General features: G+C 50.8%; 3 protein-coding genes across 3 annotated transcripts in view; 1 reads left to right on the forward strand and 2 right to left on the reverse strand.

Moving 5' to 3' along the window:
• Positions 1 to 1492: 1492 nt before the first annotated feature.
• Positions 1493 to 43986, forward strand: DLEC1 (DLEC1 cilia and flagella associated protein; the record flags this gene model as incomplete). Its single annotated transcript, XM_080934696.1, has 37 exons — positions 1493 to 1900; positions 4784 to 4934; positions 8792 to 8902; positions 11168 to 11355; positions 11530 to 11747; positions 14460 to 14538; positions 18677 to 18764; positions 19811 to 19984; positions 20825 to 20961; positions 22297 to 22389; positions 22685 to 22775; positions 23358 to 23520; positions 25669 to 25861; positions 26483 to 26541; positions 26865 to 27033; positions 27468 to 27561; positions 27693 to 27823; positions 27923 to 28081; positions 29235 to 29374; positions 33322 to 33475; positions 34290 to 34400; positions 35633 to 35763; positions 36166 to 36342; positions 36496 to 36566; positions 36979 to 37130; positions 37732 to 37850; positions 38321 to 38391; positions 39497 to 39728; positions 39786 to 39891; positions 39964 to 40089; positions 40185 to 40279; positions 40421 to 40505; positions 40727 to 40930; positions 42601 to 42762; positions 43329 to 43482; positions 43652 to 43775; positions 43863 to 43986. The coding sequence occupies 37 exons, from the start codon at positions 1493 to 1495 to the stop codon at positions 43984 to 43986; spliced, it is 5244 nt and encodes a 1747-aa protein (XP_080790822.1).
• Positions 43987 to 44370: 384 nt separating this feature from the next.
• LOC308433854 (3-ketoacyl-CoA thiolase B, peroxisomal-like) lies at positions 44371 to 52583 on the reverse strand. Its single transcript, XM_080933974.1, has 12 exons — positions 52382 to 52583; positions 52152 to 52245; positions 51527 to 51584; positions 49958 to 50037; positions 49680 to 49722; positions 47787 to 47885; positions 46639 to 46719; positions 45811 to 46001; positions 45484 to 45663; positions 45162 to 45217; positions 44934 to 45079; positions 44371 to 44633 (listed from the first exon to the last, which is right to left on the reverse strand). The coding sequence occupies exons 1-12, from the start codon at positions 52550 to 52552 to the stop codon at positions 44558 to 44560; spliced, it is 1275 nt and encodes a 424-aa protein (XP_080790100.1). The 5' UTR covers positions 52553 to 52583; the 3' UTR covers positions 44371 to 44557.
• Positions 52584 to 63440: 10857 nt separating this feature from the next.
• SLC22A14 (solute carrier family 22 member 14) overlaps positions 63441 to 69975 on the reverse strand; it is a gene marked incomplete at both ends in the record, with an annotated part of 11867 nt that continues 5332 nt past the window's right edge. The window contains 6 exons of the mRNA XM_080934697.1: positions 63441 to 63609; positions 64263 to 64457; positions 66024 to 66132; positions 67425 to 67639; positions 67887 to 67978; positions 68205 to 68325. Of these exons, the coding sequence (XP_080790823.1) occupies positions 63441 to 63609; positions 64263 to 64457; positions 66024 to 66132; positions 67425 to 67639; positions 67887 to 67978; positions 68205 to 68325 (901 nt within the window). The remainder of the gene's footprint in view (positions 63610 to 64262; positions 64458 to 66023; positions 66133 to 67424; positions 67640 to 67886; positions 67979 to 68204; positions 68326 to 69975) is intronic.

Genomic DNA, 69975 nt, shown 5'->3' on the forward strand with positions numbered 1-69975 from the left:
CCCTGCAGGTAAGAATGTGGGGGGGGGGGGGGCAGCCAAAGCCTGCTCCTTCCCGGTGCACACCTTAACAGGGCCGCCTCTGCTTTTCCTACTCTCTGGACAGTAAGGGTCCTCAAAGAATAGATGAGAGGGCAACCAAGAGCAGCGGAAATGGCTCAGGTATGTGGGTGAACATCCTGGGACTTGACTCAGGAAGTGGGTAAGGCAAGTAAATTCACACCTAAGTAGAAAGTGGTTATTTTGACATCTCTGTGTTAGTTAGGCAAGGGTATCTAGAGGTACAGAGCTGACAGCATGGTACACACACACACACACACACACACACGAGGGGGGGAAGAACACCCATACATGTAAAGCAAAATTAAATCTTTATTTTTTTTTTAAAGATTTATGTATGAGTATACTGTCGCTGTCTTCAGACACACCAGAAGAGGGCATCAGATCCCATTACAGATGGTTGTGAGTCACCATGTGGTTGCTGGGAATCGAACTCAGGATCTCGGTGCTCTTAACCACTGAGCCATCTCTCCAGCCCTTTTATTTTTTGTTTTTGAGACAAGGTCTCACTAAATAATCCTAGCTGGCAATGGAACTTGCTTTGTAGATCAGGCTGGCCTCAAACTCAGAGAGTGCTTTGTTTCTGCCCACTGAATGAATACTGGGATTAAGGTGTGAGGCTAGACCTCACGCCCACTGTTGGCTGGGTTCTCTAGAGGAAAAGAGCCAGTACAAGGAGTGAGTGTTAAGGGCATTAGACTGGCTCACCTACAGTAGCCGTCTGTACAACAGCTGCTTGGTCCTTAAAGCCGAATGCGTCGGCATCCCTCCAACCTCGCCTGAGCTTCAGAGAGAGACGCTGTCTCAGAGTGAGAGCAAAAACAACGGATCGTTTAAAACAAAAACAACAACAATACATGTGAAGAACATTCGGAGCAAATTAAAAATGGGGTGGCGTCACGCGGGCTTTGCATGCTGTCAGACCAGCACCACAGTGGATCTTTTTCTCCATCAAACTCCATAATAAGCCCACCTATGAAAAGGGTGATGCTGGGGCTGAAGAGATGGTTCAGCCGTTAGGAACACATGGTGCTTTGGCAGGGGACCAGCGTTTAGTTCCCAGAACCCATGTCAAAGTGACTTACAATTGCCTATCAGCTCCCGGAGATCTGACCCCCTCTTCTGGCATCCACGGGCGACTGCACATATATATACACAGAGAGACACACAGAATAAAAATAAAGCTTTACAAAGAACAAGTAGAAGAGGTGCTGGCTATCACAGCGGAGTTCGCCAGTGTCCAGCACTCCGGAGGCTAAGGAGGAGGCGGGGGTAGAATGGTGAGTTTGAGCCAGCCTAGGTCACCTAGCTAGACGTTAGAAGGGCAAACCTTTAGATGACGACAGGGATGACGCTCTTCTAGAGGAAAAGCTAGACGGAAGGGGCGGAGCCGGAAGCAGAAGTGGGCCGCGGAGTCTGCAGCGTCTCTGTTGCCATGGAGTCCGAGAGCCAGGAAGAGCTGCCATCCGCAGCTTCCTTCGCGGATATGTCCCCAGAGACCGAGTGGGAGTCTACCCCGTACCAGCCCGAGTCCACCCGTCTCAGCTGGTCCACCAGGAAGTCCTTGCGGTCCTCGACCCTCTTCACCGATTGTTGCCAGTTTGGCTTCCCCACGCGGTCGCTCCGCGCCGGGTTTCAAGCGCTCCCGCCACTCCCCGAGCCGCAGACGCTGCGGCTGCGCCCCACGTCGCTGCGCACGCAGGATATCTCCCATCTGCTTGCCCGGGTCTTCCGAAACTTGTACACCGCCCAGGTGATCGGCGATGACTTGAGCGACAGCTTGATCAAAGCCCGCGGCGGTGAGGATGCGCGCCACGAGGAGTTCCTGGATCAGCTGCAGCAGGTATAGCGGGTGCATCCCGGGATACGGTCCGGATGCAGTCACGCAGAAGAGAAGAACCCTATCCAAACTTTACACACACGCATATAAATGACACCCCCGGCGCCTTTCTCTGTGCACAGACACATTATGTGTTGCAAATACAAGCGAAACAACTGGAATGGACTGTTCCAGTGTTTCTTGGAGTCGATGAAACGCAGTCACAGCCCTTCCTTGACGCAATCACTAACCACAGTCACGGTTGAGGCATTTTTTGCCCACATTTCTGGGTCAGCAGTGTGGTTTACTCTTTTTGCACTGGGGTCAAGACAGATGATATTGTCTCTTTGTGGCTGTCTGTCAAGGACTCCCTTCCCAACTCTCCCCTGTACCAGTCCCTCGGATCTTTCTTTTGTCTTCCTTCTGTCCTTTACAATCTCCTTATCCGCCATGGCCTAGCTTCATTCATGACTTTCTAACACACACCTACTGTGTGCCATGCTCAGTGCTAGTCAGTGAGGACTCAGTAGCCATGAATACATCGTGAGTGGGATACACCTCAGTGTTGAGTGCTTGCGGGGCAAGGATACGGCCGACCCCAATCCCCAGCAATGCAAAACAAACAAAAGCGTTAAAATGAAAACAGAGGAGCTGGTAAGATGGCTCAGCAGGTAAAGAGCTTGCTGGTAAGCTGTGACACATGTATACCCCACCCCTCACGCACAAACCATTAATTAACCCCTCTTCCCTCGTGGCAGGATATTGGCAGTCCCTATCTTGGGCAGACAATCCCGGTAGAATGAGGTCAAGCATGCAGTTGGCAAATTGTTCCCAGAAAATGACTGCCCACCTCACTCCACCCTTCCTCTGACTCCCCCCACCCACCCAATGTTCCTGAGCCTCAGAGGGAGGCATGCACGGCCCCCACGGATGGCTCGGGATTCAGCGGGCCCCTTATTTTCAGTCTATTGATGGCTATAGGTCTCTGCATTTTCTGTGAAACGGGCTTCTCTGCCCGAGGACCCGGGCTCTCGCAATCAGAGCTCCACTCAGCATCACTGACTGTCCTCCCCAGTTCTTTCTCCAGAAACACTGCACGGTCCGACGACTAAGCCCACAAGCTCCAAATCCGTACTGGGGCTTGAACCCCTCCTCTGCTAAATACTGCTTGCGTGACTTTGAAGAAGCACCGACTGATGTATTTGGGTAGGATTCCAAGTCGTACATTCAAGTATCAGGATCAGGGCTTTCTGCGAAGTCCAAGGAGTGGGACGCTTGACTTTAGCACAGTACTTGGTGTTCAGGGCTGTCCTGGCTCTGCTTTCTCGGAGGAGGTTTTCTGCCCACAAGAAGACTTAGCCACCACCTCCTGTCCCCCGCTGTGTACCCATTTGTCTACTTAAAAAAATGGCTACGGCGGAAGAGGGGATCCTTGGGTCAAGGCATTTGCTGCCAAACCGCCCAATGACTGGAGTTTCCTATTCCTCAAGAGCCACACAACAGGAGAGAACAGACGCCCATAAGTTGTCCTCTGCCATCCATGGGCTCAGCACAGCATTCGTGCCCCCAACAGATAAACAGACGGAAAACAAATAACTAAACAAGTCTGAGACCCAGCAAAGCAATGAGGCATGTTCGCTCCATGCACCACAGTCTTAGTATTCCCCACCCCGTGAATACTTCCCCCCCCACAGTCCAAGAATATACGTTAGAAGCGTAGCTTACTGGCTGGTCAACAATCTAAGCAGTCTTGTTGAAGAATATGTTGGGGCAGCCAGGTTGGACCTCTCAACGCCAATGTGGTAGAGTTTAGGGTGTTTAGAGTTAGGGTTTGCAAGGGTTAAAAGAAAAAAGTAGGATGGGTCACAGAAGGTGAAGTGACACAGAGACCCAGTAACTTGGAAAGTTCTGCTGGGGGCTGGAGAACAGGTTCAGAGGATGAGAGAGTTTGTAACACAAGTTCAAGTCCCAGCACCCACATAAAAACCTGCGCATAAAATACATGGCCGATGCCTGCCCATAACCCCAACATTGTTTAAGTGGAGGTAGGAGGGGTGCTGGATGGCTGGTCATCAAGCCCACTTCCAAGTTCAGCGAGAGACCCATCGTAAGAGAATAAGATGAAGGTCGGCAAAGCAGATTTCCTCCAGTCTCTGTGCGAGCACGCACACATACAGACACACATTTAAAACCATTTATTTTTCATTTATGTGTATGTATGTGTGTCTCTATGTGTTTTAACACACGTATGTAGAGGCCAGAAGGCAATATCCAATCCCCTTGGGATTGTAGGTACAGGCACTTGTGAGCTGGCTGGTGTGGGTACTGGGGACTGAACTCGGTCCTCTAGAGGAGCAACAGGCACTGTGATGAGCAGAGTCATCTTTCCGGCCTTCTCAAAAAAAAAAAAAAAAAAAAAAAAAAAAGTGTAATTTTCTCTGGATAGCACATTACCTGACCACATTTCTCTGTGAATCAAAGTATCCATGACTTTGTGTACATTGATGTGGATTCTGCCATCTCGGGTGAGCCCTTTCCAACATCTTAAATAGACAAAGGAGACTGTCAGCTGGAAGCCACCCAGTGGCTATGTTTGATGGACCTAGAATGGGCCTTGCCTGAATCAAGCTCTGGGTAGCCTTACTTGGCTGTACCAAAATGGGTTTGCATTTCACAGTATAGGCAGTATCTGTACTGTGAAACCGGGAGACAGGGGACCAAGCTTGATACTTTCTGTTCCACACTGTGGAACTGCCCTTTCCTCCGAGTCTGGTAGGTGGGGCCAGAGGGTTTTGATAGTTATGTACCTGTGCTTGGCTGAAAGCCCAGATGTGGAGAGAGGCATGGGGTCAAGCCAAAATGTAGGCTGTCTGTCAGATTTCTGTGCATTTGAATGCTCGTTTGCAGGCTCGGGCCGTCTATAAACAGCGTCTGGATGAGGTCGCCATGTTGGAGAGACATATCATCCAGGCCCGTGCTCGGAATATTGCAGAAACAGAACACGCCACCAGACAGGGCAGACTACAAGTCCCGGAGACCCCTATTAAACTGCCCTCAGGTAGGTGTTCTCTTCTGAACATCTGGAGAGCAAGTTGCAGGCCTGACAGTCGGCTAGCACACACCGCTCCAGGCGCACGGTCCCCCAGAAGAGCGCTGGTCTACATAGTCAGCATCTGACACGCCAAGCTCCACCCATTGGCCCCTGACCCAGAGGTCCCGTTTAGGTCCTAGCAGCCAAACCATAGCTTCCTCTTCTCTGGCCTTTCCCCGTCAAGTTTGCCAGGTAGGCTGGGCTGTTTGGCGAGCGAGACTCAGGAGTTTTCCCATCTCCACCTTGCAAGTGCTGGGGTCACACTTGGTGTGCGAGCGCAGCACCCCAGTAGCAACCAGACATTGTTTATCCTGGTCACTCACCCAGCTAGTAATATGTCTTTTTTTTTTTTTTTTAATTACTTCAAAAGCGGTAGAGGACAAAAGCCTTAGATCATCTTTACAGACATCCATCTGGTCCCTGCATCTCAGGGCAGGGCAGGCAACCCCAGCACACTTTCCCTATGTACGGAACCAATGACAGCTGCCCGTATTATCCCAGGCGCAGGGCGCCTCTCTGTCCACCAACACAGCTGACACACGGTGAGGAAGCTGTCACTTCTCCATATGGGTGGACAAAGGTGAGGACTCTACAGGACAGCTTGGGTACTCATTCTTGCCCTTCCTGGCCACTGCTCCTCCACGGGAGCTTCTGCGAACCGGAACAACCAGCCCCTGGCCGAACTGCCCAGTAGCCATAGGGTGAGTGAAGCCTGCTGCCCCGGAAGGAAGAAGACCATCATCAGGGCAAGGCTTTTACAGCTCGACCTCCAGAGAATCTGACGCCCTTTCAAGCATTGCTCTTCCTACCTACCCCCTCAAGGCATGCACACACATGCACATGTGTGAACACGCCAAAGTGCATACATGTATATACATGTACATACATGTAAACATACACGCACACACATGTATACACACGCTCTTAAAAATCTTTTTAAAAACTGCCTTAAAGATGTGCAATGATATGTAAGTAAAATATCATAAAGGAGCCCGTTAGTTTATATGCCAGATTGAAAAACAAGCAAAGGAGCAAAGAAACCACAGTGATCTCTGCACCCTGGGAGGACAGTGAAGGTTTGAAAAGAGGATGGTCCTCGTGGTTATAAAAAAAAAAATGGAACTGGACTGGGTGGTGTCCACTTGGCACCGCTTCTGCTCCCCACCCAAGTCTTCCCTGCCAAGGGAGGGTCGGGGGCATCACTTCCAAAGGCGTACCTTCTCTGCGATTCCAGGATCCATCAGGGAAGGACCCCAGGGAGTTCTGGAAGGAGAGGCCATGAGCCCCAAAAAGTAGCTTGTGGGTTATTTTCTGGCCATCAGGATTTTCGTCCACTGATTGACTGATTGGTTTTTAGTTATTTATACCTGTGAGTCTGTACGGGTCTATGCACTTGAGTGTAGTACCGTCAGAGGCCAGAAGAGGGTGGCAGATCCCCAGCGGCTGGAGTTCTAAGCAGTTTGTAAGCCCGATCCAACCCTGTTCAGGAGCAGCAAACTCCCTTAACCAGACCAACTCTCCAGTTACATTGTCCATTCAGAGCTGCCTTCAGATGACTTATTGAGAAACTTCTGCTTCAGGGATGCCAACAGCTGTTGTTCATGGTGGTTCCCTGGCCTTTCCTTCTTTAGCCTTTGATACTTTGTATTCAACCGCCTTCCATTTGTTATGCTGGGAGCAGTTTCTGCTCCAGACTCTGATTGTTAATTCGAGGCCAAACCTCCGGATCCTTGTCGGCACCCATGAGGGCAGAAGGTTTTCTCACTGTGCCACCTTTATCACTGGATGCCAGGGATCGGCCCCAGGGCTTTATGCATGCCAGGCAACTACTCTACCAACTGAACTACACCCCCAGTCCCTGGAGGAACCTCTAACACAGTCTAAGAAGACTGCCCCATACATAGCATCACAGATTTGTGTAAATACAGACTGTAACAGGAAGGGGGAACGCTCTCTTAAAATGGGGGCTTTGAGTGACGGGGGTATGTCACCGCAGGCTCATTGCTTGTAACAAGCGTGCTGTTCTGGGCAGGATGCCAGTAACGGATAAAGTTGCACATGTACAGGGGCAGAGGGACTAAGCAACTCTCAGGCCTTCTCAGTTTACATGCCAATTTCTAACTACTCCAGAGTCAAAAGCGAGCAGATGGCTCAGTGTGTAAAGGCTTGCTGGCAAGCCTTGCAGCCAGGGTTCAAATCTCAGGACCCGCTGGTAGAACGAGGTCAGCTACTCCAACAAGTTGTCCTCTGACCTCCACACATGCACCCTGGCACCTACAGGCCCCCAGAGACATGCAATAAACAAACAAACAAACAAATATAATTAAAATACAGCAAAAGTCTATTTTGACAAAACCCCGTCCTCTCACCTGCCAGACTTAAGCTCACAGCTCCCTCACCCAACAGCAACTGTTCCTAGTTGGTGTTTCTAGACACTAGTGTTATAAACTATATATATTGTATATTATACATTATATATTAATTATATTATATTATAAAATATAATACATAATATATTATAAAATATACTGTATGTATCATAATGTGTCACATGTTGTGTATTACATATATTATAATGTGTGTGTGCACGTGTGCATTTATTGTCATTTCTTTGGGCTCATCAGTTGCAAACATCAACTTCCACTCTATTCAGTGACTTTCCCTAACGTGTCATTAGGTCCATGGGAGTTGTCTGGAGCTGTAGTTATTGCTTGCTGTAGATTGGGCTCAGCTGTTCTCCATGTGGCTTTTATGCTTGTGTCTGAGATGAAGAGACAAGGAAGTTCTTCTCTGCTGATGGCCAGAGTTCACCAAACAGTACATCTCAAACCCATGCCACCATGATTTGGTCACGGTGAAAGGCAAAGAGTAACATTGTTTGGCAGCAAGAGGTATAGGGACTGCCTAGCCACTCAGAATACTTGCCTGCCCTGAGCCATAAGGCACTCTGCCTTCCTAACAATTAACAACCCTTCCCCCACCTACCGGCATCAAGCTACATGTATACCCCACTCCAAACAATGCAATGAACCCCCCAACAATAATTCCCTGTTGCCATATGTCTGGAACATATCCAAGAACTAGAGGCAGCCTGAGCCAGTTTCAGGTCTGTGCATGGTAAGGGAAACTGTCCTCTAAGCAAAATTTTAGGGAAAATTTCCTATGGACCATCTTACTCCTTAGCATAACTAAGCACACAGATGTTTAAAATCAGATGCATCATGGGAAATGACATGTACAAGAAAGGAAGGCTTGCATAAGCCAATCTATCAACAGAAACCAAGACCCCACTCACAGGTCACCCCCTAGCCACCAACTCCTCCTCGACTCCCCCAAAAGAAACGCTAAACAATAGCCAAGGGTCTTGGGTGCTCCAACTTGGGTAGCCTTGTGTGCCTTTGAATAGAGCTTGCAGCTTTGCTATTTGTGTGTGCCTTTCCAATTCTTTTAATAAGATGTCACGAACCTGGAAACACCAGATGAGGACTGTCGATAGTGACATCAGAAGGACAGACGTACATAGAGGGGTGAAGAACTGGGGCTCGTTTTGCACCCACCACACTTGGTCTTAGGCCACCACAGACTCCACAGATGTCACTAGTCACTACTTTACCCTAATAATGCCATGCACAGCTTGGCCCAGTTGTCGGCCTCCACTGAGCATCTGCGAAACCATTGTTTTCCTAAGTCTTCACCACAGGAAGTTTACTTCAGAGTTTGCTTGGGAAGTGTAGGCTTGGAGCTGGGAGGTGTGGGTTTGTGGGTTCAGCTGCTTCTCCCTGGGTCTGCCTTAACCGCCTCTGTCTCGTCTTCTTCCCCCGCAGTGAAGACGGTCTTCAGGTGGTGTATAGACAGCGAGTTAATGCAAAAACATCACTTAATCGCTACGGAGGATTACTACACTGATCCCGTGCCATTTTGTCCAGCGCCCAAAGGTACCTATCCTCACTCTGGTGGAGAGAAGGAGCATCCTGCACTTGCTCTGATGCCCCAGCTCTGTTGGAGCATGGCGCAGAAGTTGGGAGGCGGGGTTATCCTGCGCATGCTCTTGTGGAGCGAAGGGTATCCTGGCTTGCAGCCCAGCTCACCCACTCCTGCCGCTGCTACTTCATTGCACATTGGATTTCCTGTCCCTTTAATTTAGTTGTTATCATGAATAGTCTTATCTGAGTTGTGTCTTCCTTAGTTCAATTCCTTCAAGGCAAATATTCCATCTCTACCTCATGGAATTTGATGCCCCTGGTTGGCTGGTTGGCTACCAAGCAGCAGGCAGATTAAAAAAAGAAAAAAAAAAAAAAATTAGATGTAGTTGAATGATCCAGCAAAAGGAGGGGCTGAAAAATCAGATCAACAGTCAAGCTCCCCATGCAGGCAGAGTGGACAACTCCAGATAAAGAGAAGAATGGGTTAGGAGAGGGAGACAAACAAAGAGGGAGGGAGGGGAAAACAAAGTGGGGTCGGGGCTGTGATCCTGGCCCATTTCCTGTAACCAGGACAGCAAACCCAGAGAGCAAACTGGTAGAAAGCTGCGTGCAGGCTTACACAAGAAGGCTGTTTATCAGCATCGTTGGGTAGGTGGGACAGTGTCCTGGGGAAGCCTGCGGGCCAGCATCAGCCGCGTTTCATGGCGCCAGGCTGCAAAGACAAGCTCCCAGCAGTCTCAGGGGTGGGGGACCCTGTGACGAACTCTTTGGAGCTTCGCGGCTGTCCCTGTTCTGAGGTAGGAAGATCCGGAGACCTGAGGGTGAAGGAGGCCGCAGGACCAGCTGTGCTGAGAGGCTTTGGGACTCTGACACTACCTGGCAGGGAAATGCAGACCACGCATACTCTTTGAGCACTTACTGGGAATTATAGTAAGGTTTGGGGTGGGTGGGACAGCTCGTTACCCTCTTGCTAGCAACAGAAGTCCTCATCTAGCCAAGGGTGCTTGTTCTTAGAGATAATAATAATAATAATAATAATGATGATGATGATGATAATGGTAATGATAATGATAATAATAATAATAATCGAATGCAAATGCCGAGTCCTCACATAAAGTTTTTTTTTTTTTTTTTTTTTTTTTTAATTAAAACATTGCTCGGGCTGGAGAGATGGCTCGGTGGTTAAGAGCACCAACTGTTCTTCCAGAGGTCCTGAGTTCAAATCCCAGCAACCACATGGTGGCTCACAACCATCTGTAATGGGATCTGATGCCCTCTTCTGGTGTGTCTGAAGACAGCTACAGTGTACTTATATATAACAAATAAATAAATCTTTAAAAAAAAACAGAAAAAATTGCTCACATTAGAGGGTAGAGAGATAGCTCAGATGATAATAGCACCTGTCACCAAGCATGGTGACCTGAGTTAAATCTGCAGGCTTAACTTGTGAAAGTTGTCCTCTGACACATGCATGCAGAAATTTTCATGCTCCCAATAAGTAAGACATGATAAAAAAAAAAAAAATAGAACTTGAATAAAATTAAAGGTCTTAGTTAGGGTTTTACTGCTGTGACAGATACCATGACCAAGGCAACTCTTCTAAGGACAACATTTAATTGGGGCTGGCTTACAGGTTCAGAGGTTCGGTCCATTATCATCAAGGTGGGAGCATGGCAGCGTCCAGGCAAGCATGGTGCAGGAGGAGCTGAAAGTTCTACATCTTCATCTGAAGGAAGCCAGGAACAGACTGGGTATCCTCAGGCAGCTAGCCCATCCCCACAAATGACACACTTCCTTCAACAAGGCCACACCTTCTAATAGTGCCACTCCCGGGACTGGAGAGATGGCTCAGTGCTTAAGAGCACTGGCTGCTCTCCCAGAGGAACCAGTTTAAATTCCCAGAACCCAGAAGGTAGCTCATGACTGTCTGTAACTTCAGTTTTAGGGGATCTGACACCCTCAACACCAATGCGCATAAAATAAAACTTCAATTATCTTTAAAAGTTACTTCTACTTGAGGTATGTTTAGCAATGATTCGATTGTTTTTGTTAATGCTGGAACACGGAAAGCTATTTTAACCACTAGCCCCAAGTCTCAAACACATGGAACAAGTCCCAGGAATAATTCCTACATTGAACAGCAGTATCTGGTATTATAAATCTGAAAGTCTGGGGGAGCATGTGGCCTGACTGTGGCTCCAGTAACTACCTGCTCACATTAGAAGTATCCCCTTCCTTGTGGCCGCACATCGAATATGTGTTTACTCGTCACCATAGGCACATCCAGCCCTAGATGTTCAAAACTGACGTTTAGCTGTGAGAAGCATTTCATGCACAAGCCAGAGCTGGACAGGAAGGCTGAGGAACGCTGCCAGAAGCTCACAGATTTTGTCGACTTTGAGTACACTGTAGACAGCTTGAGCTCCGTGTCTAAGGTCAAAGAGAAGACCAAAGTCACTGTCAAGGTTAGAACTGAGTTATGTTGGGGCACCGGGTGCAGGGAGGTGTCGAGAGGGAAGGAACCTGGATGAACACAGTGGAGCCTGCCCTGCCATCTGTGGTTCACGCAGTTGACCAAGAGGGCAACAAGCCCCGGCGTCCCCTTGCCTGTTATTAACGGTGCTTCCTGTGCTTCAAAGAAGGCAAGAACACCAACCAATCAGAAGTGGATGGAGCACCTGCGGGTGCCACAGAGAGACCTGGACAGACGGCTGCTCGCCAGGATGGAGAACCGGAACCACTTCCTGAAAAACCCTCGCTTTTTCCCGCCTAACACACCACATGGAGGCAAGTCTCTGATTGTCCCTTCGAGGACGCCGGAGAGAAGAGGACGCTGGAGTGCAGGGCCAGAGTGGAGGTGCGTTCTTCCCTCAACACCAAATCTGACCTTTAGAGTGAGCCTAGGAAGGCTCTGGATCTGATCTAAGGAGGTCTCTAGACTTTGGCAAGCCAGGGTAGCATATCAGAGGAGAGCCAGGCTTCAGGGTCACCCTCAGATATAGCCTTTGACCTTCAGAGGCCTGAGGCTATGCTCTTCTCTTCTCAGACGCCAGGAGTCAGAAGTGGAGGAGCAGAGCCCTGGGGCCAGCATGGAGCATCCAAATGGGGTGGAGCTGGGTGGCGGGGTCTATAGTCATGTGACCCTTCCTCAGTGTGTTGATTACTTTTTTTTGTTGTTGTTGTGACAGCATATCTTACAAAAACAAGGTGGGAAAGGCAATATTTATTGGTTTTGACGCCAGGTTGAGAGTGTTCAATGCATCATGGCCGGAGGATGTGACTGTTACTTTGTGACTGCTAAACGTGGGGAAAAGGGTTGCTCGGCCGGCTTCTTGCCTTTCTCCCCTTCTGTTCTGTCTCTGTCTATGGGATGAGTCTACTCACCTTGGGCCCTTTTCTCCTCGGTCAGTCCTCCCCAGAAACACAGACACCTACAGGGTGTCTTACCGGGCTCCTAGTTGATGCTCAATCCAGCCAACTCCACAGTGAGAATAGACCATTACATAAGGGTAACAGCAATATTAAACACTTAGTTACATGTAATTAAGTCATGTGGTAAATCTCCAACCCCAGTAAGCCTGTGCAAGGAAAACACAGCTCAGTTAATATAAACACAAGCTGCACCTAGATCGGGCAGGTGTACCACCATGCTACTCTATCCCCCGGCCATGAGATCCCTTGCAACTTGCAGTTTCTCTTGGCCACGTTCTTCTGCTCCATTTTCTTCCATCTTCTCCCTCTCCCTCTGTTTTTTGTCTTCCTCTTTCTTTCCTTTCCTTGTCTCCCCTCCTCCTCTCCCTCCCACTCTAAAACTTTCAGCTCCACCTTCCCTTCCTCTGCCAATCACCGGCTCCCGCTCTCACCTTTATTTTATGAGTTAAAATGGGGAAGTTCATGTGTGTAGGTGAGTCACTCCTCTTTCAAGGCAACCCCTCTAGGAGAAGCAGAATTAGTATCAGAATACAAACAGCACCGGGACAATCCACAACAAAGGCAAACTGTGGTTTTTCTGTTCTTTAAGAGACAAATGTGTCTTTGGCCACATTTCCGTAATTCTCTTAAAGGAATGAGTTGCTTTCATGTATTTATTGAAATTATATCTACTAATGTGTCTTTTATAAAGAAAAATTGTAAGCATTTAACGCGTAGTTTATTATATGGCCGCTATAGGTCAATTATGACACCACAGACATAGTCATGAGACTCCCATCCCCACATGAAGTCAAATCAAGGAAGATCTCTCTTCCTCCAAACCCCACCCACTTCTTCACCCCGTGGATTTGAAGCAAATCACAGTCGAATCCTCTCATCTGTGCATTCAATGTGTCTCCAAGTATGAGATACGATCGTGCTAATGAACATTGGGAGACTGATAGCTGGGGCCCAGAAGACAGCTCAGTAGGCACGGGTGACTGCCTTGCAGATATGGGGACCTGAGTTCAAATCCCACTCACATACATCAAAATCTGGGTATGGGCCGGTCACCCCAGTGTTTGGGATGAGTAGAGACAGGTGGATGCCTCACCGAGGCAACATTCTTCATGTTCAGCGAGAGACCCTGTCTCAACAGAACAAAGGAACACCCCTGGTGGCCTCCTCTGACCCCACCCTTCACCCCTCCCACACAGGCGCATCCACACAAATTTCAAAGAAACAAAGAGGGCTCAGCAGTTAAGAGCACTGACTGCTCTTCCAGAGGTCCTGAATCCGCAGCAGCTTCCCAGTGGCTCAAAGCCTATAGATCTATAATGAGATCTAAAGCCCTCCTTTGGTGTGCAGGCGTACACATAGACAGAGCACTATACACACAATAAATAAGTAGATAGATAGATAAATCTCTAAAAGAAAAAAACTGTATTAAAATCCCAGTTAACATGTTGGTATTTAAGCTTCTAGAATTTCCTTATGCATATTGAAAGTTCTAGAAGTTGCCTAATATATTTGTCTTCACAAAGCATGAGTCATACTTTCAAATTATTATTATTTTAAGGTTAATTTATATTTTTGGTTGTGAGCCCAGCCTTTAATGGCTGAGCCATCTCTCCAGCTCTTAAGGTTAATTAAAAAAAATTTTTAAGTGTGTGTGTGTGTGTGTGTGTGTATGTGTGTATGTGTGTGTGTATGTGTGTATGTGTGTGTGTGTGTGTGTGTGTGTGTGTGTATACATGTACTCAAGGAGTTCATCTGATTGATCCCTACCCCTGGAGGTGGGGTTATAGGTGTTTGAACTACCACCAAACTTGGGCTATCAGAAGAGCAGTAAGTGCTCTTAGCCACTGCGCCATCTTTCCAGCCCTAATGTTTTTTATAACCTGCTTAGTAAACATCAACCAGAAAACCCAACAAACAGCCTATTGTGAATACCTTTGATGATGTAGATGAGTTTACTTCTTTACTTTTTGGATTTTGAGAGTGGGGGAGAGTAGCCGAGGCTGGCCTTGAACTTCAGATGACTCTATGTCCGCCTCCCAGAAGTTGGGACTATGGGAGTGTGCCACCTCGTCCTGCCGTCTGAATGAGTCAGTTACAGCTTTTGACTGTTGAAGCTCACATTTCTCCTGTCCCACAGCTGTGCAGATGCCCCCGTGTTCCTGGCGAAGCCATCAGTTGGATTCTTCACAGATTACGAGATTGGACCAGTTTACGAGGTAAAGACCTTGCTTCTTGACTTTGTGGGATTTCAGAACCACACACAGAAGCAGGGAAAGCCTGATGCACACCCACAAGCCTGTCACTCAACCTCCGCAGCTGCTCGGTGCCGCTTCCTGCCCAACAGTGTCTCCTCTGGAGTCTGTAGAAGGAGGCACACACAGCACATCATCCGTGTCGCTGGAACAAGGAAGGCTGAGCAAACAGCCATAAGCTGAGTGGGAGGAGCACCCCGTCCTCCCCGCACTTGGGATCGGGAGAAAGGGTGGGAGTCAGATGCCTGACTAGGCCACATGAGGACAAGCCAGTCCTGAGAGATGGCTCAGCAGTTGACAGTGCCCACTGCTCTTGCACAGGACCTAAGATGGAATCTCACACTCTGCTTCAGATGGCTCACAACTTCCTGTAACTCCAGCTCCAGAGGATTCCAATAGCTCTGACCTCCACAGACAGCCACACTCACATACACATAGCACATGCCCCCCACTCTCCAGCACACACACACACACATGCACACACACACACACATGCACACACACACATGCATGCACACATAGGCATATGGACTTTTAAGTCATAAAGACAATATACGCATTTACATGTATATATGAATGAAAATAACATGCCTTATAGCTACATTGTATAGCTTCTGTTCCTTGCAAATAAGGAAAGAGGGAGGGCTAGAATGAATTCGATGATGTGCTGGGTTCTGGTGGAGGTACAAGGGTGGATTTATGATTTTAAGATAGCGCGTGGGCTGGGAAATGACCCGGTGGGTAAAGTGTCTGCCGTGCCAGCCTGAGAACTGGATCCCCAGCACCCAGTGTGGAAGGCCAGGCATGGCGGCAATCCCAGCATTGAGAGCTGGAGACAGGAGGATCCGGGGTGCCCACTGACCAGCCAGCCTAGCCAGTCCTTGGGTACCGGGCTCAGCAAGAGACCCTGGTGCCAAAAGGTAAATGGAGAACCATAGATAAAAACACCTGATGCTGACTCCAGAGACGAGTGGATACCTATGTAAATCCATCCACACACGAGTATACACACTCAACAAAACAAAAGGCTCCTAATAAATGGTATTTGAGCTTGAGCTCTGGCCTTCACATGTAAGTACACACGTCGCACACGCACCCCAAAACACTCACTGTTCCCACATGTGCACAAACACCCACACGTATGCACCATAAAAGATGTGCATACACATACCGCCAACACAGATATACAAGAAAGCACCCCTACTTTACTCCCTAGCCCACCCCCAGACACAGACACAGACAAAAGCAATATCTGTCACCCTGGAAGTGGGTAGCACACGTGCTATCACTTTAAGTTCTTAAGTCCTGCTTTCCATTAAGAGGAAGCAGCAGGGCTGGGATGTCTCATGGGCAGCACTTGTCCAGCATGTGCGAAGCCCTGGGTTTGATACCCAGAACTTTATAAAACTAGCTGTGGTGCTGGGAGACAGAGGAACCAGAGCAGCGTACATGAGAAGGGAAAAAAGAAAAGGAACCAAAAATCTTTGAAGCACTAGTTGACTCTGGAGTTGAGGCACAAAGGAATTCAAGGTGAACCTAACGTGTCAGAGGCACAGTGGAGGCAGTGTGCAAGTGTGCCCTGACACTGTTGTCCGGACAGTCGAGCTTTACAGCTGAGCACAGGGTACAGCCAGTACCCAGCTCAGAGGTCAGCGGGCTCGAGGAGAGGCCGTTAGTGGAGTCAACCTTGTTAAGAGTCCTGATAATCCTGGGCATCTAGGAAGAGATTTTCAGAGTAGCAGACAGACTGAACTACTGCTAAGTTAAGTACACAGCTAGAGAACTCCACACCAGAGAAGGAATGGAACTAGGATTTGCTCCTTGCTCAGCACACACTCTCTCTCTCTCTCTCTCTCTCTCTGTGTGTGTGTGTGTGTGTGTGTGCGCTTGCTTATGTGTGTAAAATTGTGTGTGCATGTGAATAGTGTGTGTGGGTATGTATATATATGTGTGTGTGTGAATGTGTATAAATGTCTGTGTGTATATATGTGACTGTGTATCTGAATGTGTGTGCTTGTGTGTCAATATGTGTGCTTGTATGTGAATGTGTGTGAATATGTGTATGCATGCGTGTGCATGTATGTGGATGTGTGTGCACATGTGTGAATGTGTGTGTGTATATAGGCATGAGGTCAAGAGTGGATGCAGGAGCCATCCACCACCCTGAGGCCAGGTACTTGAGTTTGCACAAGCTCTTTACTAACTGAATGATCTCCTAGCCCCTGCTAGTTGTAAATACACACAGTTTCCACCTTCAGTCGTTGTCAAGAGGTTGAGGAGACCCAGATCAGATGCTTGGTAAACAGTGTGATCAGCCTCATCATCTGCGAATTTCACATCACATGGAGTCAACCAACAGTAGGTTGAAAAAAGTATGTGTGTGTGTGTGTGTGTGTGTGTGTGTGTGTGTGTGTGTGTGCATAAATTCTAAGTTCAAGTGAAACTTGAATGTCTTTTTGCTGAGTGCTGGTGAACCCCCATGAATGAAGTGTTGTGTAAACCCTGCTGCTTTGTCGCACAGTTGGACCTTGAGTGAGTCTGGCTTGTGTCTCCTGTAGTTAAACCCACATGCTGCCATACCCTGGTCACTTAGAGCTCGTTGCTTGTCCCCTCAGCAACACAGGGTAGAAACTAATAGTGTAGTGTTGACCATATGCTATGGTCAGTGTGAAAATGGTCTCAGGGGTATGAGAGGCTCTGTGTGAGGTTCTAGTTCCCTTTCTGCTGCTCTAATGGAAACACTCTGGCCCAAAGCGTGCTCTCTCTCTCTCCCTCTCTCTCCCTCCCTCTTCTCTCTCAAAGAATCGTTTATTTTATTTTTTAAAGCTTTATTTATTTTATTTATATGAGTTTACTGTAGCTGTCTTCAGACACGCCAGAAGAGGGCATCAGATCCCATTACAGATGGTTGTGAGTCACCTTGTGGTTGCTGGGATTTGAACTCAGGACCTCTGGGAGATCAGTCAGTGCTCTCTGCCGCCGAGCCATCTCTCCAGCCTGTTTGCTTTCAGCTAGCTGTCTTCTGTCCTGTATAGCTCAGGATCCCCTGCCTAGGGAATGGTGCCACCCAATAGGCTAGGTCTTTCTTCATTCACCAACAATGGAGATAACCCTCCAAAGGCACCCACAGGCCAACCTGGTCTAAATAACTCCTTACTAAGACTCTTCCCAGATTTTACGTTATGTGAGGTTGACATCTGAAACAGGCCAGCACAGTAGGCTATGTGTAAATATTGTGCTTAAGAATCTACAGATTTGTGTCCCTGCAGGATTCTTGAGCCAACTCCAGTCCCATTGAGCACTGACGGTCAGGACTACTGTAGATTTTAAACACCATGAAAAATCATGAATCAATTCCAATTTTCATTTTACTTTTAATTTTAACTGGGGGAGAAGAGCTTTAAGAAAAACTTCCTTGCTCAGGGCCTTACTCCGTAACCCATTTCTGGTCTGTAACTGGCTGCATAACCCAGGCTGGCCTGAAACTCATGGCAAATCCTTTCGCCTTGACCTCCCAAGTGCTGGGACTACAGGTCCCTGTCACCATGTTTTGTATTTTAATTTTATTATGGAATTGTCCCCATATAACAGTAGATAGAATAGTAAAGAAATCCCCTTGTACCCATCAACCAGTTTCAGTCATTTCCAGCATGTGACCAAGCATATTTCTTTCAGAACCCTCTTCCTTATCATCTCATTTGAATTGGGGGTGGAGATGGATCAGTGGGTAAAGGCTCAGCCCGACAGCCTGAGTTCTACCCCAGAAGCCACAGAAGAGGACAACTGGCTCTTATAAGTTGTCCTCTGATTTCCAAACAAGTACACACACAAACTCACAAACACATACATACATACATACATACATACATACATACATACATACATCTCACAACTCACCAACAAACTCACAAACACACGCTAACTCACACTCACACATACACTCACAACTCACAAACACACTTACACAAACACATTACCACACACACACACACACACACACACACACAGAAAGAGAAATCAACCAACCAACCAATCAATAAATCTTGACCTCATGCTGGGCCACTGTTGGATGGCCCAAAGCACACCCCTTACCTTTGCACAGATGGTGATTGCTCTGCAGAACACCACTGCCACCAGCCGATACCTGCGCGTCCTCCCTCCGTCCTCTCCGTACTTCGCGCTGGGACTTGGTAGGTTCGAGATAACAGTCCCTGCTGCCTCACAATGACTGCTCTGCCCAGGCCTCCCTCCATCAGCTGTCCCTGCCCTCTTCACTTTGCTCCGGGCACTGGCTCTGCCAGCCTGGCACCCTTCGAGCTGTGGCTGCCCTCCATCATTGCTCATGTCACCATGGCAACCTCCCAACCAGCCTCCCAGCTTTAGAGTCTGCCATGCCTTCAGGCCTCTGGTCTTGGCTCAGGTGTGGTGGCTCTCACTTGTAATCCCAGCACTCGGAAGGGTTGACACAAATCTGAGGCCAGTGTGGGTGAAGAGTAGCTGTCTAACCAAAAAACCAAACCAAACCCTCTTGCCGCTCAAACGCACCAATCTCAAAGGTCTGCCCATAAGAGAATCCCTATGGCACGGGGGCAGATAGCCTCCACCCACCCATTCCTTATGGGCCTTCTCACTCCTGCTTGGACCTTGATGTTGTTACCTATGAGTGGCCCCCAAATGCCCCAGGCAGCTCTGCCATCAGCCTGGCCTTGGTCTAGCTGTGGTCAGTGTCAGTTGCATGACTTTTCCTGGGGAGGTGTGAGCCAGTGACACTTCGCCCCAGAAAGGCCCCAGCGACAGTTAAGTAACCATTCCAACCAAGTTGAACTTGGTGAACCAGTGAGTTTATTGAGGTCACAGGATCACACATGAGGAGCTCCTCCTCACAGGTGCCTGTGAGGGAGAGAAAAGTCTCCTTCCCCTCAGTGATCGCTCCCTGCTTATCTGACCTCAGAGGGGCCTTATTAATCTTGTAGCTTGTAAGAGGTTCCCAAACCTTAGGGAGCTTACGAGTAGTTCATTTGACTGCTCTCTCTTCCCTCCATTGACTGCTCTCTCTTCCCTCCATTGACTCTCTCTCTTCCCTCCACAGCGGCATTGTCCTTTTGAAAGAAATAGATACACTGTAACTCCCCAGAGCAAGTATTCAATGTGACAGAAGTAGATACAATGTAACTCCCCAGGTGAATCAGCTGGAGCCCTGCGGGGCATCTGGTCCTTTATCCTCATTGGTCAACAGGAATGTTCCCAGGAAAAGGTGGAATAGTGGCTCCAGGGATGACCTGCCAGTACATTGTCCAGTTCATCCCAGACTGTCTTGGCGATTTTGATGATTTTATTTTGGTTGAGACCCAGTCTCCCCACACGCTGGTAATCCCCCTGCAGGCCCGGAGACCGCCACCAGTGCTGACCTGTGAGTGAGTGTGTACACTTCAGTGGGATCCAGCTAGGCCTGGGGAACCCCTGTAAGGGCGGGACGCATCTTAGGACTCCCTGGAAGTGGCACAGATCTTGTGGCTAAGGGGCAGAGACTTCAGGATCCTGAAAGGAACCTTCCAGCAGCTTCCGAAGCAGAAGGCCTCCCAGTCTTCTGTTCAGCAGGGGCTGAGGCAGTAGAGGAGGTGTTTCTGGGTACCCAGAGGAAGTATCTGAAGATATTGACTCTGTTGCTAGAGGAAGGGAGGGGGGCTTCCTCAGAAAAGCCAACCTCAGCTGGTCCGTCTTGGGTATGAGCTCTTGCAGCTACACTCAGCCTCTCCCCCTATCGTACACCCCCCACCACCACGTTGGGTCTCTCTGGCCCAGACAAAGAGTCCACAGAGGATCTGAGTCCAACATGATGACTGTCATGTGACCTGGCAGCACCCTGGACAGAGCACAAGGGAGTCAGGGGTCAGGGGTCAGGGGTCAGGCCACGTCCCATTTCCTTCCTGCTCAGCATGGTGGCTGCTCTAAGCTTGGCTGGATCTCAGAAAGAGGGATGTCAGCATCAGGGTCCATTGGAAGCAATATGTTGTTTTTATTTCATGGATCTATTATATTATACACATGTGTATTGGGGGAGGGGATACTGTGCCATGGTGCACATATGGTTCTCAGAGTGCACCTTGTAGGAGTTGATTCCCACCTTCTACTACATCCATCTGGTAGATCGAACTCAGGTCTTCGGGTTTGGCAGCAAGCCCCTCTACCTGCTGAGCCATCTCACCAGCCCCTGTTGCCCTTCCTGATCAATCTCTCCCTGTGGTCTCAGTGTCACCTGTTTTGGACTGCGGCTACTGCCTCATTGGAGGAGTAAAGATAACAAAATTCATCTGCAAAAATGTGGGCTTCAGCGTTGGCAAATTCTGCATCATGCCCCAAAAGAGCTGGCCACCGCCGAGTTTCCGGGTGAGTTCACAAGGACTGTGACCACGGGAAAAGAACCAACCCACCCAAGCAGATGAGCTCGGAGGAGGTCACTGAGCCATATGTGGGACCAGACCAGAAACTCACAAAAGTAGGACGTCACAATCCCCAGACATGCACGCCTCAGCCTGCGAACAAAAGCGTAGAGGTTAGGGGTGGTGAGTTTCCAGTCACAAGCTCCCGCACAAACCCGGGTGTGGCTTACGCCTCTTTTATTTTTTTAAATGCTGTCTCCAATTCAACCACGGGTGCTCACTTAGCCCAGCATTATCATTGCAGATCTGAGCATTATGTGAGACCGCAGGCAGGCAGGGAGGAATCTGTATTGGCACAGGTATTTAAAAAATATTTTGGGGATGGGGAGATGACTCCGTGGATATAGTGGGAGAACCCGATAAGTTCTCAGAACTGACATTAAAAAAAAACAAAAAACAAACAAACAAACAAACAAACAAAAAAAAACCCACTGTCCTATAACCCCAGTCAGAGGCTGTGGAGACCTTACCATGCCTGGTCCTCATTGGCCGGTCAGCCTACCTCGGTGGTGAGTTCCAGGCTAGTGAGAGACCCTGTCTCAAAGAACAGGATGACAGCATCATTGAAGGACAATCTTTGAAGCTGTCCTCCGGCCTCCACAGGCACACACATAACACATGGGCACCCACACATATGTGAATACAGACACATGTATATTACACACAGTGTGCTTTGAGCCGAACCTTTCAAAGAGAGAGATTGCACATAAGCACCTGTATCTCCACGCTCTTTGCCTCTGTTGCAGTTGGTAGGTTTCCCCCATGCCTTCTGACCTAGAAATACGAGCTGTCCCTTCCCTGGTGTGCCTCTTGCCCGGTGGGGTCTTGTAAGCACCAGTGTGTGCCTCTGTCCTGGAGGGATTCTTTAGAAGTTTTGCTATGGAGGTAGCAGGCATTCTTGACACAGAAGCTGACAGCATGTCCGGGTGGAGTTGGGGTGGGGTCAGAGGCAGATGCAGTGGCCACCACAGACAAGACCAGGAGTTCTGGGAAGCCCTTCTTGTGCCTCTGTGTCCCCCGCACCTGGCTGTAAGGACAGCTTCCCAGCACGCAGCTCCCTGGACTCTCTCAGCACTAACCTTCAGATCCTCCCCCTGTGCCTGGTGAAGGTGGCCGTGAGCCCTCCCCCGACCTCCCGCCCCCCACCAGGGAGACTGGGCTACGGTTTCTTCACCGACAAGGATCCTTAAAGTCCTCAGACAGCGGAACGGGCATTGGCAAAGCTCACAGTGCCAGTGCTGGAGTTTTCGGTTCCTTTGTACCTCTGCCTTCTTCTTTCCAGGCGGTTGCAACCGCTGGCTTTGTGGAGCAGCCTCCCTTTGGAGTGATGCCTTCCGTGTTTGAGCTGGCTCCAGGGTACGCCATACTGTTGGAGGTGGGTAGTGAGACCTGTCCCTTCTGCTCACCCTTGGTGGCTTCCTCAGAAGTCCCATTACGACCTCCTCGGTGTCCTCATGACTCACACCCACACTGTTCTGACCCAGCTCACGGCACCAGTGGGTTCTAGACGGGTGCCTTATAATACATGCTGGCCTCCAAATACATGCTGTGGCCACAACCTTCCACATACGTGCTAACCAGATCCATTTAAAAAGGCAATGCAGGGCACTGCGGTTTGAATCCGAAACGTCTCCCATAAGCTCATTACACACACTCTTTCTCTCCCCTAGGTCTTGTTCCTCCCTACTGGCCTAGGAAAGGTGGAAGAGACCTTCATCATCGTGTGTGACAACTGTCAGATGAAGGAGGTGGTCATCGTAGGTGGGGACGTGGCTCCAGGAACTGCTTACCAGGGTGGCACAGCGGAAGCATGCTGGGAAAGTGGTGATCTGGAGGGAGGGGGGTCACTGCCTCCAACCCCTGAGCCTCTACTTCCTAGTGCCAGATTATGGGCCAAATCTTCCATTCTTTCTCCCGGAGTCCGCTTTTGACTCTGAGAGCCACCTGCGGCTCACATTGCTCACACCTCTAGGGTTTTAAAAGGTCGGAGAGGGCATTTTCTGAGTTGTACAGGTGCACACAATTTTCCCTTTGTTCCTTCCCTCCCTCCCTCCCTTCCTCCTCCCTCCCTTCCTCAGTTCTTCTCTTCCATTTGTGTGCCCAGTTCCACTTCGTAGTTATTAATTGAGCATTTGCTGCATGTAAGGCTCTCGGAGTCAAAGTCTTCAGACCTGAGGGTGTGTGTGTGTGCCCGAGGCATGCTTTCATTTTCTGCATGCTCTGGGGACCCTGGATAAGGTCACCTGCATGGGGTGTGACATGGGTCCTGTGGCAGCCTTTGGCCGCAGGGTGCTGACATCGGCCTGGTGATACTTGGTGAGCCTCACTACTCTCCGCCCTCAGGGACAGGGCAGCTGGTGGCTTTGGATCTGATCTATATTTCTGGTGGAAAAAGTGAGCCGGACCCAGGAGAGCTGAAAGATTTAACAGCCCAATACTTTATCCGGTTTGATCCAGAAAATGTCCAGTCCACCTCAAGGAAGCAGCTCATCATCAGAAATGCTACGTGAGTGGCCCTCAGCACGTCATCAACACACAGGCATGGTTTTCTCTTAATTAAGCCCTATGTCCCTAACGAGGCAAGAGTGTGTTCTAAGTCAGAGGGAGTTGTGAGCCCAGAATGGATCCGGAGGGATGGAAGAATCTTGAGTCACATTGCCAATCATGCAGCCATTAGATATGAGTGGATGTTTCTATTTATTTCATGTGTGTGTGTGTGTGTGTGTGTGTGTGTGTGTGTGATGTGTAAGGTTGTATGTGTAATGTGTAAGGTGTTCAAGGTGTGTATATGACAGAGGACTGTCAGGAGTGTAAGGTGTGAGTGTGATGTGTAAGGTTGTATGTGTAAGATGTAAAGTGTATGAGTATGTGAGGTATAGGGTGTTTGAGGTGTGTATGTGTGAGAGGTCTGTGAGGAGTGCAAAGTGTGTGTATGTAATGGGTAAGGTGTATGAGGTATATGTGTGTGATATGTAAGATGTGTTAGGTATGTGTGTGTTTGTGTGTATGAGGTGTATATGTGTGATGTGTAAGGTGTGTGTGTGTGTGTGTGTGTGATGTGTAAGGTGTGTGTGAGATCTGTGTGTATGATGTATAAGGTGTGTGTGTGTGGTGTCTGGGAGGCATGTGTGTGTTTGCATGTGTATGTTTGGGATGTATTCAGGTGCACATGTTTGTGGTATGAGCAGACTAGAAGAGCTTGGTTCTGGCTCCTCAGGCACCAGCACTTGGTTACTGTGAATCATTATCCCGAATTGTCCTCAGTGGTTGGTCTAGGCTTGGCCACCAGGAAGCTCAGAGGAGCGGCTGCTCTCCATCCTCAGCACCTGGATTAAGAGATGGGTTACCACACCTGGCTTTTGTTGTTGTTTTGATTGGTACAGAGTCTCACGGTGTAGCCTTTGGCCTTGAACTCATTCTGTAGACCAACTGGTCTCAAGTTTACAGAGACCCATCTATCTACCTGAGCCTCCTGAGTGTTAGAAGCAAAGGTGTGCACCACAATGATAACTCAGGCCACGATATTTTGCCTTTGTTTAATGTGGGTCCTAAGACCTCACTCAGGACCCATGCTCACCGAGAGCTGTCTTTCCAGCCAGATGATTCTATTTAAACTGGTTAAAATGAGATCAATGCTCCAATGCTCCACCCCTCCACCCCTCCATTCCTCCTCCCCTCCACCCCTCCACTAATCCACTCCTCCACTCCTCCACCCTTCCACTCCTCCACTGCTCCACCCCTCCACTCCTCCACCCCTCCACTCCTCCACCCCTCCACTCCTCCACCCCTCCACTCCTCCACCCCTCCACTGTTCCACCCCTCCAATCCTCCACCCCTCCACCCCTCCACCCCTCCACCTCTCCACCCCTCCACCCCTCCACCCCTCCACTCCTCCACCCCTCCACCCCTCCACTGTTCTACTCATATCACCGAATCCTCCTGTCACTTCCATGTTACTAAGTACAGATCTAGGGAGGATTTTCCAGAGACACCACTCTGTCTGAAGCTGCTACAGACCCAGGCCGGTCTTTAGGCTCAGCCCTCAAACATCACATTCATCAGCCCCGAGCTTAGTGAGTCTCCAGGCAGAGCTGCCCTGGGACACAGGAGTCAATCACTCAGCATGACAGGAGGGACTGGCCTGTGTCCCCACCCCCATCCCACCCAGCAGCATGCTGTGAGTCCTGTCCCATCCGGTCCCTGTCCATCACTAGTGCGTCTCCCTGAACACAGCTACCATCTCAGCAGGCCATGGCTGTAGACAGAAGGTGGTGGGTCCAGGAAATCCAGAAATGCTCAGGTGGTGGGGGAACACTTTAGAGAATAACGCTGATACCCAGGGATGCCTGGACTCTTCTAGAGTCCCAACTAGAGCATGACGTCTTACATCTCCTGTGTCCCCTGACTCGCTGAGGTTTCAGTCTCCAGCTGCCGTGGTGAAGGCAGGGGTGTCCACTTTGGACTCCTCCGCTGTCTTTACCTAAGTTGCCCTCCGCTCCTCCGTGGGAAAAGCTTGAAGCCCAATCTGGTCACTTGTTCTCTGGAACATGTAGATTAGAGCAGACCAACCGTCCGTCCGGTGGGGGCCCCTGATGGAGACACAACCTCCGACCCGCTGCCCGCTGAATGGTCGCCCCCACGGTCGTCCCCACAGACACGTGGAGCTGGCCTTTCACTGGCAGATCATGAAGCCCAACCTGCAGCCCCTGATGCCTGGAGAGACGTACAGCGCAGACAGCATCAAGTGCTACCCTGACAGGGAGACAGCCTTCAGCATCATTCCCGAGAAGGGCGTCCTTCAGGCCCACTCGGACCACGAGTTCATCCTGAGCTTCTCTCCTTACGAGGTCATTTCATGAGCCAGCGACGGGGTCCTGAGCTCTCTGTGTGTCTGTCTCCTCCCCAAACCCTCAGCTATGTTCCTGAGAGATCCTGAAACTACAGTGAGGCCTGATGAGGCTGGGGTGCAGGTCTGGTGTGTGTTTCCTGGCTCCGGCCACACGTCCCGTGCTTGCCCCTTAGTCCCTTTCACAGTTCAGCAACACTGAAGCACACCCGTCTCCACCATCCCCCACAGCTCCTACAGAGCAAGGCGCGAGCTCCCAGCATAATGAGCCAGGCTAGGCCAAGGCTCTGGTTTTAGATGGTCTGAGCCCAAGTTGGGCTTGGCTGCCCCCGGAGCCAGCTGCTTGCCATACATGGGAAGGGGTGGTGCCTTAAACACACCGAGGATGCTAATTGAAGCCAAGCCAATATCCGACTTGGGGGCTTGGGCTCTCTCTGCTGCCCTGGCAGGGATCCCGTTCTCCCTGAGGTGGGGAGAGAACCCTGGGAAGTAGCCTGCCTTTCAGAGTCCTCTGTCACCCTGGCTCAGGAAAGAGGGAGCCCTGTCGTGTCCCCTAGGTGCCTGCAGACAGTCAGCCTGGCTGGAAGGCGAATCCGGTCATCATACTGGGCTTCTCTTGCAGCTCAAATGTTTCCACAGCGTGCTGCAGATGGTTCTAGAAGCTGTCCCCGAGCCCTTGAGGTGAGCAGGGCATGAGCCTAGGTGAGGGAGAGTCACTGCCACCCCTGCATTTTGGGTGCTTTGAGGAGGTCTGAATGGTGCGCCGGCTAGAGGTAGGTCTCCAGGGAGCGAGGTGCACAGGGCCCAGAGGATGCTCTCTGTCCCTGGAGGCAGCAGGTCTGTGCCCCAGGCTCTCAGGTGATCTGCTGTCACTTAGCACTGTCACATGACTGTGTGCTTGGGGGCGGGGGCGGGGTAAAGGACCACTTTTTGTCCACAAGACCAAACGAGTAGGACAGAGGCAGGGGCATGCTCACTCAGAGCTCATAGTGGGTTCTGTTCAGCTCAGGGGTGGAGAGCCTGGGGGACTACTCCTACTCGGCGGATGACGTGATCGTCCTGGAAATCGAGGTGAAAGGTTTGGCAGAACCCTTCCAGGTTCTTCTAGAGCCGTATGCCCTCATCATCCCTGGTGAGAACTACATTGGCATCACTGTGAAGAAAGACTTTAAGGTAAGGCATCTTCTCCCCAGCTTCGGCTGCTCCAAGTGATGCTGTACTTAGGTGTAAGTGTAGTGAGGATAGAGTTCAATAGGTCACAACACGAAGCCCAGCCCCGTGGGGGGTGGGGTGTACCTATGGCGGTTCACGCTCCCGGGCCAGGCTCGTCTGATGAATTTTATCAGTGTTCCCGAATCTTCTGAAGTCAGGGCTGTGAACTCTTTGTCCCAGGTCTTCAGCAGGATGTGGTACTGTGTCCCTACAACATGAAGGAAAGGTGCCTCTTGGGAGGGAGGCCTGGGGCTTCAGACGGTCAGCAGCTAGCAGAGCATCCTACAATCCCTTGGGAGCCCGTGATCCCACCATCCTTCAGCAGGTTCTGCTTTGACACGGAAGGGCGGAAGGGCGGCGCCCAAGCAGCCCGGACTGGTGCGTGTGTCTTTCAGATGTGGAACAACAGCAAGTCACCCATCAGATACATGTGGGGGAAAGTCAGCGACTGCCACATTGCTGAAGTGGAGCCCTGCACTGGGGTGATAGGTAGTTAGTTCACCTGTAGGAAGGTGTGGCTCGCCTAGGGTTGAATGCAGGGGACCTATACAAGACCCTGGATGTCCTGCAGTCAAACCCAGCCTTGGTCTGCTCCACCTCCATGTTGTCTTCCTCCCCAGAGCCCAACGAGGTCGGAGATTTTGAGTTAAACCTAACCGGTGGGGTACCTGGCCCAATCAGCCAGGACCTGGAGTGTGAAATCAAAGATTCGCCCTGCCCAGTGGTGCTCCACATTGAGGCCTCATTTAAGGTGCCATGGGTGGCGGGAACCGGGAGAGGTTTGGAGGGGAGTGAGCCAGGACCCAGCCTCTTCCAGGACAGGCGATGACACTCCCCTCTGGTGTTCCAGGGACCCGCGGTGGCCGTCGATGTCCCAGCCCTTCAGTTCGGCCTGCTTCGCCTAGGAGAGAAGGCTTCCATCTCCATCCAGATCCGAAATGTCAGCCAGCTCTCTGCAGTGTGGCATTTGAGGGAGAGCCCGGTCTGCCTGGCAGAGAGGCATGAGGATGTAAGTGGGACCCTGCAGGCTCCCGTGATGTGGCCGCCCCGCCCCCAGGAGACATTCACCTTTGGCTCTTGTCTGAACTGGGATCCTTGCCCAGAAGCAGCAGTGTCCAGGGTGGAATTCATCCCCCAGCCCCAATTCTAAAGACGTTTCCTACGCTCCCCACCCCCTGTCAAACACCCTCTTATGCATAAGAGGGTGATGTGAGGGTTCTCCTTCCTAGAAGCAGCCTGAGTCCAGAATTTAACAGGAAGGCCACAGGGCCAACTCCTCAGGCTCACCCAGAAAATGTGGTTGCAGTTTGAGAACCTGCCACCAGGTGGCGGCCGGCAGCTCAAACCTGAGGGCTCTATAAAGAAAACTCAAGTTTGGGGATATGAGCTGCTTTCAATCCCAGCAAAGTGCGCACACATGCACGCGCGCACACACACACACACACACACACACACACACACACCAAAACAAAAAACCCCCAAACATACAAAAACAAAAACAAACAAAAAACCACCAGCAGCAGCACGGTGGCACATGCATTTATGGTGCTCTGAGACAAAGGGGTCAGAAGTTCGTGGTTCTCCTGTGAGGTTAGGGTGGGTCAATCCTGATCTCGAGAGACCTCCAGGCAGTGTGGCCCTCACACCCGTTGTCCTGGTCTCACTGAAGGGGGTGCCAATGTCCTTTCTAACGTGGTCCTCCAGTGACATTCCATTAACCAATGTGGCCTTGGGACCCAAAGCTTCTCAGTTCCACAGGTGCCCTGCTCATCAGGGGTGGGGGTTGAGCAGACACTTTGGGATACCGTCTTTGGCCTTTCTTGTAATCTGTCTGCTCTCTCCCTTTTGTATGAGGAGGGGTGGGTTTAGTGATAGGGGACTCAATCCTGGGGAGGGAGGTGGGGGAAAGAATACCAGGACAGGTACGAGGGGGAAATCCTTCCTCTATCTGTAACTTCTGCCCGCCCCAGTGGGCTAGCCTCAGCTGAAGATGTCCGAGGTTGGCCTGGGCCTGCTGAGGACACCTCTTCCAGAGCACCCAAGCCCCTCTCCTGTTCCTCTCTGGTCTTCTTGGCCACCACTCCCACCCCAGTGACCTTGTTCTGGCTCCCACCTCTTAAGTCTGTTCCCACTTCTCACTGTGTCCTCTGCATCGACCTCAGGTGTCCCCCTTCCACACTGAGCCTTCTGGTGGCCAGCTTCTCCCTCTGGGGGAGTGCAGAGCGACCGTCACCTTCAAGGCCTCCCAGTGCCAGCGTCTGCAGACAGTTCTAGAGCTGGAGGTGGAGAATGGGTCCTGGAGGTATGGTGGGGCGCCACACGGGAGGGCGCCACACAAGAGGACGGTGGCCGACTGTTTTCAGCCCGTGTTTATTGTTTGTACAACTGAGTGCTTATCTAGAGATATTATCAAATTTAAACCAAAGATGGGGGGGGCTGGAGAAATGGCTCAGGGTTAAGAGTGCTTGCTTACTAAACCCAGATGACTAGGGTTGATTACCAGCGCCCAGGCCAGGTGTCCGAAGGGCAGCCTGTAGCTCCAGCTCCAGTGTTAGCTGTCTTCTGGTTTCCTCAGGCTGCTTCCTAGAACAGAAAACTGGAGACACCCCAGCTCACTGAGAGTGGGCACAGAATAATCACTGACACTTTTAACGTGTTTTATAAAACTGTGGCGGTGAAGCAGCTAAAGGGAGCATCTGAGCCTGTGGGGCCCATGCCAAAGCATCCCCTCTAAAGGGCAGGGCCTGTGGGCCCATGCCAAAGCATCCCCTCTAAAGGGCAGGGCCTGTGGGCCCATGCCAAAGCATCCCCTCTAAAGGGCAGGGCCTGTGGGCCCATGCCAAAGCATCCCCTCTGAAAACTCAAGCCATATGACAGGCCTCCTGTGAAAGGAAGTTTTGGGGGCCTGGGGGGGGGTAAGAGCAGAGGAGGGAGGGGGACAGAGAAGGACAGAGAGAGGAGAGGGGGAGGGAGAGAGGAAGAAGGGAAGAGGCTGGTGGGGACAAGTGGGAGGGAGGGAGAGAGGGAGGGAGGAAAGGAAGGGAGAGAGAGAGAGAAGAAAGAGAAAGGTGGAGGAGGAAGGGAGGAGGGGAGAGTGGGAGAGAGGGAGAGGGGGCTTGTACCTGGCTGTTGCTAGGTAACTGCTAGGCGGAACCTAGAGGATATGCTAACCACATTAAAATGTGCAAACTGTTGTTGTATTCTGGGAGAAACAGAATTCCTCCCCTGACACCCCTCCCCCTTCTCCCTCTTTCTTCCCTCCCTTCCCTCTCAGTTTTGCAGTAGAAGTTTTCTCATGTACATAAAGAAAAGTTTACAAGCCACCCCCCAACTCACTGTCTACTCAATAATTACCACTCAATGAAAACACAAACTATTCCACTTTCTCTCTACACCTCCCCTAATTCCTCTAAAGAAAGCATTTGGTCTTGCTAACTGATTGGTTGTTTGAGACAGATCATGTAGCTAGCCTGGCCTTCCACTCACTGTGTAGCTGAGGCTAGCCTTAGACTCCTGACCCTCCTGCCTCCCCTCTCAGATGCTGGGACAGTAGGTGATGCCCCAGGGCTGGGTAGAGAGGTGCTTTTTATCTGCCTGATCATCTGGTATAACCCAGAGTACTGACAGGAGGAGAAACCTTTGCATGTTGAACCTATGAAGTTAGACATGTCTCCACTTTAGTAATACTATCAAGAGAAGCTTCCACAGAGTGGCGGAAGCTGTGATCAGAAAGAGAGAAACTGCAGGGTGGATTGTGGCTTTTTCCAGTGGCAGGGGTGTGGGGCAAGTGGGACTGAATCACCAGACAAAACCTGGGAAGGTTGAGCAGATTCAGAGGCCTCCTTATTGTTCCACAAAAAACAGTCAGCGAGTCAGTTTCCAAACACCAAAATCTCTGATCTGATCTAGGAGTTGTCGGAAGGAGCCATTACCTAAGCAATTCCCAGCTACACAAGACAGGAAAAACACCTCCATAAACCTCGGATAACTGCCGGTCATTGATTATTTACAAAAGGCTGATTCAAAGTCTAGCTGCCTTCACTCAGGAATTCATGCCAGATACACTGGCTCTGCTAAATTTCCCATTACACCTTTGTTGGGTGAAGTGTTGTATGTGTGTCTGTTAGTCTGTCTGGTTGTAAGGGTGCTGTGTGTGTGTGTGTGTGTGTGTGTGTGTGTGTGTGTGTGTGTGTGTGTGTGTCCGTTAGTCTAGCTGAGGTATAAGGGTGTTTTCTGTGTGTGTTAGTCTGGCTGGTGTGTAAGGGTTTTCAAGTCTTCCATTTCATTGTACATCTTAATTCTGTTCATTCTTTTTCTTTCTTCTCTCGTACATTACATCCTGACTAAAGTTCCCCCCTTCCAATCCTCCCTGTGCCCATCTCTCCCCCCTCCTCCAGAATCCACCCCTCCTACATTTCTCTTCAGAAAACAGCAGGCATCCCAGGGATGCCCATTGAATGCGGCCTACCACGTTACAGTAAGTCACCCTCCTATCAAGTCAGGACAGAGCAACCCAGCAGAAGGAAGAGAGTCAGAGACTCCCTACTCTTTCTGTTAGGGTCCAACAAGAACACCAACTATGCAACCATAGCATATGTGCATGGACAGAGCCCAGACCCATATAGGCCGTGACTGTCACTTTCCTCTCTGAACCCCCGTGAGCCCGGCTTGGTTGATACTGTGTTCCCCTGCCATCCTTCCTCCAGACACTCACAAACACTGAGTGGAGTTCTGTTTATTCTTAAAAGTGCGGCACTGAGGTCTTCAACCATTCTAGTTGAGTTGTCCATTTCCTTTGCAATTCTGTCAGCTTCTGGGAGGTAAACACCAGGCCCCTCAGTGCAGATCTGATTACTGGCTTTTGTAGTTCTCTGTTAAGTATATATAATTTCTTGCCTGAGTTTAGCCGGTCAGGCAAATGCAGGTTCTTGGTTTTAAGGACTTTCAGATGGACAGGTCCATCTGGACTCCCCAGGATAATCTCCTTTGCTTATTACGTCAGCTCACCGTAAATGTTAGTCATACTACATACATACTAGACGCCTCTAGCCATCAAGACACACAGAGCACTTGTCCATCAAGCTCCTGCCTCATGACAGGGGGAGGGGAGCAATGAAAAGTGAACCTCTTTATATCCACCAGTGAATTGAGGACACGGCACAGAGTACCACCCAAATCCCAGGGAGACAGCCAAATATAGAAAACGGGTTTGTTTCCCAGAAGCAGAGGTAGTAGGAACACTCATTGGAACAAGACTCAAGACTTTTGGGAGCTCTTGTAGTTTGCATTGTGTTGTTGTGGAAAAAAAAAAAAAAAACACTATGAAAACTCTCTAAAATCAGATTAAAGAAAGGACTTATTTTGCTTACACTTCCAGGTCATAGCACATCACTGAGGGAAGTTTGGGCAGGAACCATGGAGGAACTTGACTGGCTCCCTCTCAGGCTCATGTTCAACTAACATTTTCATATAGCTCAGGACCACCTGCTTAGGGAATGGTGCTGCCCACAGTGGGCTGAGCCCATCTGTTTTAGTTACAATTCAGACAATTCCCCTCCGCACATGCCCATAGGCCAATCAGATTTGGACAATCCTCACCTGAGACTCCCTTCTCAGGTGACTAGGCCATGTCCAGTTGACAATCAAAGCTAACTAGGACAGGAGTGCCTCCATTCTTATGGTAAGGACAGAAGATTTTTTTCCTTTGATTAGAGACAGGAAAAAGTGAGTAACCATTCTGAAATAAACCCAGAGTACCCTTAAAATTTCTCATGTTTCAACCTTAAGTGATTTGAAATTTAGATATTTTGTTTCTACACGCTCATGTTAAAGTATAAGAATGCAGTTATGTTTTGACTGATGCTCTTGTATTTTTGTTGCAGCTGTGACAAACTTGGTTTTATGAGTTTTGTTTGTTTTTTGTTGCTTTTGGTTTTCTGGAGGCAGAGTCTCACTGTGCAGCCCCAGATGACCTGAAACTCCCCATGTACCCACTGGCTGTGAACTCACAGTGATCCACCTGTCTCTGCCTCTGGAACTGTAAATGTGCATACTACCCCTAACTGTTTTGTTGCTGGTTCTGGTAGTTTGGTTTAGTTTGGCTTTTGTTTGTTTCTTTTGTTTTATTGTTTTATTACATTAATAGATTCCTTGGGGATTTCTGCAAGATACCCCTATGCCTTTTTATAAATTGGGAGTTTTGTTGTCTCCTTTTTTGATCCATGTGCCATATGATTTCCTGTGTTCCAGCTACCTTCCTGTCTATGCTGAGGTGCAGCAGCCTCACGTGTACCTGCAGAACAGCCACATAGAGTTCAGCAACCTCTACCTGGGTGTACCCACAAAGTTGAGAACCATGCTTGTCAATGGCACACTCCTACCCACCCAGTTCCACTGGGGCAAGGTGACTGAGCCTTAAGGAGCAGCAGCCAAGATGTGTGTGCCCCCCCCATGAATGGCAACCCTCCTGAGTAAATGTTCAGCCTCCCTCCCTCCCATTCACACCGTTCACAGCAAAGTGTGAAAGGAGCTGTTCATTTTGCTTGACCTTTCACGGCTCCGTCTTTAAGAGATTCTAGTTCCCTGGTGAACACGGCTGGGGCCTCCCAGCCAGCACAGCCCACTGCTGGTCCACACAGCTTTGGGGGCCACAGCAGTATCCCTGTGGTTGACATAGGAACTTGCTCTGAGCACCATGAGAGAAACCTCAAAGGTGGCTTGCCTTCTACTGCCCAGCACAGCGGGTTGTCCAGTTTGTCCAGGAAACTCCATGGTGGACAGTGAAGTTGGGGAGGAGAGAAGGCTCTGCGTGGTGGTTGTTGTTTGTTGTTGTTTCTTCTTCTTCTTCTTCTTCTTCTTCTTCTTCTTCTTCTTCTTCTTCTTCTTCTTCTTCTTCTTCTTCTTCTTCTTCTTCTTCTTCTTCTTCTTCTTCTTCTTCTTCTTCTCCTCCTCCTCCTCCTCCTCCTCCTCTTCCTCCTCCTCCTCCTCCTCCTCCTCCTCTTCCTCCTCCTCCTCCTCTTCTTCTTTCTCTTCTTCCTCTTCCTCCTCCTCCTTCTTCTCCTCTTTCTCCTCCTCTTCTTCCTCCTCCTCTTCCTCCTCCTCCTCCCCCTCCTCCCCCTCCCCCTTCTTATTCTTTAGCACCCAGCCCTGTGCAGCTTGCTGGGTTATGCTCCATCTGGTAGCCTCACAAGACAATAAGCTCATCCTGTGCCTTCCAGCTCCTGGGGGCTCAAGCAGACTTGTGCAAAGTGACAGTCTCTCCCAGACATGGCCTACTGGGCCCCAGTGAAGAGCTCCAGCTCACCTTGGAGTTGACAGCCCACACAGAGGTGAGTGAGGCAGCCTGGGAGGGTCTAGTGTGTGAGAAGTACTGACCACTGGTACCCATGCTTCCTGGGTGGCCGGCCACACACCCTGCTCCTGCTCTTCATGTGTGGGCAGCCATTTAATTAATTTCTTTCACTCTGGATGCACTGTCGGAGGCCACAAGGTTAGAGAGCCCAGGGGAGACTCAGCTGTCCCCCAAGACACACTGACCACATTGTCACTACCTTTGCCTTCCTCTAGGCAACTCTCTGTGACCTCAGATAGCCCAGTTGTCCAGCTGTCCTCAGGGCAAAGCCATCGTTCAAGGGAGGCACTGTTCTGGTGCCACAGAGGGACGCTAACGTCTTTGTAGGAGAGGCTTGGATTCTCCCTGAAGTATCCCAGAGGGATGCCACCACAGAGGGGCATGCCACCACAGAGGGGCACGCTCGGTGCTTGGGTCTTGCTGGCCATCTCTTTTCATATCTTCTGAGAAGAGAAACATCCTCAACTTCTTGAAAAAAAAAATGAAGGATTTCTTTGTCCTTTTTTCTTTTTGCCGTTTTTTGTTTGTTTGTTTGTTTGTTGTGGGTGTGCATGCAAGAGTGTGTGCGCGCACACCACTGCACGTAGAGGTCAGACACCATCTTCGAGATATAGGCCCAAGTCCTCACTCCTCGAAGGCAGACACAGGGCTCTCCTGCTTTAGTCACCTCTCTCGCCCCTGTGACAAAAAACAACTTGAGAAAGGAGAAGTTCATTTACCTTGTTCATAGTTTGAGGTTGCAGAGCCTCAAGGTGGGGAAGCTTAGTCACAGCACATCTGCAAACAGGAAGCAGAGAGAGAGGAAGTCGGGTGTTCAGCTCAGTTCTTTACAGGTATTCTAGGACTTTCTCCTGGGATACCACGTGCCCACATTTTGGGTGGATCTTCCCACCTCGGTTAACTCTGTCTCCTTCACAGGTGTGCTAAAACATCTGTTTCCATGGTGATTTTAACCCCCCTCAGGTTGCCAACAAAGACTCACCATTATATCTTCCCGCGGATAGATACAGATATGTAGGGCAGACACATAAGCCCTGAACTGAGAGGGAGCGCCGGCTCTGAGGAGCTTGCCTGGGCTGGGGGGATGGCTCACTGCAGGCTCTGAAGGCCCACCCTTAGGGAGAAACCAAGGCCTTCACGTTGAGTTACCCGTGGCTCATCTTCTGAGGCCCCAGCCCTAAAGCTGACCTGTGGATCAACTCCCTGCAGGAAAAGCTGACTGATTTGGTTCTCCCCTGTCACGTGTCTGGCATGGAGAAACCACTGGCCCTGGGCATCTCTGGGAAGCCTCTGGGACTTCAGGTGACCATCTCCATCTCGGTAGCGGAATCTCATGAAAGGTGAGTCCAGGATAGGGGGAACCACATGGAGAGCCAGCATTGTGCCCACTCCTGCCAAGCGAACTTCCACAGCAGGAAGTTTGTTGACACAGGCCTCGCTGTCTCTACTCTTCCGCCCCACCCTGCTTAGCAAGGCAGGAGATGACAGGGGATCCTTTGCAGATTTTCCCATGAGCAACTGGGAAGCATTCCTTTCTCACCCCACTGGGTCAACTTGTACAGTTTGAGTACCCCTGTACCCCTCCGGCGCTGTGGGTTAGCGAGAAGCTTGGGCCTTGGGTCTAGTACTCCATGAGGAGAGATGAGGAATTAAGTTGGGGTTCAGGACTACTCCCCCACCCAGGGTGGCTGGCTCTCTGAACGAGGATCAGGGTGGCAGGTAACACTGGTGACATGGGACAGCGCTACCAGCACTGTGCAAGAGGAGCTGCGCTTGGACTTCGGCTCAAAGGTGCCACTGAGGACCCCTGTGATTCGCCAGATCGTCCTGACAAACTGCTCCCCGATACAGACCCCTTTCACCCTCACATTTGAGTACTTCGGGAGCTCCCAGGACATCCTGGAGAAAAAGACTAGTGTGTGAGTCTCAACCTCTTCCTGGGGCATTTCCCAGGGTGCATATGGTGGGTTATCCTCACTGGGACATCGTGTGGCTTGGAAGGCTGCTGCAGGCTATGGCTCAGGGTGCAGGAGGAGCTGACCACTCCGATCCCATCCTCTCTCTCCATGAAGCCCTGATGTACCTCCTGCCCTGCTAAAGACGGCCCGCATCCAGGAGCACCTGGCCAAGAAGGAAAGGCTGGGTAAGAGGCACCAACATGACAAGTGTTGGGCCCAAGCCATCCATGGGCAGAGTCAGGTTTGACGTGTCCTTCTGAGGATGTGGGCCAGCGCCTGCCAAGGAGGGAAGGGGGGAACCAGAGACTCCATCTCAGGGCATCTCTGGGCAAAATCTCCAAGATGGCCAAGGCTTTCTCCTGCCAGGGCCTGAGGTCGTGTATAGGACATGGTTTTGGTTTAGACTGGCGGCAGCTTGTCTACAGAGGAGGTTCAAGAGCATGGGCAAGCAGGGCCATCCTGAACCGGCCACCTCGCTGAGGAGCCGCTATGCAGTGACTCTCTACCAGGGCCAAGCTTTATTGACACTAACCCCCGGGAATTTAGCCTCTCACTCTCGGTCCAGGGCCCTTACCCTCCACATTCTGTCCTCCCCAGACTTTGTGGAGAACATGCTGTCTCACAGGAAGGGGGCTGCTTTCTTCCCCCACATCTCCCAGGGCATGCTGGGAGCCTACCAGCAGCTGAGTATTGACATCACAGGCTGCGCCAACATGTGGGGCGAGTACTGGGATGTGCTCCTCTGCGCGGTAAGGATATTTGTGCGGCACGCCTCTCCTCGACTCCTCCCTGCCATCGCTGGCCCGCAGCCTCTCCAGGCACTGCCCGCTCACATCGCCCACATCTGCTACCACTTCTGGGGTCGAGGTGGAGATGCTTCAGACAGGAGAGTCCCCCTGTGTAGCAGAGCCGTCTGGACCTCCATGCTGCACAGGGCAGGCTGGAAAGAACAGTATGGAGTAACAAGGCAGTAAAAGCCGCTCACCGCCACCCAGATCTCTGCATCTCATCCTTTGCTAGCCAATCTATCCCCACAGACAGTCTTAACAAACTAAGAGATACAGACATTTAAACAAAGGGGCCTTAGGAAGGCCGAGGCCCTGAGGCTGGTAGATCAGTAGAGGTCACAGGACTGTGAGGGGGAGGAAGGATGGCCAGGAGCTAGGGGTGAAGCAGCCCAGGCTAGGGGGTGCCTAGGTGGCTAGGTGCCTAGCCTGGGAACTGGGCGGGGATAGAGGTTGGTGAGCAAGAACTGAGTCCTGGGGACACTGGGCCAGTTGGACAAACAGAAGCTTTGCCCGATAGAAATTCAGTGGCTCTCACTCACAAAGACACCTGGTGTGTTTGCAGGTAGGGGACCTGCCAGTAACTGTCATCCCCGTGTACATGGCCGTGGTAGGCTGCCCTATCAGCTCCCTGAGGAACACGTGCTACAGTGTGGCCCCACTCCAGAAGGAGCCTATCACCAGGTACCCAACTTTAGCCCTGGTCTCTGATCCCCGACGGCCACACACACACACACACACACACACACACACACACACACACACACACCAGAACACTCTGGCTGCCAATCTGGACTGTCTGTGTGACCTCCTGGTTCTCCAGCTGGCCTAGGACTGCCTGAACCACCCATAAGGAAGCTCCAGGGCAGGGCCATCTTGGAGAAGAGTAGCCTCAGTGGACATGGCTAATTGTGTGTCTCTGACTGGGAGGGGTGGGTTGGCAGAGAGTGAGCCAAGGCAGCACCAGACCCAGGGCTGACACAGATAAACCAGGGTTTATCTGATGACCCCAGCCAGGCAGAGCGATAGAGCAGAGGGGTGACGTGACCTGACTCTCTGCAGTCCTCTCTGGCCTGAGTCCCACACAGCACCCCCGCCTCCCAAGGTGACAGAGTACAAGGAGTGTGCCAGCTACGGCTGCTCTTCCCCTCCAGGTTTGGGACCCAGATCTCTGGAGGAGACACAGTCACCAGGACGCTCCGTCTGTATAACTCCAGTCACTGTGGTGCGTTTGCTCGTGCGATGGTCCAGGGGGTACGTCTGGCAGGGACGCCGTATGGCTGGAGGGGGCTGACAGCCATGAGCAGTACCCAAGGAGTCCAAGTGGCCTATGGCTCTTGAGACAAACCAGAATAGAAAGGCGACTAGGCCAGGCCACGGTTGAAAGAGAGGTGTTTCCCTCCTTGCTCAACTCCATGTCACCAGGGTCACACTGTCCCCAGGGACAGACACTTCCAAGGGCCCCTCTGCTCATTGCTTCAGCCAACAGTGTCTGAGCTACACGCACATCAGGGTCTTGTGCAGGGGTGGGGGTGGGGGCATGACCAGGTGCTGGACTTCATTGTTGGGACACTTGGGCTGCATCTGGGTCAAGCCAGAGAGGCGCCGGGGGTTGGCATTTGTTGATTTAAGGAAGAGTTTATGGACAACTCAGAAACCAGAGGTTTAAGCAATCTGGACCATTCTGAGGAAGACACTGCCAGAGGCGAGGAGCAGGGCTCTGGGATCTCCTGCCTGTGGGATCCGCACGTTTCTGAAGCTGGATTTCTGTCTTCACGGTCACCGTGTGCTGAAACCCCCGTCCTCCCGGAGTTCACAGCAGTCGTGCATTTCCAGCTGCTTTATCAGACACACTTGGGAGTATCTTCTCTCACCCCCACCGTGGCTGCTCCTCATTGGGGCCTCAGTGCCGTCACTCTTAGGACCACCCCCATCTCTTGGTGTCACCAACTCGCCAACACTTTGCCATTTTTTTTATTGTTTACTTGTTGTTTAAGTTTTAAAATTACATTTATTTACGTATGAAGAGGGTCATGCTGACAGAGGAGTGTTCAGGGCAGAGGTCATTCGTGGGCAGTCCGTCTGTCTGTCCTCTCCTGTTGCCTGTGGTTTTGGTAAACAACAGGAGGCTAAGCTTGGGACAGGTTGACAAAGCCTAACCAGCACACACAGCAAGCACTTGACCAACTGATCCATCTTCCCATCCCCACGAACTGTGGTGCCGTAAAAATAGCAAGGTCCCCTCCCCTGTACCACGAGTGTGGGAGAATAGGGAGGTGGAGGCCAGAACGAGTCCCCCCATCCTCCTTTCTCCTCCATGACTGCCCCAGACATCCGCCTAGACTGGGAGACCTACTTCCCAGAAGAAAGGGAGGACCGGCTGCTGGAACTCCTTGTGTTTTATGGACCACCCTTCCCACTGCGAGATCAAGATGGGAATGAGATCGTGTGCCCCGAGACCGCTGAGGCCAGCTTACCAGGGTCCCCATGTACCTCCAATGTGTCAGTGTCTAGCCACACTGTCCCCTCACTGGTGAGTGGGAGTACAGAGCCTGGTGAGGTGTGGCCCAGCTCCGTTGGGCCCCCATGAGCTGAAGGGTCTCTTTGACAACAGGGCAGCCGAGGTGGTGGCACCAGGGCTAAAGAGAAGATTATCTCTGTCATCCTGCAGGGGCACGAGGCAGTGCCCTCCGACCACATATATCAAATCAGCCCCAAGCAGGTGGTGAGTATGCTGGGGTAGGCGCTCCCTTGTGGAGCTGCCGCAGGAACATGAGGTTAACTGCGTTCCTGCCAGGTCATCCCAGCCGGAGACTACAGGACCATCTACATTTCCTTCACACCCACGGTGCTTGGCCCGGGCGTTATGCACAAGGTGGGGTATTCTGGCTATGCCCTGGGCTTCATGAGCCTGGACAAGGAGGTGAGACTTCCCACCTGGGAAAGGGGGCCATGGCTACCTCCTCCCATGGCCTGCTCAGCCCAGGCACCAGCAGTGATCTCTGATGGGCTCCACAGACAGACAGACAGATCCCAGGTCGATTGCGACGCCTTCAGGACTTTGCTGTGGGTCCCCTGAGACTGGACCTGAATGGCCACGTGAGACATGCACAGTACGCCCACTGGGTCTCCCTCCCCCACCCCTGTCAGAGCCAAAGGACAGGGACAGAAGGGAGGCAGAGACAACAGGCACAGGGAGGGGACCCTGTTGGACCCAGATCCTGGTGGCCTGATCAGTGTCTGTCACCGGGCAGGCTGCAAGCCGAACTGGACAGCAGTGGCTGCTTGGAATTCTGGTGCCAGGCCAGCGACCTCATCCCCCCAAATCCCTGCAGTGGGGTGAGTACACTGTCACCTTAAACCAGTCAGAGGACATGGGCCTCACCGGATATGGGCCTTTCAAGTCTTGAGTCCCTTTCCCAGAGTCATGGACCTCAGGAGTAGGAAGAGATATGCCGTGCCAACCACACACACACACACACACACATACACACATGCACGCACACACACACACACACACACACACACACACCCAGCCCTGCCACCTCTGTGGTCTCCAGGTGCCGAGCAAATGGCTTACCACCCGCCATCTGAAACTGACCAATACCACGGAAGTCCTGTACTACATCCGAGTCCAGGTCTCCAGACCCTTCTCCGTCTCTCAAAGTGGGGCCAGCAGGGACAACAGAGCCCCTCACCCGTGTGAAGAGGAGATGCCCTCCACATGCCAGCAGCTGATAATCCGCCCACAGGAGAACACGCTGGTCAGTGCAGGGGGCGGAGCGTCTCCTCCCTCCCCACCTCTACAGGCGTCACACAGGCACATCCTGCTCACACGATCTTGGGTGCACGCCCTCAGATACACACCTTCCAGTATACAAAGTCTGCCTGCACAGGTTATACACAGATGAAAACACCACAAATAGCCACACGTGTCCCTTAAACACATTCAGACTCTCCCATGTGTGTCCCCACGTCCCCACCACTGATGGCCTAGTGGAGGCCAGCGCATACTACTAAGTACCTCTACTTCACACGTGTGCCCTCCCTTCTCCTGTGCCCTTTGGCTCAAAGTTTACTGCCATGACTCGAAGCCACCACAGTTAGGTTGCATGAACATAAGTGAACCCCCCCCCCAGCCCAGGGGACATCCAAGCCTGGAGTTTTAAAGACGGAGGTGTCCTGGGGATTCCAGGGCTGGAAAGTAACTGTGAGCTCCTGCCTCCTTTCGGTTTGAGGCACATGGGATGAGGATGGGACCCAGGCTTTGCAGAAACGGGACATGTTTCTTTGAATAGTGCCCCCCCCCCATAAGCACAGTCTCCTCCAGGGTGGACAGCAATGCTGCAGCTCCTCCCTCCCCCACCTCCCCGCTGCCTTGCAAAGCCCTCTTCCTCCCTTCCCTGCAGCCCCTCAGCATTGCTGATGAGTTTGGGGTTGCAGCCGAGGGCCTGCTTTACCCAGCACATCTGGGGTCATCGCACCCGCCTTCTCCGTGATCTCACTGAGTAACCCTGTGTCTTTCGCTGCAGGCAGTGAGGTCCTGCATGTGTTGCCTGATGGGACTTCCCAGGCCCTGCTTGTGGAGCTTGGGGAGCCAGAGCTGCCCAAGATGGCAGAGAGCTCTCTTGAGAGCTAACGGGAAGGGAGAGTCCTTCCACTAGAGCTCCCAGAAAAGTAACATCTCATAGTAGCCCTGTGCCCCCTCCCCATGGTCACAGGCAGATGGTACATGGGCATCTGGTTCCTGACCTAAACATACCCACCTGGTAAAACTGAATTCACTGCCACCATGTCCTGTCCCATGTGCCACCTTCTCAATACAGTGGCATTTTAACATAGCAGCGTCTCCTGCCAGCCAGACCTCTGAACTCCCTAAGACCAACCAAGCCCCAAGGATGAGCTCTGACCTGTAGCAAATGCCTCCGCTGACTCTGATGAGCCAGCTACCGTGCAGCTGTCTTCAGGGCCAGGAGCCCAAGGTCCGCTTTTCTTAGGTCTCCTATGTACCGCAGCCCACCTCACGTTTCCACAGCCCAACGCCCCTGCCCCCCAGCAGCCAGAGGCACCATGAAAAGCTGCCTCAGGTGTCCTGTTTCAGATCCTAAAGCGCCCCTCACGTCCTCAGGATAAAAACAGTTTTTCATTGGCACGTACACACATCCTCAGCCCAGGTCATGCTCGGTAAAAAAAGTTTCCGTACTCTGTCCCCTCTGGTAGAGTCCCGGGGATAAGGAAGGCTGACCTCTGCTGACCAGGCACTGGGCACACAGCAGGTGTGTGCAGGCAATGGGGACCAAATGCTCCCCGAGGGGCACTGCTGAGCTGGGCAGGCAAGCCACTCTGGGGGAGGGGCCAGGGAGACAGCGTTGAATGAAGCAGGCCACCTGCCTTCAGCAACCCTAAGTGACTCAGAGTGACTCATCCTACCCAGGTGGATGTGACCTTCTCACTGTCCCTGGAACTGCTGTCCTACCAGAAGCTCTCAGCCGACCAGATGTTGCCTGGAGTAGACATTGAGGAGAGTGAGAACGGAGAGAAAAAGATGGTGTTCACGCAGAGTCTGCTCCTGGGCTTCACCAACCAGACTGTTCAGGCATGTTCTAGGCTTCCCCTGCTATTCCGTCTTTCTCTCTCTCTCCTCGCCACCTGAGGAGGAAGATGACACCCTGCCCCGAGAGCGAGGGACTGGAGGGGGAAACCCAGGGTGCTCCCCAGAAGAGGTGACAATTGAAGTCTGCTTTCCACTTAATCAAGTGAAAAATGAGGGTGTGGCCTCATTGGTAGGCACCGTGAGCATGAGGAAGAGGCGAGGGCCACTACTCTGCTCCGGTAGGGCTTTGGGTACCAGAACGAACCGCACTGACCTGGTCACACACGGGTCAGCGTGCAGCAGAGCGAGTTAGTGAAGTTGCCCATGGCCGTGTCTGAGTGACTCGTGGACTCCCGAGGGGCCTCCGACCACTTGGCTCAGGGTCTAATGGGTGGAGGGATGTGCCTTGGACCCCACTCGGAGGAAGGAGACATGGAAGGAGGCTGGACAGCTGCCTGTCCTACAGACTGGGAGCCGAGCACACAGCTTCCCAGGACCCCAGTTCAGAACTCCACCCCTGTGGGCTAGGTCACCTCACCCCTCACTGAGTCACAGGCCTGGGCCCCCAGGAAGTGCCCCTGCGAGCCTTCGTGGCCCTGCCCTCGCTGCAGCTCTCCACCAGCTGGGTGGACTTCGGGACCTGTTTTGTGAACCAGCAGCACACTCGGGAGGTCTACCTGACGAACCTCAGCACCTGCCGAAGCCACTGGGCGGCGCTGATGGGTATGCTGGGCCCTCCCACGTGCTGCCATTTCTTGACTGGGCCCCGAACAAGATTTCCCGGAGGAGGGATGGTTGAGTCCTGTCCAGGTAGACTGGTTGCCCTGCCCTGGGTTGCTGGCAGGACCAGAGGTGAACCTGAGCTCATCTGATCCTTCCTTCCTCGGTGTAGGACAGGAGGAACCAGCCAGGGAGGATCGTGTGTTTGGGGTCTCCCCAGGCAGTGGACTACTAGAGGGGCGAGCCACCAATGCACCTCCAACCTCCAGCCCACTTCAGGTGTTCTTCAACCCTAAGTAAGAACTGCCTCCTGCCTCCCGGGCACCGCCCATGGGGTCTGAGCACCAGCTGGGACTGCCTCAGCTCACCTACCCCTTCCTCAGGAGCAGCCTCCTGTATGAGTCCACCCTGGTGGTGGAAGGCGTGCTGAGCGAGAAGCCCTGTGTCCTGAGGCTGCGGGGCCAAGGCTCTTACGACGAGAGATACATGAAACTCCACCAGTTCTGAGGCTCCGTAGCCCTCAACCCCAGTGGAGGTCATCAGTCTGGCTCGGGGATGAGGGGCCGGGCTGCCGAACAGGGACAGAGGATTTGGGGGGTGGAAGTGGAGGAACTCCTAGGATGAGGGAATCTCCTTCTAGGGTGTAGGTGTGAACCAGGCCCTGTGTGACAGGTCTCAGGGCTAACAAGCACAGCCTACCACCAGCAGAGTCACACTCACTACAAAGACGGGCTACGGATTCCAACAGAGCAAGAGCCGGATCCTGAGTGAAATGACTGCAGCCAAGGTCAAATAAAGTGCATTTACTATACCCATCTTTCCCACCATTTGTGAGGCCACGGTCCCACAGAAATAGATGCTGGCCAGTGGCCAAGTGTGACACGCACAGTCTTTGGTTCAACCTAGAGGATCGGATTAGATGTCCCAGCACCCCCTTGTACCCATGTTGCAATGACATTTTCTAAATTAAAGTGCTGTGACCCCTCCACTGCTGAGTGTACCATGTAGTGGCTACTGCGAGCATCCCCTCTCTGGACACCACCGAAGGACTCTCTGGGTAGTGCCTGCAGCCAGGGCCTCAGTTCCCAGGGTATTCAAAGACAGCGGCGGCTCCCATCCCGGTCCCGATGCACATGGACACCACACCGTAAGCCCTGGGGAAGAACCAGTGTTAGCTCGCACAGGCAAAAACCCCAGCCCCGCTCCCACCAGGTGGAGCTGCAGCAACAAGGGCTCATGGGCAGAGTCAAAACCAGCAGAGCGGATCTGTGGGAACTGAGTCCCAGACAGACACACACCCTGGTGGCAGACGCCTGGTCACGCTGCTTTTGGAAGCACTGCTTCTGGAAGGCAGGTCTCACCTCTCCACACCCAGGTCAGAACACCCGTGTGTGCTCACCCCCCACAAGTCCCAGCCATCAGACACCACAGCTCCCCAGAAGGAGCAGCCTTACCGTCTGCCACGGCGCTTCAGCTCATTGAGCAGCGTAACGACCTGCCTGGCTCCAGTGCAGCCCAGGGGGTGGCCCAGGGCGATTGCACCCCCCAGGGGGTTCACCTTCTCTGCAGGGATCCCTAGCTTCTCCACACAGTAGAGGGCCTACAGCGAGCCAGGGCAGTAGCTGAAGCCTCCATCCGCTCTGAACTGCGGCCCAACCAACCACCGGAACACCCAGGCTCACCTGACTGGCAAAGGCCTCATTGATCTCAAAGATGTCTATGTCATTCACAGTCAGCCCTGTGGGTGAGGTACAGACCAGAGTTGACAACAACCACTGGGCAGGACTTTGGACCCCCCTGGACCCTATCCCAAGCCTAGATCCCAGGAGTCTGATGTTTGTCTTTAAGGCAGGAGTGAGTCCCAGCTAGCTGTAGTGTCAGGCAGTGGGTGTGGGGTGCTAGCCTGCTCCATCCACAGCACCCAGAAGGTCAAACCCAGCACTCCCCAGTCCCAGATACAGATTATGAAGGATCCAAGCCCAGGGTGAGAAGGAGCCACCTCACCTGCTTTCTGCAAGGCCGCAGGGATGGCATAGGCAGGTCCGATGCCCATGATGTCAGGAGGGACCCCGACCACTGCATAGGACCTCAGGACCCCAAGGATGGGGAGGCCCAGCTCTTCAGCCTTGGACCTCCGGGCCAGCAGGACGGCAGCTGCTCCATCACTCACCTGACTGGAGTTTCCTGGGGCGGAAGGGTGGGACGAGGAGGCATCAGGCAGAGCAGAGGAGAGCCAGTCCCCCACCATCACCTTCCCAGAGGGCCTGGTCAGCTCCAGGTTCAGAGTGGAACAGGCCACGGTGATCGGCCCGATTCCTGACCCACGCTCACCAGCCGTGGTGGAGCCCCCATCCTTGAAGGCAGGCTTCAGCTTGGCCAGGCCCTCCATGGTGGTGCTGGCGCGGACACCCTCATCCTGAGACACGGTGACGCTTTTCTTGTCGCCCTTGTCATTGAGGACAGTGGTTGTCACAGGCACAATCTCAGCATGGAAGCATCCTCTGCTCTGGGCTCTTGCTGCCCTGCCAGCACCGTGGGCAGTAAGACATAGGCACGTTTGGGATCCCTTCCTGCCTGTCCCTAGCATTGGCAGCTCAGAAGAACATGTGTGTACTCCAGGGTTTAAAGTCCGGGAATATGCCTGGCCTTTGAGGAGCTCTGATTGGTAGGAATTCCTCGGGACCCTGCCTTTTGGTAGGTGCAGGATGTCTGAGGACATTCAGAGGTTCCTCATCTGCCCCATGGCTCTCACTAGATCACCACAAAGAGGAGGAGGACGATTGAAGATGTTGGCCCTCCTTACAATACTTTTAAAATTAAATATGTATGTGTGTGCGTGTGTGCGAGCGCGTGTGCGCACGCGCACATGCGGGAGCATATTCCTCATTTCCCCATAGCATGCATGTAGAGGTCAGAGGTCAGCTTTGGGGAAGCGGGGCAGTGTCTCATTCCTGATGTTACTCTAAGTTACTCAGCTTTGCCTCAGGTCACATCCCAGACTTAGTCTATTCCATAATTTGGGAAGTCAGTGCATGTGTCTAACCTATCATGATGCTGGCCACTGTTACTCTTCAGATAGAGATATGAAGTTTGTCCCTTGGCAAAACTCTACGTGACCCACTCTCCAGCCCCACCCTCAGCCCGTCCCGCTGCGCTCACTTCTGCTGGGAGGCCAGCGCGAAGGCATCCTGCTTCTGCCGTGAAATGCCAAACCGCTCAGCCACGTTCTCCGAGGTTATCCTAGGGCACAGGAAAGCAGAGGCCGTGGGTCTGCTGGCCTAGGGGCCAGGGCCACGGTGAAGGACTATGTTTGACCCTCTGGCCATTCACGTCAGAGACGGGGCTTCCAGTCCATGCCCCAGGGACTCCTGACTCATCATAATCACTAAACACCCATGTCCACAGATGCTCAAAGTCTCACCTCAAAGAGGGAAGAGCAGCCTGAATGTGGGGGCTACAGAAGGAATTGTCACCCGGGTGAACTGTCCTTGCCCATAAGACAAAGGCAGGACGATATTGGGGACACACAGGATGTGGAGAAAGCCAGGCCAGGCTATGGTTCTCCTACGGTGAGCCTCCCAGAATCCCTTGCCCTTGGGCACATGAGGAGAGCTCACAGACACGGCTGCAGAATTACAGCACTGGAGAGATGGAACAGACTTCCCACAAGGTACCTCACAGGCCTGAGTCCTCCCCTGCGAGTCAAGAAACCAAGTTCCCCAAGTCCTTTGGGGCCTCTTCCCACTGCTTTCCCTGAGACACAGTGCCTTAGACACAGTAATGAGCATGAGCTCCATTTGGAAATTTGTGGAGTCGGAGAGGGGTGTGTGTGTGTGTGTCTCTGTGTGTGTGTATGTGTGTGTCTCTGTGTGTATGTGTGTGTGTGTCTGTGTGTGTGTGTTTGTCTGTGTATGTGTGTGTTTGTCTGTATGTGTGTATATGTGTATGTGTGTGTATGTGTGTTTGTCTGTGTGTGTCTGTGTATGTGTGTGTATATGTCTATGTGAGTCTCTGTGTGTGTGTGTCTGTGTGTGTGTTTGTCTGTGTATGTGAGTTAGTCTGTGTGTGTGTATGTGTGTGTATCTGTGTGTGTGTGTGTGTGTGTGTGTGTTTGTGAGGAGAGGGAACCTCAGGAAATTGAGGTCAAGGGCAGTATTAATCTCATACCCAGTTCCTATGGAGCACATGACAGCCAGAGGAAGAAGAGGAAGCTAAGTACGGCAGCCAGAGAAGAAAACATGCTGGTGTCTGCTCACGGAGGGCAGAACAGGGAGCGTGCACAAACACAGCTTCCTGTGAACACTCACCCCATAGGGATCAGGCAGTCTCTGGCTTTCTCACTCTCCAGCAGGCGGGAGGAAATATTCCCAGGGTTCCCTCTCTCAGACAGGGACATGGACTCCACCCTGAGGAGGAGGAAGAGGAGGCATGAGCTCCCAGCTCTCAGAGGAAGCCAGGGATGGCCAGCCGTGTGCCAAGTGCTAGAGAGGAAAGGCCCAGGGAGTCCTTGGGGAGTGAGGTGAGCTCTCTAGGAAGCCTGAGAAGGGCAGAAGCCCACGAGGAAGGTGGGTATTACAAGGCGGCTGAGCCTTTCTCCCTGCGGCTTAGGACCCAGCATTCTACCAGACACACTGCCAGTGCTGATGCAGGAAACTGCCATGTCCCCAGGCGCAGCCTTCTGGTACCCACCCCCCAGCACAGGACAAATGTCCAGAGCTAGGCCAAGCCCTTAGTAATATCAACGTCAAAGGGGAAAGGAGAAATTCCTTTACAACAAGCAGAAAGTTACAGTCAATCAAAGAGAGGCCTGACAGGAACAGACAAGGACGAACAAGTCGTCAGCGCCCAGGGCTCACAGAGGGTGTGTGGGTTGGAGGTAAAGCGTCAAGATGACAGCAGATGACCTTAACCGAGAGTGTTTCTTCCTCTAGTACTAGCTTGAACTCATTTAGTCTAAGGTCCCTCCAAACAGTGTCACCACAGGACAGAGACCCCATGGTGACAGCCGATCTTCTAGCAACATTCACAGAGCTAAAGTAGGTGTCCCTTTATAAAGTCGGGAACAGTGAGGTCTGAATGGTGGAGAATGTCCTCAGTTGTTTAACCTGGACCACACTAGGCAGGCAGTCTGGCCCCAGAGATAACCCTCAGTAGGGGATGGTCAGGCCGTGAGGTGGCCGAGAGATCCACCTGCTGTTTCCAACACTAGGCTCCTCACGCTGCTTGGATCTAGAACCCCCTGAGGAACTCATGGAGGCCCAGCCCTTTCCCTTCAGACACCACATCCGCTGCCCTCACTGTGACAAACACAATAAACAGCAATGGCCAGGCTGGCTGTGGCTCTTGGCCACTGTGGTTCTCATTTGTGGACTTTGGTTGTCTTCCTACAGGCACAGAGGTCAGGACAACCCGGTGCAGGCAGCCAGGTCCTGACCGTAGGCCTGCAATGCTTCCTATCCAAAGCTGTTCTCCAGAACCGGCGCTCGCCCCAAGCCTGCCAAGGCCTCCCTTAACTGTCTGTCTTTCCAGCTTCGGACAACCCCAAGTCTAGGTCCTAGAACCCTGGACTGCAGTCTAGGTGGTGACGGTGAACCGATAACCAGCAGTCTGTCCCTCAGACTGTTCAAGAGAACAGCTGAGGGGTAGACGTTGCACGATCAAACCTGTCCCTGCCTTAAGATGGCTTCCAACCTAAGAGCCTCTTCTCTCGGGAGCTGGGATGGACAGGCATGAGCCACTGTGCTGTGCTCTGTATGTCTCTTGGTTTACAGAACCTAAGCTAGTATTCCTTTCTCTACAGGCATAGAGAACATGCCTCTCATAGAGAAGATGGATCACTCTCAAGGGCAGTACTTTCCCAGCATGCAGTGGGTCACTCTCAAGGGTAGAACTTTCCCAGCATGCAGTGGGGCACTCTCAAGGGTAGAACTTTCCCAGCATGCCTGCCTACATGCTCCATCCTGACAGTTCCCCAGGGTACCTTAGAGAACAAGTCCCCCTCCTGCTTGTGCTGAGACTGGCCTATTCCTGAGCTGCCCAGCGCCTGGGCCACTCCCAGCCACATTTCTGGAAGCTCAGTCTATTCAGCTGTCTTAGTGGTCAGGGGGAAGCCTGGAATCACAGCCCCTCGGAACTGAGGAGAGAAAAATTAGTTTGATTATTGCATTGGTTAATAAGGTCCGGCAGGAAGGCAATCTTACCCACAGGCCATGCCAATGTCATAAGACCCATTTCTGATGCCACCTGCAACAAAAGCACTTCATAACTATCCTTGGCCGGAGTGGGCCTGCCCTGGAGTAGCACTGCCCGCTCCCTCCCTATTCTTGGGCACATTCAACAAAGCCTCACAGAAGACCCAAGAGCACCCCAAAAGGCTTGGGGTATGGCAATGGGTGCTCCTCCATTCTTTCAGCCTAGGGTGCTAAGGATGAAAGGACCAAGGTCAGGGTACACTCACGCACCCAGAATCAGCACTCACCAGCAATGTTGGCTACTGCCTGCAGTCCTGACGAACACTGTCTGTTGACCGTCGACAGAGGTACAGTCTCTGGGATGCCGCTGAAACAGAGGGGAGAAGGGGTCAGTTCTGGATGTACAGCCAGCCCTGGATGTTTGGCCAGCCCTGTACGTGACCCTGTCTCATGGAAAGCAGGACCCATGAGTCTTCTGGGCCTCATGAGAGGCCCCAGCAGTGTATAGATCAGGACAACAGGCAACCCCACTGGAGCAGACCCACAGCAGGGGAAGCAGCTAAGGTGCAGATCTGTCTCTACCATTACCACCTGGAGTCCCCAAGCACATTCTCATCTGTCCCATGGTACTCAACACAGACCATGGAAGCCTGTGTGGGTCACAGACAACCTTTGCCATGAAGACTCTGCAATGAAAACCAGTCATTTCTCACTGGTCCTCTGAGGACATTTGAGCCTGCGGCTAGCCTAAGACATGACAGTACAATTCGAACATTGGGCTACCATTCATCTCCATCTTGACCTTTCTAGTCAACACATAGTTGGTCTAATGTGTCTAGATTTCCCCTCTGTACAGTACTTCCCTGCTCCTCAAGTTTATCCTTCGCCCCTTGCTCTGGGGCTCCCAGGATTCAGCCATTGAAATTCTCTGAGCCACTTTCCAAGGTGGCAAAGAGACGTTGGCCAATGTGGCTATGCACTAGGAGCCTTGATTGATATCCTAAGGACCCCAGAGGATGAACACACAGGAATTAGGATGGTTCTAGCATAATACAGAGAAAGACGTATGGGAAAGCCATGTCACATGACAGATCACATGACAGAGGGGCTACTCATTTGAAGCCTGAGGGTTTGCGGAAGGTAAGCACAAAAGGTGAGAGTATACCTGAGCAGGTTTTAGCAGGACAGGGAGAGAAGACAGGAACAGCCCTTCATGGAGACAGAATGGTAGAGAGGGCATAGAGGCAGACAGCCCTGACACCGTCAGTTTGGGGAAGCCAGTTGGAGTTGAGAATACAGTTAATTAGAGAGGGATGGAGAGACCCTCTGAGCGTCAGGCTAAGTCTAACCCTTGCCATTTCTCAAAGGTTCTGTTTGTCGTTTGTCTGTTCCTGATCTGTTACCGGCCAGTTTGCTATGACTTTTGACCTGTGCACCAGAAAGGACTGAGGGAAGAGCGTCCTCAGCCTCCACACAGGAGTGAATGAGCCACTGATTCCCCAGTAGGGAAGCCAAGGATATAAGGTCTCCTCCTCTGGGACTCCTGTGCCTGCGTGGGGTGCCACCCATCCCCCACCCACACCGACAGGATGAGCCTGGACTTCTAAGAACAGAAGCAGACACTGTTCCATTTTAAAGGGTATGTGATAAGTTGGCTTTGTCCCCAAGTCCTGGATGCCTTGGCCATGGGCCCAGCGACACGCCCCCTCTAAGTAGGGAAAAGGTTCTTGAGCAGAGGTCAGTTTAGTGGACTGTAGTTGCCTCAACTTCTGCATTCAACCTAACCTTTCACCACACACAGTGCCAGGGCCTTCAGCAGTCATGGTGGACAACCAGGCTGGAGCTGGAGAGATTACCTCAGGAACTGGGCGATGCGTGCCATGACGGCTCCGGCCCCGGGCTGAAGTACATTGCCTGCGGACAGAAGAGCCCTCGCTCAGTGCCAGGTGGCATCCCAAAGCCTAAAGTAAAACACGCCCCAGAAAGCAGACATTCCAGATCTCTCCATGTGAGCCTCCAGAGAGAGGTCCACATGAGGCTGTGGAGGCTCAGAATCTAGGGAATGGGGAGCCAGCTACCCAACATCCTGTCGCAGGCTAGTCCAGTGCTGGAGGGTCAAGGCAGGCTCCTCTAAATCACAAGCTTGGGTAGGGGATGCTTGCCTGGTAACAGGAGAGGCTCAGGGACGGGGAACAGGCTGGCACCCCAGGACAGCGTTTTCCCATCTCCTGGGGTCTCCAGGAACATATGGGCTTTAGCGCTTCTATTTAGGGGCATGCTTGCTTTCCAGCGCCGCTCAGTTAGCAGAAGTGCCACGAGGGGGCGCCCAAGGTTCTAGGCTTGAGACCGGCCATCAGGAGCCTTCTGGTTCAGCCCTCTGTGGTCCAGAGTCCTTCCCTTCAGTAACTCCCTATGAGTTGGGAGACGGCTCCCGGAAGGAGGGCGGAGAAGGGCCGGTGCAGGGCCCGTGGGGGAGCTCACCCACGGAAATGTCTCCCAGCTGCTCAGGCTTTAGTTTCACATCCTGGAGAACCGCGGTCAACACGGCCGACAGAAGCTCGTCCGGGGTGGTGTTCTGCAGGGCGAGGCGCAGCAGCCGTGAGCCCAACTCCCGCATCCCCACTCGGGGACTCTGCGGTCACCGGACCCCCGATGGCAGGATCCCACCCGCGCTGGCCCCCTTCTGTTCCCCTCACCCGCCTGAGCCTCACCTTGAAGCCGCCGCGGCCGGAGCGGCCGATGGGGGTGCGCCGTCCGTGCACCACCACCACGTCCGAGGCCGAGGCCTTCGGGAAGCCAGCGGAGCAGGGCGCGGCTTGCAGCGCGGAGCTCGACTCGGGCCGGCCGGCCAGGTGACCCAGCACTACCTGCAGCCGATGCATCGCGGAGGGGGGTCCCACGGATGTGCCTGGGCTCTGGGTGCTGACCCCAGAGACTAAGACACCGGCTTGCAAGTGCAGAGCCAATTGGAGCCTTACTTTTTGTAAGTCCCGCCTACTCATCCTGCAGCCAATCAGAAGGGGAGTCTTCCTGAGTCCACCCCACCACCACCTCCCAACTTCAAAACCACTCCTGAAGCTCATCCATATACACCTGTGATGGTGCAAGTGGGTTCTGCACAAGTTCAAGGCCAGTCTGGGCTACAATTTTTTTTTTCAAATATAATTTTTTAAAAAGGTTTGTGCATATTTTGAAGCCCCTCCCAGAAGTGTAAACTGGAACTTTCCTGTCGTTTCCAACATTTTGCAATCCACACTGTAGGCAGGACCTCAAAGTCTTCTGGGTTTCTGAACATGAACCAGGATACCCTCCTCTAAACATGGCCGTTGCACATCATCACACAAAAGGCAGGGTGTTCTGGGGCCATGGCAACAGCTTTACATGCGGATGGAGATAGAGGTCCCGACTCTGATTCCTGTTCTATTTGGCTCTCATATCTCCTGGGTCCCTGGCCCCAAGCTGGATACTTGGGATTCCTAGTCCTAGTCTTGGGCAGCTTACTTGATGTGTTTATAAAAAGATAAAGAAAAGATATGTCCTGGGTTTCGGCACCAATGTTACGAAAAAAATTATAGAGTGGGGATATGTTCTGTGGAGGTGTGGTGAGGTGTAGGGGAAGGGGATGCCTCTGGTGGGCCCATGTTGAGCATCTCGTTCCCTTGAGGGACCAGCCACACAATGGTATAGAATAGAGTTTATTCAGAGCATGGGGAGGGGAGTTAAGAGGGTAGTGGGGCAGAGAGAGAAGAGGGGGGTAGATAGAGGCCGGCCATGAGCACGTGGAGAGAGAGGGGGGAAGGGAAGGGGACAGAAGGTACAGGAAGGCAAGAGCAAGAGAAGCAAGAGAGAGGAGGGAGCAAGCAGCCCTCTTTATAGTGCTAGGCTTTTGCCAGATAACTGTGGGGGCGGAGCATACCTGGTGTTGCCAGGCAACTGTGGGGTGGAGTTTAGACAGAATGCTAACATTGGTGGCCAGAAGAACCCGTTTTATCAAAGTACTAAAGCAGTTCAAAGGTCTCTGAGAGTGTTCCACGGGTCTTGACACCTCTGTATGCCTATTTGAGATGCTCTCATCTGTGGACACCCCTGCAGCGTCCGCTTCCCTTTCCCCCAAGGCAGAGGACCCTGCAGTGTGTCTGATACATTACCTGATCAATGGCTTCCTGTTAAGTGAATAAATCAGGGCTCCCTGGATCTAGAATGTGTTACCAACCTTGAAGAGTAAGGTGGGGTTCCCCAATCACAGTGACAGGTCAGCCTCAAACTGTGACAATTACCCAGTGTTTTCTTAGACCCCAGGAGAACCCAAAATCCCAGGGGATACTGGAAGAGGGAGGGCTCAGAGGGTAAAGTGCTTGCCCCACAAGTGGGAGGCCAGAGTTTAGACCCCCTCTGGTCCCTCTAACCTTGGGATACAGCAGCATCGGAAAAGACAAAATGTTATCGTCTGCTTCCTGTGGTAGCACATTGGAGAATCTCAGGAAAAGAGCATGGTTTTTTTGCCTGCTCACTGGTGCATGTGAGTGTGCATGTGAGTGTGTGTGTGTGTGTGTGTGCATACATATGTAGTTTATGCAGGTGCTCATGTATATGTGTACATGTTGAGATCTCTCTGGTCCATGATGAGAGTCTTTCGCAGTCTCTCACCTTATTTGAGACAGTCTCTTACTGAACCCAGAGGTTCTGACTTGGATAGACTGGATGAGCAGCAAACCATAGAGATCCTCCTGTCTCTGCATCTTTGCTACTGGGGCTTTACGTACAAGCCCCACTCCCTTGCCTCCATAATTTCATGACTTGCACCATGCCTCCATCCCTCCCTCCAAGCTTCCATCCCTCCCTCCAAGCTTCCATCCCTCCCTCCAAGCCTCCATCCCTCCCTCCAAGCCTCCATCCCTCCCTCCAAGCCTCCATCCCTCCCTCCATGACTCCATGCCAGCATTGGGTTTCTTCTTTCTTGTCAGTCCTTCTTGAGGCAGCGGAGGGGGGGAAATCGTCGGCAGAGGGTAAGAGACTTGGTCTTATGAGATACCGGGGTAAGACTTTGTTTAGGGCTGCTGTATAATAAAAAGTTTACTATATAAGTATAAGTTACTATGCTACCATAGTTGACCTGCCTTCTGTGTTCCTCTGAGGTCAGAAACTGCAGGCCCTGGAACTTAGCACCTCTTCCTCGGACAGTAAAGGATTAAGTAAATAGACTCTGTACTAACTCAGCTGGAACTGCTGGACTCTAACTTTCAGCCTGCTAATCAAAAGTCGCAGGAACAAAAAAGGGGCACTTTGAGAAATGATTATAATGTTTATCACTAAGTAGTAAAAAGTGTCCCATGAAAGCTGTCTAAGGGAAAAGTGGGAAGATCCTAAGTGGGGAAAGGGAAAAGAGGCTCCTATGAGGAAGAAGTTCTAAGGGAAAAGAGGATGGAATGCCTCTCTCTTTGTCCTCAGTACTTATACATCTTTCAGAATGCATGATCACATGTTACAAAGTTCACAAGTTCACACAAAAGATAAATTGAAATAGAAGTTTACAGCAGAGAATGTTCACATGCATATCTATTAGGAGTGATTATCTGGCTAAACATCCATCACCTGTCTCAGCTCCACAGGCTCACTGAAGGTTTACAACCATACTAAGTTATTAGTGAAGTTTTGTATAGATAAACCCACTCAATTTTTTATCCTCTGTCCTAGAACCTATAATAAATTGTTAGTTCCCTTTTTATGACCTTTGTTTAATTTACAACCTCTTGGAATGCACTGTGATTAGGAGAAAGTCTGGTTACTGTCTAAGAGCAATTAACTGGTGACACTTGGGAGACTGGCAGAGTTCTCACTGCGGTTTTGACTGTCAGAAAAGAACTTAATAGCAGTGACACTATAAAATACCTTAATAATCAGTTGTAATTTAAGGAATTCTTATAGGATCATCATTAAGACTTAAGTCATCTATTTGTCTATATAGCAGCACTACAAGACCATATATCTTCACAGATCTGCAGAGATCTGCTCCAAAGGGGTGTGCTATTACTTAATGATTGTTATATATGTTTAACAACAAGAAAAGCATATTAATAGCAGGGATCTTTCCTAAAATGAATCCCTTACAGCTTTGCTGAATAAAGGCGAATCTGTCACAGATTATATAATAATCCGAGGCGGCCATCTCAGGATGGTCACCTGCTGGTTATTAGCCTGTTCCGTTATGGCTCCTGACACTTCCTCATGTCCCCATGCCTCCATGCCTGGTTACTACATGAGTACTGGAAATCAAACTCTGGCCCTCATACTAATGGGGCCTACACTGAGCCCGTACACTGTCAAAGTCACAGTCCCCTGTCTACAGGCCCCATCCTCTTAGCTCTTCCAAGTGTAGTCATTAAATTAAAAATTGTTTACATTCATTTAATTTCTTGTATATATTTTTTTGTTATTGGGCATTTTAAAAAGATTTTTTTTCTTTTTTTAGGGGAAAAAAATCCTTGGTGTTTTGTTTTGTTTCAGATACTTTTGTGTGATAAGAGACATTCACACAGAAGAGTGCAACCTCCCACTCGGAATGTTCTTTAAACAGACTTTAAGTAGTTTCCTCACCCAGTCTAAAGCCCTAGAACCTTCTAGAAGCCCCAGGTCTCATTAAGAAAGACATTCTGCTAAGATCAGTTAAAACTAGCAATATCCTCATCTTATCCCTGGAAACGTCTCACAATTTTTAATTTAATGTTTTTAACCCCTTGAAGTTTTTCATTTAATTTTTTTCATAATTTTGATCATCTTTATTTCTTTTCCCGACTCCTCCCAGATCCTCCCTACCTTCCCAGCTTCACGTTCTTTAGTTCCCTGGAGACCCCCCATCACGTTGAAGGATAGGCTATTTGCCAGACCGAGCTGATTTAGATAGGGTGCCTCCGAGAGAGAGATGAGGTGATCCACCAAAGCCGGGGTGTGGACCTCTCCCAAGCTTGGCCTCCACGGTCCTCGAGTCTGCCTCGACTTGTCCTAAGGAGACACCTGGAATGTTCCCTGGCACCTTACAGCTATAAGATGGGAATTCAATAAAGGGCTTTCTGTCCTCAAGTGATAGAGCCCAGCCTTGGACCAGGGCCATCTTTGCCCTCCACGCTTCTGGCTACTGCGGTCTCTATCCACTGTGACCTTAGCACAGTGCTCGGTTCCTGCTCCTGTGTGTGAACCTTTCCCCTACTTAGAGGATGTGTCACCAGGTTCACAGCCAAGGGCTCCAGGACTAGAGCAAAGGTTCTTTGTGGCCTGATTTTTCAACCAAGGCAAGCCCGCTGCTTTCCTTGCAAAAGCATGGACTCTGGCCTCAGGTGTCAGGTAAATAGCCAGACTGGACATGCTTCTCTCCTTGGCTTGTTACACAACCCTGAACGCCAGGGCTTCATGTCTAGACCTTTGAGGGATAGGACATGTGAAGAAGGGAGCCCAGAAGAACCTGTTGGTCTTGGCTCTGACAGGATGAAGACACAGTAGGTCACCTACCTCCACACACAAACTGAAGAGCTGGTAGTTCCGCCTCATGGGTCAGAAACAACAGCAACACTGGCCAGTGTTGGAACAGGCAGGATGTGTGTGCTTTGGGAACTAGGAGAGAGTCAAACAGCCTGGGGCTCAAGGTCTCCTCCACCTTTGCCCAGACTCCCTTTCTAGCGTCTTCTCCCTGGACCTCACCTTGGCTTTTCCTCCTGCAGCTTGTCTGCCTACTTACCGCTTCTCCGCCCATGCTGGGCCCATGGGGAGCAGTCCCTGAATGCTCTCCCGGTCTAAACAGACTCTCATCTCTAGGGCTCTGTTTTCCCAAGCTCTTGGGCTTTAAGTGGGGTATCCTGTCCCTTGGGTGCCTGTGTGCCTCCCTGAGGTGAGGCTGTGTCATCTAGCCCCACTGTCAGCCTCTGTGTTGGGTAAGCAGTTACTGAGGTACAGTATTGTCAGCACCACATCCTTTCTCAGTAGACCTGGTGAAAACCTGGATTCGGTAGACAGTCATGCCAGTGTATACAGGGGACATGTCAGGTGTTCACCAGCATCCATCTGCCTAGAAGATTCCTACCAAGCATGGCCTGAGCATTCATGAATTCCTAGGTTGACTGCACACCACAGCCGCCCTGAGACGTCCATTCCCAGAGGTTCTAAGAATCTTAAGGAAGCCTGGACATATTCCCTGCTCTGAACTTGGCAGTGCCTTGAGGAAGGGCCAGGTGATGGTGCCCACGCCAGGGACATCGAGAGCTGAGGGCAGCTGAGGGGAGGACTGGAAGGCTCTGGACCTAGCAGGCCAGGTGTCGATGGGTCCCCGTCACCTCTTAAATTCTGTTTGTCAAGAGGGGCTACCAGCCTATAGCCAGATTCTGGCTGCACTGCAGCGGGTTGTCTCACCTGTGTCCCAGTTGGGAGATAGCCAAAGTCCACACACGGGGACTGGGGTCACTTCTCCAGCTCTGCCCTTTATAGCACACACTTTGTCTTGTAGGCTCCAGCTGCCTGTTCTCCACTGCTGCTGCTGTTCTTGGTGGTCAACTCATGGTACTGGCCCTTCACAGCCTCTCACAGGGCCGAGCCTCAGCTGCTCTCATGACCCCTTCATTCCTTCAAAACCAGTACAACCTGGGTGACTCTTACACATTACCAAGTCCAGCCACAGCACAAGGTACAACCTTGGCTATCTCTGAAACACATCCTCTTTGTGCTCTCACAAGACAGTTCCCAGAAGATTTTATCTCAATGATGCTGGTCTCTTCTTAATCACCACTAATTTCTTAGCTCCATCTGACCAGCATCAATAGTCCCAGTAATGCAAAGGTTTTGCTTTAGTAGTTCTGGTATCTTGTTAATTACAGCTGATTCTTCAGCCCCAGCAAACCAAAACCACAGAATCTTCACAACCAAAACAGCAATAGCCCTAATCAAAGAGTCTTTAATCTTCACTCTGATATTTCACAAGCCAGGCCTCCATCTTCTGCACTGTTCTCAGCATTATCTTTCAAGCTCCTACAGAACATCCCACAGAGCTCTTAATATGCCAATGGCTCTTTTAGCTCAAAGTTACAAAGTCCTCCACAAAACATGGTCAGGTTTTCACAGGAATACCCCACTATGCTGGTACCAATTTGTTTTTGTCAGGGTTTCAATTCCTGCACGAACATCATGACCAACATCCAGCCCAAGGGAAATAATTTTATACAACGTATTTTGATCACGTTTTCATCCTTAGTTTCTCCCAGATCCTTCCAAGTTCCTTGCCTACCCAATTTTGTGTTCCTTTTTCTTTTCTCTTTCAAGACACAAAACAAACAAAACCCCAAGAATCAAAATCAAGAAGCAAGTTGGGGAGAAAAGGGTTTATTCAGCTTACACTTTCCACACTGCTGTTCATCACCAAAGGAAGTCAGGACTGGAACCCAAGCAGGTCAGGAAGCAGGAACTGATGCAGAGGCCATGGAGGGATGTCACTTACTGACTTGCTTCCCCTGGCTTGCTCAGCCTGCTTTCTTATAGAACCCAGGTCTACCAGCCCAGGGATGGCACCACCCACAATGGGCTGGACCAGAGATGGCTCCACCCACAATGGCCTGGTCCCTCCCCCCTTGATCACTAGTTGAGAAAATGCCTTACAGCTGGATCTCATGGAGGCATTTTCTCAACTGAGGCTCCTTTCTCTGTGATAACTCCAGCTTGTGTCAAGTTGACTCACAAAACCAGCCAGGACATCTCCCATGGGTATCAACCAGCCATAGCACATCAAGTTGCAGTGAGACCAGGCACCTCCTCTTCTATTAAGGCTACATGAGGCAACCCAGTAGGAAAAAAGGGTCCAAAAAGCAAGCAACAGAATCAGAGACACCAAACCTGTGTCTCAAGAGTCATGTCACTTCACCTCCAAACATTTTTAATAAAATGTTTTAATGGAAAATAATTTTTTAAAGATTTGTTTATTATTATATACACTGTAGCTGTCTTCAGACACACCAGCAGAGGGCATCAGGTTTTATTACAGATGGTTGTGAGCCACTATGTGGTTACTGAGATTTGAACTCAGAACCTCTGGAAGAGAAGTCGGTGCTCTTAACCACTGAGCCACCTCTCCAGCCCAAGGGAAATAATTTTATACAACGTATTTTGATCACGTTTTCATCCTTAGTTTCTCCCAGATCCTTCCAAGTTCCTTGCCTACCCAATTTTGTGTTCCTTTTTCTTTTCTCTTTCAAGACACAAAACAAACAAAACCCCAAGAATCAAAATCAAGAAACCACACACACACACACACACACAAATAACAAGCAAGTAAACGACTAATAAGTAAAAGAAAATGCCAAAACAGGCAAACGACATGAGAAATGCACGCAGACACACTGAGTTCATGTTGTGCTCACTCCTGCTCACAGGACCTGCTCTGGAGTTAGGTTGATCTACCCAGTGAGACTCCACTGAAAAAAGCTGATTCTCCACTTACCAGCAGGTATCAATCGCAGAGAGCTCCTTGGTTATGGAGTTTCTTGGTGAGGGGTCAGAGCCTATATTCACTTCCCTGGCCCCACCTGTCTTACCCTGTGCGGGTCTTGTGATTGCTGCACAGTCTGAGTTCATGTGTGCGTCAGTACTGATGTGTCTTGAGAACATGATTTCCTTAGAGACATCTGTAACCTCCGGTTCTTGTATTTCTACCTCCTCTCCTGAATAGATCCCTGAGCCTTGAGGGGAAGGGTTTAACGAAAGTCCATGAGTGCTTAAACGTCTCTTCTTTCTGCATATGGTCTATTTGTGGGGCTCTGTGTTAATTCTAACTTGTTATAAGAAAAGGCTTCTCTGATGAGGGCCGAGTGAGACAGATCTATGCGGTATAGCAATATGTCACAAGGAGTCATTTTATGGCTATGTTCCTTGAGTAGAATACTAGCACTAGGTTTCCCTTAGACCTGTGACCTATCTAGTCTGACTCTTGGCCACTTTAGCAGTGCCCGGATATGAGTTCCAGCTCATGGAGTGGCCTTAAATCCAACCAAGAGAGTGGTTGGTTGCTCCTGTATTGTGCCAGTATTACACTAGTGTATCTCATGCAGGAAGGTTGCTGTTGTGAATTTCAGGGTTTGTAGCTGGCACTTATGGTTACTTTCCTAGTCTGGTAACATACAGAGCACCTTCCTGTGCCATGAGTACTAGTCAGCAGGGGTAACGCCTCTAGTTAAGCACCAGCTCACCTTCTCCATGTTCAATGATTAAGCAAGTCTTGTCTTCAGCAATAGGGTCTTAGCCATCAGGTTATGAAGAGCAAAAAACTGCTGTGGTATCAGTCTGTGATATTTCGGGGGTTCCATGGTGCTCCTTTGGCCAACAGCTCACAAGATGTAGCCAGTTCCTGACACTGGAGGTTTTATTGGGTAGTGTAAAGTGTCTACTTTCATGTATGTACCTGTTTTAGGAAGCTTCTACAGTAGTGAGTCTCATATGGTTCACTGTTCCTTCCCATATCCCTCCTTTGCCCTCCTTGTCCATCTCTTTCCCTGCTTAATCCTATTCTCCTTTCCCCTTTGTGTCCTGTAACACTGCGTTCTATTGTCCCTCCCTTTCAGGGAGCTTGTCATTACCTCACGGAGGCTCAACTCTGTTTCTCGACTCTTTTTTCTTCATTTTCACGGTAAATTTTTGTTTGCAAGTTCATTTTCTTTAGGAATCCCCATGAGTCTGTGCTCTTTTGGTGATTGACCAGATTCTGCATTTGCTTTTTCCAAGATGCCTCAGGGCTGCCATGCTCTAGGGTCTTAATGCTCACTGTGTGTCTAGTAATGTATTCCTATATGACCTCATGCTCTTTGATAAGTTGCTAGCAGTATCTTGTGTGAGGAATGGGGATAGGAAAATGACAGTCTAGGCTGGGACTAGGGGTAACTTTTAGGCTAACACCTCAGAAGTAGTAGAAAAATACCAGGCCCTAAAAGTTGCCCATAGACATGAGAATTCTCAAGACCCAGTATCCAGCCAAAAGGTAAATGAGAGTTCTGGCATCCATCGATGTTTGTGGGCCTGTCACTAGATGTATGATTACTTGAGTCCTTGAACACAAGGAGCATGTTCAATACTGCTTATTCGATCACTAAACCATCTGGTTTGTGGGAGGTAGAATTTGCTGACAATGTAGCAGCTCATACATTTACTACACTAACTGAAGGCTCTTCTTTCCTTGTCGATGCTCCCAGAGTTAGACAGAAGCTACTCTTTACAAGTTCATGATTTTTAATCAGATCAGGCAGGAATCTAGAGCAGGAAGTGGGCTTTGACTCGGAGAACACCCCACAGAGGGAGAAAGTGGTGTCAGGGTCTGACACTGAGGACTTCCCAGTTTACCCACTGAAGACTTGGAGGAGTCATATGTTAGCTCACAATGGCAGGCTTAACCTGGGAAATATGGGCTCTGAGGACTGCAGGGTGGGTATTGTTCTAGTTACTTCTCTAGCTTCTTTTCTGTTGCAACTTGGGAAGGAAAGACTTCATTTGGCTTATGCTTCTAGGTTACAGTACACGGTTGAAGAAAGCCAGGGCAGAAACTCAAGGCAGGAACACTTTCCTGGCTTACTCATAGCTCAAGCTTTTCTTTATGTAGCCCAGGACCTAGGGATGATACCCATACCCATATGATATGATACCCATAGTGGACTGGACCCTCCTGCATCAATTCATAATCAAGACAAGCTTCACAAACATGCCCTCGGGCCAATCTGATCTATACAATTCCTTGATGGAGATTTTCCTCTCGGATAACCCTAGGCAGTGTCAAGTTGACTAAGTCAACTTTCCATTCATTGTGACAAAAATAACCTAAGGGAGACAATGTGTGTTTCATCTCACCACTTGAGGCTACGGTTTACTGTGGTGGAGAGCTTGAAACAGATCCTATGACATCCACAGAGAGGGATGAATCACTGGTCACTGCTCAGCTAACGTTCCTCTTCTCATGCAGCTAGTGACCCAACTCAAGAAACAGTACCATACGCAGCAGACCAGTCTTCCCACCCTAACTAGCCTAGTGACCCATTCCCTGGTGAGTCTCTATGACATCAAGTTGACAGTTAACACTAAACATCATGGGGGTTTTCTTGGAGTGGTGGAAGACAGAGGTCAACTTTATTGGAGCCGTCAAGGAGAGGATCTCTCAGGATAAGGTGGGCCTGAGATGGGTAATCTTTGGAGCCATACTTATTTGGGATATCAAGGGGAAGGCTGAGGACAGCCTTAGGCAATGAGAGAAGTTCCCATTTGTTTTTCATATTCCATCCAAACCCTCATGAATTCTGTCCTTCTTTGGCCTTGAGCTGATGGCTGGGCTAGAAGGTATGATTGGTACCCCTGTTCCATCTCTGGAATTCAGAGATATTGCCCATCCCACACCCACTCCATCCAGAGAGTTAGTTGCTGTCCCTGAGAACTTAGCCAAAGATCCTGAAAAGCCTCAGTTACCTATCTGACCACCACACCATACCTGTCCAGGCCATAACCTCTGGGTTGTCATGACACAGCCAATCTTGACATGGCCTTCTCAAGACCAACATGATATTTTATTGGAGTGAACCACAAGTCAGCACCTCCTTCAGAAGGGACTGTTTTTTGGATCCTGAGGGCTGGCCTTGGAAGAGGACAGACTCTTCCCACATGTCAAACTGGGTCTAGAATTTGAGGCTATGAATCCATGGCCCCATACCCATACTAGACTCCAAACCAAAACGCTCTAGGGAGGGTGGTCCTTAGGTTCCCTGTTGGTTACCTCAAGGCCATGTTGAGGAAGCTGTCTGGTTCTCGATTGAACATCTTGGCATTGAACAAGGTATTTTTTGTCAATTCAGAATTAGCCGCAACTTCAGACATCGACTCCTCAGTTACCATCATCCTAGGAATGTTCTTGCTTCTTTCCTTGTGTTCCATAGTGCTTCTGCAGATGGTGAGAACAAACATGAGACATCTTCAACAGTAACGTCTTCTGAACAAGATGGGGCTTTTTCTTATGTACCTAGATCCCCAGCCAAACTTGGTCATGGTCCAGATGTCTTCAAGCTGGGAGATGACTACATTTCCCAGCACCAGCTTGACCCTTCTCTTCCCTGTAACTTTGGAGTGGGCTTCACCATCTTTATCAGCAATACCTGTCACATGTGTGTGTTTTTAATCCTTACTACATAGGTCTAATCTTCTCAAAAACCTTTGGGAGAATTTATGTTACCACAGTCTCCTCATCTCCAAACACAGTGCCTCGATCCATATAGGCATACAGGGCAGGGCAAATGGCAAAGAGAGGATCTATGGGCAAAGAAAGCTGTACAGGGGGGTGGGGAGAAGAGAGGGTGGGGGAGGGAGGAGGAGAGGAAGGGGAGGGGAGAGACAGAGACAGACAGAGACACAGAGACACAGAGAGAGATGGCAGAACCTGAGCTAGATCTAGGCAAAGTGGCCACAACCAGAAGTTCTGGGGGAGACTGCTTTGAACAGGAGAACCCTCATATCCCGGGGTCCTCTTGTCATGGGGATGAACAGTATTCAGCATACTCTATTACCAGAGCTTGAGACAAGGAGGTTCTGCACATCTACCTTGAAGAGTTCTCTATGCTGTCACGGAGAGGCTGGTTTCCTGTTTCTGGCACCAGGGAGGAGAAACACAAGGCCAAGATGCAACAAAGACAACAGAAGAAGATGGGCAGCTGCGTTTTGGACTGTTTGAAGATGGCCAGAGATGAGATGGCTCCAGCTGCCCAGGCTAGAGACACCATTCCCAGACCTGTAGACCTGAAAATGAGGTTGACAACCGACTTAGAAGACTTCTTGGGCTCAGAGTCTGGGCGCAGCAAGAGGAAGAGGCTGTTAATAAAGCACATGCTCTACCCTTTATTCTGTGTCAGTGTGGAGAACAGAGTTCCCCAACCTGGCTGACCTAAAAGAGTTAATTACTTCTCTTTTTTTGGGTATTAAAAGCAAGAGGATTACTAATCACGTATGCATTGTAACACCATATGCTCATAAGGACAAAGCCCAGGGGTCAGAAAGACAGGGCTGCTATCACCAGGAGCTTTGTAGGGGAAGAAACAGAACCTCAGGGCAACCCACATCCATTCCAGGCATCTGGTGTGGGCTGGCTAGTTTTGTCAACTCAAAGCAGCTAAAGTCATTTGGGAAGAGTGAACTCCAATTGAGAAGATGCCCCCATCAGATTGGCCTGAGGGCAAATTTTAGGGCATTTCTTTAATTGACAGTTGATGTGGGGGAACCTTGCTCACTTGGGGCAGTGTCACCCCTGAGAAGATGACACAGGGGTGTATGAAAAAGCAAACTGAAAAATCCACAAGGAACAAGCCAGTGAGCAGCATTCCCACCGTGGCTTTTGATTCAGTTCCTGCCCACAGGTCCCTCTCCTGACTTCCCCTCATAGAGGCAGCCTATAAGATGAAATTAACTCTTTCCTCCTCAAGTTGCTTTGGGTCATGGTGTCTGTCACATCGATAGAAAGCAAACTAGGAGATGATACAAGGCAAGGAGTGGAGTCAGGTCCCACTCGAAGGTTTTCATTCCTTTGTCAACCTGACAAAACCTGGAATCACCTGGGAGACCAGCCTCTGAGCATGATCAGTTGGACTAAATGAGACTGTGGTCCTACAGTGGTGGCGCCATCCCCTTGGCTGGGATCCTGAACAGTGCAAGTGGAGAGAACAATTGATGCTTACATCACTGCTTCCTGACTGTGGTGTAATGCACTCAGTTGCTTCAAATTCCTTCTGCCTTGATTGTCCTGATGTAATGATCTGTTCCTCTCACTCTGAGCTTCTTTTTTTCCTTAAGTTGCTTTTGTTATGGTATTTTATCACAACTAAGATATCTCTTAGCCCAAACTCCAGCTCTATTTGCTATGTATGACCTGGACCTTGGGCCTTTTATTTATTTTTTTAAGATGTATTTATTTATTATATATAAGTACACTGTCACTATCTTCAGACACACCAGAAGAGGGCATCAGATCCCATTACAGATGGTTGTGAGCCACCATGTGGTTGCTGGGAATTGAACTCAGGACCTCTGGAAGAGCAGTCAGTGCTCTAACCACTGAGCCATCTCTCCAGCCCCCGACCATGGGCCTTTCATGTCTTAAGTTTTGCCAACTGAAAGATCATCAGTGGTAGCATCTAGGTTTTTGTTTTGTTTTTGCTATTGTTTTTGTTATTGTTGTTGTTATTGGGCAGAGCAATCCACAGAATCCATGTCTAACACGGTGATTGTTTCCTGATGCTCAATCTTCTGTACTGCATCAGTCTCGTCGCTGTCCCATTTCCCTACGCCACCTCAGCCCACCAGACTCCGTACCTGAGGATGGTGGGGAGGAGCTCGGCAGTGTAGATAAAGAAGATGGATATGGTGCCAGACACGCTGAACTCTCCAAGCAAGAGCATCAAGATGATTGTCGACTTCAGCTCTAAATGAAGACAGCGCTGTCCTAAGTCTTGGGCCACCCTACCTTTCGGGCCCTGCGGCCTTCTCTCAGCCCCTTACCAAAGGTGGCTGAGTGGCCCACCCTTACACTTGGTCACCTAGCCAGCAGACTCAGACATTGAGCCAGAGGAGGGTTTGTCTGCATAGGCCCAGCCAGTCCTGAAGTTACCACAATAAGAGAGTTGTAGAGCCTTGGGGGAAAACCTTGGGGCAAGCTTTGAGGAGACCTTGGGACAGGCCTTAGAGCATATCTTAGGGCAGGTCTTGGGGCAGACAAAACACAAAATTTTAAAGATAGGGTTTCTCACTGCACCTGAAACTTGCTGATTCAGTGAGACCGGGTAGCAAACCCCTCCTTTCTTTCTCTCTGAGACTCAGATAACGGGATTTTTTTTACAAGAGTGCAGGATATCCAAAGTCACATTGTTCGTGTTTATGTAGCAAGCACTTCACTAACTGAGCTATGTCCCCCACCCTCACCTTTTATCTTCAATATCCTATTCCTAGTTTCTGGCCCACATCTGTAAACACCTCAGCACGATTCGGCATTGATCACAATAATAAGCGTCAAGCTATAGAAGCCTGGAAATGTTTCTCCATTTTGTGGTTGCCAGTCAGTATCTGCCAGCACGTGGGAGAATGCTGAGAGTTGTTTCAGGAGAAAGAAGGGGACTCCTTAGGCCTGATGTGCACTGCAGCCTCCCCTACGGGGCACCGGCCATGAACAGACCACAGCTCTGTCAACTCCAGCCCTACAGACTGACCGTGTTTGTGACCCAGGAATCTTTGAAATGCTGGAAGTAATGCTGAGTACCAGGATCCAGGCAGCCAGTCCCTGGGAAAGGCCTCTGAGCAAGGCAGCCACCATGGAACTAGGTCACTACTAGACCAATTTTCAATGAGTAGATTATCCTAGACAGCACAGATAACAGTAGGTGCTTGCCAATCAAAGGCTCCAGATGAGGGGCAAGGCCTAGGGAAACAGCTAAAGGAACATTCTTGTCACCATCTACTCTCATTTACCCCCTAGGTCTGCTTCTGGTGTGGGTTGGAATGGGGTCACAGAGGATGCCTGCTCTCCTGCTCAGGGTTAATTGTCTTTTAATAGCATGAGCTCCTCTCTCCAGTCTTAGGGGCCTGGAGTTTCCTCAAGGAGGGCAGAGCATGCATACAGGAAGCCAACCCTTCATGCTTAGCTGGCTGGCTGAGACAAGAGACACTAAGAGAACCGTGAAGGAAGGAAAGGTATGGGGCTGTCTTCCTTAAACGCTGTACCTTCGGGGAGTAAAAGGAGAAACAGGCATGTGAGGGTGACTAGGAAGAGAGTCAGGTTTAGGCTCCACTTCCTCCCAAAATACTCCAGGAGAATGACGCAGCAGAACTGGGCTGGCACTGCCAAGATGCTCGGGACCACCTGTGTGAAGTAGATGTCCAGCCCAAAGTCCTTCATCTTGAGGTTCAGTGTGAAATTGATGTAACTGACAGTAAACCTGAAACAAAATTGTGAGTGAACAAGGGAGAGAGAAAGGAGGGGGATGGAGAGAGGGGAAGGGAGGATAGAGAAAGGGAGAGAGATGGGGGAGGAGGAGGGGAGAGAAGAGAAAGAGAAAGAAGGGAAGAAGTCAGAGGGAAGGAGGATAGAGTATCAGGAATCAGGACAGAGACTGGAAGACATGGCCTAGCCCTGACTAACCCCTCTGCCATGCCCAGAATTTTCCACCAGCCCCAGGTACTCACCACACACAGCTCATGGCCAAGACCACCTTGAAGAGGTGCTGATTGGTATAGAAGTCCAGGATGGAGGCCTTTGCCCCTTTCTTTCCTGGAACCTGTAGCCACAAGACAATAAGACCAGCCAGAGGCAGAGGAGACCCCAGCTTCCTCCCTGCCCACATGCACAGGGCAAGGCCTGCCCCTCCCCCAGTGATAGCCACTTTTGTCCTTGCCCAGGCATGGCTTAGTTGTGCTCATTCTGAAGACTTAGGTCCCACTGAACAGATGATGGAGGTCTCCAGTCTCCAGCCCTGGCCTCGTTCCTGGACTGAAGCCTCTTACCTCATTCAGTAGATGTAAAGGGATGGTCTTCTTGTTCACCTCAGCTGCATAGCACAGCACCTTCTTGGCTTCTTCCACCCTTCCTCTCACCATCAGCCACCGTGGGGACTCTCGGAGAACCCTGTGGGACCCCACTTCTCTCTTACCTCAGGGTTCTAGGACGCCTCAAAGCCCAGTGGCTCCCCAGCTGAGATGCCATCTGTATCAACATGTGACCAAGGAACCTCAAAGGCCACCACCAACCTCAAGATGCCTGCTGCTCCTACATGGCAGCCAGCCCTTCTTTCCCTAAACCCACCCCAGTCCCCAGTGCTGCCCAGACGCAGTGCCCAGCCTCAATCCCTGTGCCCTGTGGTCTCTTTACCCTCTAAGCTCTTCTTTGCCAGCTCAAAGGCATGCCTGAGAGGCATCCTCCATGCCCAATCTCCGAGCACCATAGTGGAGCTGTTTCCTTCAGGCTCCACGTGACCATCACCACCACGAAACAGATGGCTATGGTGAGGAGAGCTAACATTTCTCTGGCCCATGGTTGTAGCAACAACAGGAAAAGGAGGAAGTAGAGCAGCTAACTCTATGGGTAGTGATGAGGCTGTTACTCAGTCTGGTAGCCACCCCTTCTACCCAACCCACTGCCATATAGGAACAGGATCTCTGAAGTATGCAGAAGATTCAAGACAGCCTAAGGGGTGGGGTACATGGTGCAGCACTCATCTGTGTACAGAGAAGGAAGTCAGTGAGCTCATGGATTTGCTGAAAGAGAGTTGATAAATCTTTCTGTGCTCTGCTGGCCTTGCCATTATTGGGAGTGAATAAATGTGTCTTTTACATCTCTCTGGGAAAAGTACACAATCATTGGTGCTTGTGCAACAGGGACTTGACAAAGATGAGGGCTAGGTTGTAATGGGATAAACCTGTGAACCCAGCATCTGAGAAGACTGTTGCAAATTTGAGGTCAGTCTGGACTCCATAAGAGTAGAAGGACAGCCAAGACTACAGAACAAGACTCAGATATATACATTTTTATAGAGGACTCAGGGTCAGTTTCTAGCACCTACACTGAGTGGTTTACAATCACCTGTTAACTCCAGCTCCAGGGGATCTGACATCATCTGTCTACCACAGATACCTGTACACATGTGTGCATACACATACACACCTACATTCTATATATACATACACATACAGATACATACACACATATATATACATAGGCATACGCATACACACATATACATATTTTACAAAAGGCAGCAAAGGTGACTCAGGGTGAAACACTCTTGGTAGAAATCCTGAGACGGCCATCTTGCTCCGTGTGCTATGTACTGGAATTCCTTCCTTGATGTGCATGGTCTACCAAATGTGCACAGAGATGTCTCCCAGAAGGCCAGTGGACTAGAAAACATGCTGTAAACCATAAAGGTAGCAATCAGCACACTGAGGCACTTGCAGGCCTTAAGGGAACTGGCCTATAACAAATGGGAGACATGACCACAGGGAGAAGATGTGTGAGTCTTCTGTAACAGACTGTGATCGGGCAGGTAGGTCAGACAAGAAGAAAGACAGATGGAAATGATGGCTTGGCATTTTGTTGGGTTTTGGTTTTGTTTTTGGGTTTTTTTATGTCTTGAGGTAGCATAAGAGACAAATGATATTGTTACTAAGAAGCCCCTCCTGAAATTCAAAACCTTGAAACTGGAGGAGAGGATTAGACAGTGAGGAGAGAGAGCACAAGGTAGAAGTGACCAAAGATAGTTTTGTAAGACAACTCCAA

Source organism: Micromys minutus (assembly GCF_963924665.1).
Source record: "Micromys minutus genome assembly, chromosome: 21".
NCBI lineage: Eukaryota > Metazoa > Chordata > Mammalia > Rodentia > Muridae > Micromys > Micromys minutus.

What these genes read in the sequence shown, in the direction of transcription:
- LOC308433854 (XM_080933974.1), bottom strand. Translation starts at nt 52,552, where the DNA reads ATGCATCGGCTGCAGGTAGTGCTGGGTCACCTGGCCGGCCGGCCCGAG. An exon ending in GCTGGGAGACATTTCCGTGG is followed by an intron (nt 51,585 to 52,151) that starts GTGAGCTCCCCC and finishes TTCTGTCCGCAG; the next exon opens with GCAATGTACTTCAGCCCGGG. An exon ending in GCGCTGGCCTCCCAGCAGAA is followed by an intron (nt 46,002 to 46,638) that starts GTGAGCGCAGCG and finishes CGGTGCTGGCAG; the next exon opens with GGCAGCAAGAGCCCAGAGCA.